Source organism: Chenopodium album, chromosome 16 (assembly GCF_948465745.1).
Source record: "Chenopodium album chromosome 16, dcCheAlbu1.1, whole genome shotgun sequence".
In the NCBI taxonomy this organism is placed as follows: domain Eukaryota; kingdom Viridiplantae; phylum Streptophyta; class Magnoliopsida; order Caryophyllales; family Amaranthaceae; genus Chenopodium; species Chenopodium album.
In genome coordinates this window covers 1357943-1430031 of record NC_137849.1, presented here as the reverse complement: position 1 = coordinate 1430031, position 72089 = coordinate 1357943, and the positions used below count along the sequence as shown (strand labels likewise).

Genomic DNA, 72089 nt, shown 5'->3' with positions numbered 1-72089 from the left:
TTTCTTGCATTGTCAGCCGCATATAAGGTGAATATTTGTTTTAATTAGTTTATTAATGATTTTGCATGTCTTATCTTGTATTAATTGATTAAAATATTTTTTATCATTATTTTAGAAGTGTGGTGCTATCGATGATGATGATGATTCAATGGGGAGCCTAACTATTGATCTTGATGCTTATTTGGCCCTACCTCGGAAAAAAGTAGCAAAGGGAGAAAATTTTGATATTCTTCAGTTTTGGAAAGGACAAGTTGAGTTGTATCCTACATTATCTCGTGTTGCTAGAGATGTTTTGGCCATTCCTATAACATCTGTTGCTTCTGAATCTTCATTTAGCATGGGAGGTCGTGTTTTGACGAAGTATAAGAGTGCTCTTCTTCCCAAAAATGTAGAGATGTTGGTAACCACTCAAAATTGGTTTCTTGGTTATGATACCGATATTGATGAAGATGTTCTTGAAATTGGTAAAGAAGTGTCAACTGAAACTGAAAGTGCAGCATCAAATTAGTATTTTGTTGTCTCTTCCACTTGGTGCCACTAACTTGCTGGTTATGCTCTTGTTTCTTTTTTTTTTTTTTTTTTCTTTTTTTTTTTTGGCTTTTGCTCTATTTTTTTTTGCCATGGAATATTTATGATTTCTTATGTTAGTTATAGTTATGATTTCTTATTCACATTTTATTTTAGTTACTCCGTCTTTAATTTTAGGGGAAGAGATGTTTGCTTTGTTTTACACCGTGTTTTTTACTCTTTAAATTACTTCTTCCTAGGAAAGAGTTAGAGTTGCAATTGAGCAAGGCACGTACTTATATATCTGTTGATCTTGATGTGCAGCTGATTTTTTGGTTGAGGTTCCTGATGCATCTGTTTCTGCTGCTATTTTTGATTGCTGCTACTCCACTGCCTTGTGGATGTTCCTCTAGTGATTGAGTGTGGTTGCTGCTGCTGCTCGACTGCATTGTGGATAATTTTTGTTTTATATAATTTCTGCTTAGTTTTCTAAAGTAAATTTGCTAAGTGGTTGGTGTTTTTGTTTACTGATTTGTGGATCTTACTACTACCTAATAAACAGGTTACTATTGTCACAGGACTTCGTATAAATTTTATGGTTGATACACTCTTGTTTTGAGAAAAACTGATACTTGGGGACCTTGTGTTTTTGATCAGTCACCAAAAATGAGAAAGAATTGCTTTATTTATCTACAATGAAAGTCTTAGAACTCTTTAAACTGAAGCTAATGAGAGCCATTCATTTGTGATTTAGCCTTCATCAGCCATTAGGCATTAGATTATTCAGTTACCAACTTACCATACATTGACAAAATTAATTTTTCATAGGTGATTTTATTAATATGTTACTAGTTTTGTTTCACCTCAAGATACTTTAGTTACACTTTACTTAGTCTCTCAATTTACTTTAGTTAGTCTCTCAATTAACTTTTTACTCTTACCAAGTTAATAAATTATGAAATAGTCATGTTGTCTTTTGTTTACCAAAGTATCATGATTTGAGTGTTTTTTTTTTTTTTTTAATTTTTTATTATAATAAATATAATCTAAAGTTAGCTATAATTTTCAGATTTTTTTTAATACAATATATATTATCCAATAAGCCATTACTCATAAAAGGAATTATATAGGGTTAACGATTTGGTCATAATAGGTTATGGACTTATGGGTTATAAATTGATCAATCATAATCGGTCACAGGTTGTAAACAGTTCGGTCATAACCGGTTACAAGTTGTAAACGGTTCGGTCGCAATCGGTTACAGGTTGTCAACGGTTCAGTCATAACTGGTTATGGGTTATAAACGGTTCGGGTTAATTCAGGTTTTTGTCGGGTTTTAACAGTTTCGGTTTACACTAGGTCGGGTTACCATCGGGTTCGGCATTACTCGGTTCGGGTTGTTCTCGGTTTCGGGTTGCATCGGTTTGCTTGAAAAACGGGTACGGTTTCTTAACAATTTTCAAACATTTGGATCGATTCAGTTTCAGGTTTTATTAAATCGGGTCGGTTCAGTTTACGGTTATAGCATAACGGGTTGTTAACGGTTCGGTTCCTTTTCGGAACAGTTCGGAACAGTTCGGAGTCACCAGTTCGGGTCGGTTTTTGACAGCTCTAATAATTTATTTACAAAAATGTCGTGTGAAATACAAATTGGGGGCATCCCCATGCAAATGAGCAGTAATAGTACTGTTACGAGTTACTGCTTCCTTTAATAAAAAGAAGCCTCTATCTTTATATCTTAGCATTGTCAAATTTTAAATCAAAACCGTTTACCTGTCTGAAGCCGAGCAATACAAATGAGAACGGAACTGATTAAAAACAGATTACTTGAAACAGAAAATCAATCTAAAACATATTTTAGTTAATCCGAAACTGAACCGATCCGAATAATGTTGAACCGTATAAGAACCATACATGTTCTAAACCAAATTGAAATAGAACCAAACCGAAAAAGAACCGAACGGTTTCTAACTTGAATTCGTTTGAGTTAGGTTAAAAACCTTTTACATCGAATCGTTAAAAAACCAAATTGTTTACAAACCGAATTGCTTATCAATCGAAGCATTTACAAATCAACCGAAGCGTTTATAATAAATCGAACAGCTTATAAACCAAACTATTTTACAAACTGCTTACTTTTATAAATAGGTAGTCTCAGTAGAATTTATTTTAACATCTTAATTTAAACATATGAACTATAAAAGGAAGATTAAAATCACGTTCAAAGGAATTTTAAATGAAATTTAACCATCCACACTAATTTACTATGAAGTACATTATTACACTATTACAAAATTTGGAAAAAAGACCACTAATTAAAGACCCGTCATCTCAACAACAGGTTTGTTTGATGTAGGATATCTAATATAAGTAATAACGAATCTTTTATATGCACTAGATGATACAGGAAGGATTATAAAAATAACAAAACTAAATTACATTGTATTAAGTTTTGGCGGGAAAAGTTGTTATTACCCTTTTTTGTCTTTTTGCAGTTTGTTACGGGGAATCTTTGAGGAGCTTAGCTGGTTATTTAATGTTGTAATTAAGGCCTCACATGCTAAGAATGATTACAACAAACTTCTCTCTCTCTTTCTCTCTCTCTAAAATCCTTCTTCTACCTTCTTCTTCTTCCCTCTTATTCTGTAATTTCTGTGCTCATTGTAATATCTCTGCAAATTGGAAGCTAATACTAGCGTAATCCAATCTGATAAGGCGTTGAACCTTATCAGTGGTATCAGAGCTGGCGCTGCTATCTCTCTCTGCATTCTGGCACCTACACTCTCAACGCGGGTGACCAGGATGGAAGCTCTATTGAACGCTTTGGAGAAACGCCTTGAGACCCAATCTCTGGCTACCGATCAGAAGCTGGAGGATCTTTCTCAGGATTCAAATCGAAAGTTCGAGGATATTTTGCACATAATACAGTCTCTGAAAGATCAAATAACTGACTCCAAATCACCTAGATCTGAGGATCGCTTTTATCAACCAGATTGGGGTATACTCCTAAGCTTGACTTTCCTAAATTTGATGGGTCAAATCCTAGAATCTGGATTAAAAAATGCTGTAAATATTTTACCTTATGCAAAATTCTTGATGATCAAAAAGTTGATTTAGCATCTCTTAACATGGTTGATAAGGCAGAAAATTGGGTGACTAGTTATATGTCGTCCAGAGTCAATGTTGATTGGAATGATTTTGTGCTTGATGTCAATAGTCGTTTTAAGGATGAGATTGGGGTTAATATTGTAGAAGAATTTAATAAGTTACAACAATCTGGTAGTATTGAATCATATGTGGATGATTTTGAAAATTTAAGAGTCATTATGTTACAGAACAGTTATGTTCTCCCTGAGAAGTACCTTCTGGAAAGTTTTATTGGGGGATTGAAACCCGGTATTAGACCCTTTGTAAAAGCTTTTAAGCCTCAATCCATTGCTTCTGCAATTGAGTATGCTAGATTGCAAACTGAATCCATCTATCTCAATTCTCCAAGGTATTCTAAGCCTACCCAGATTTTCACACCAAAGAATTCTCAATCAACTTTTTCTTCCAATTTTTCTAAACCACCTCTTTTGCCTACACCACCAAATAAATCCTTACCACCACCTAAACCAAACACAAAACCTTTTCAAAAACCCAGGTATGTGCCAGCTGAGGTGAGAGCAGAGAAAATTGCCAAAGGTCTTTGTTACTACTGTGATGCACCATATGATAGAAATCATGTGTGCCAATTTAAAGAACCTCAACTCTTTACTGTGGAGATTCCAGGCTCAGCTGAGTTAGATGAAGCTGAAGGGGTGGATATGGATCTGTATGAGAATTACTTTAATTCTGACCTACGCATTTCCTTAAGTGCCCTGACTGGTAGTCAGAATTTTCATACAATGAGAGTTAAGGCCTTGGTGAAGAGTAAGCCTTTGCAAACATTGATTGACTCAGGCAGCACTTACAACTTCTTGGATAGCCATATGGATGTCACTTTGGGTTGTAAGGTGGAACCAATTACTGGCCTGTCTGTTACCGTTGCTGATGGGAATAATTTGATATGTAACTCTGTCTGCAGAAACTTTTCTTGGTCTCTTGGGGGTCATGACTTTGTTGCTGATGTCATGCTAGTTGCTTTAGGGAGTTGTAACATGGTTCTGGGTGTTCAATGGCTAAGTACGCTTGGTTCTATTTCTTGGAATTTTAAGCAATTGACAATGAAGTTCTATTGCAATAATGACTTAGTTGAGCTGAAGGGTGTACCCACTACTAAAATAAAAGTGAGTGAGAATACTCATTCTCCTAAGTTGTTTCAGCAGGCTGCTCAATTCTACTTAATGCAAGTTAGTAACCTTGCTCATTTTGCATCACCTGGTCTATTCCAACTCTCTGGTGACTCTGAGGAACCTGAGTAGTTACAGCAGTTAAAGACTCAGTTTGCTAGCATTTTTGAGGAACCTAACACCTTACCACCTAGTAGGGGTGTGTTTGATCACAAGATCCCTTTGGAACCTGGGAGCAGGGCAGTCAATATCAGACCATATAGGTATCTTCTCAGACAGAAAGATATCATTGAGCAGTTGGTGAATGAGATGCTTGACAGGGGTATTATTCAGAACAGTTCTAGCCCTTTTGCTTCCCTAATGATGTTAGTAGGAAAAAAAGATGAAACATGGAGGTTGTGTGTTGATTATAGAGAACTAAATAAGAAAACTATAAAGAATAAGTTCCCAATTCCTGTTTTGGAAGAGCTTATTGATGAACTGGCAAGTGTTGTTGTTTTCAGCAAATTAGATCTCAGAGCTGGCTACCACCAGTTCAGAATTCATCCCAATGATGTGTTCAAAACTGCTTTTAAAACTCATGAGGGCCACTATGAGTTTTTGGTCATGCCTTTTGGCTTGACAAATGCTCCTTCCTCTTTTCAAGGCTGGATGAACTCAGTTTTTAAGCCAGTTTTGAGACAGTGTTTGCTTGTATTTTTTGATGACATTCTGGTTTATACTAAGAGCTTGGAAGACCATTGGCAACACCTTAATATTGTCTTCTCTTTGATGCAACAACACTCATTGTATGCCAAAGTGAGTAAATGCTCTTTTGTTACTTCTAGAGTGGAGTATTTGGGTCATTTCATATCTGCAAAAGGACTTGAAACTGACCCAGCAAAAGTTGATGCAGTTAACTCTTGGCCTATCCCTGCTACTGTGAAGGAATTGAGGGGTTTTCTAAGATTGGCTGGGTATTACAGGAAGTTTATCAAAGGTTATGTTACTCTCAGCAAACCTTTAACTGATTTGTTAAAAAAGGGGCATTTGAGTGGACTGATGATGCTCAAGCATCTTTCTCTTCTCTCAAGATAGTTCTGACTTGTGCACCAGTTTTAGCTGTTGCTGATTTCAATAAGCAGTTTGTCATTGAGACAGATGCTTCAAAAACAGGCATTGGTGTTGTTTTAATGCAGGACAGCCATCCCCTGGCATTTATTAGTAAGTCCTTGGGTCCTAAGTGGCAGAGGTTATCTGTTTATGAAAAAGAACTGTTGGCCATGGTTTTTGCAGTTCAAAAATGGGAGCAATATTTGACTGTTCTCATTTTTTGGTCAAAACTGATCAAAAACGCTTGAAATGGTTGTTGGAACAAAAGATATCCACCCCATTTCAACAGTTTTGGCTGTCAAAACTGATGGGGTTTTATTATGAGATACAATATAGAGCTGGGAAGGATAATCTTGCTGCTGATGCCTTATCTAGGGTACAGGGTTCTGACTTGTTGTTAATGGCTATCTCAGTTGTGGACTCTGATTTGGCTACCTTGATACAAGCTAGCTATGCTCTTGATGACAATACAAAGTCTCTTTTTCAATATTTAAGTGAAGGTTCTGTTCCTATTCCAGGGTTTTGTTTGTAGGATGGATTAATTAAGAGACATGGTAAGATTGTGGTTGGTGCTGATGAAAATCTCAGAAAGAAACTGCTTCATTGGCAACATGCTTCCCTTGAAGCTGGTCATTCTGGCAGGGATCAAACTTTGAAAAGAATGCAAGGCATTTTTTATTGGAAAGGGATGGCTAAAGATGTGAGTCAATTTGTGAGAAGATGTGTTACATGTCAAGCTTCAAAATATGATACCTCTGCTAAACCTGGGAAGCTGCAGCCTCTTCCTATTCCTGAACTAGTATGGACTGACATCTCCATGGATTTCATAACAGGGTTGCCCTTATCTATGGGTATGTCTGTAATTTTTGTGGTGGTGGAAGACTGAGCAAGTATGCCCATTTTATATCTCTTAAGCATCCTTTCTCTGCTGTGGAGGTTGCTCAAGCCTACCTTGACTATGTATTTAAGCTCCATGGTTGGCCTAGGAGTATAGTGAGTGATAGAGACCCTATTTTTCTGAGTCACTTCTGGAAAGGGTTGTTTACTCTTTGTGGAGCTGAGTTTTTGTTGTCCTCAGCTTACCACCCTGAAACAGATGGACAAACTGAGGTTGTTAATAGGTGTCTTGAAGCTTATCTCAGATGTGTCACTAGTGAAAGACCTAAGGAATGGTGTAAGTATTTGCCAGTTGCTGAGTGGTGGTACAACACCCATTTTCACAGTTCTGCTAAGCTCACCCCATATGAAATTGTGTATAATCAACCCCCTCCTATACATTTTCCTTATTTACCTGGAGAATCAAGCAATGAGTTAGTAAACAGATGCATGATGAGAAGAGAAGAAATGATTTCTGTTCTGAGGCAGAATTTACTGAAGGCACAGAACAGAATGAAAGTTCAGGCTGATTTAAAAAGATCTGAGAGAAGTTTTTCTGTGGGTGCTTGGGTGTGGTTGAAGTTACAGGGGTATAAGCAACAGTCAATTCAGTATAGAAGCAGTCAGAAACTTGCTGCTAGATTCTATGGGCCATTTCAGGTCATTGCTCTAATTGGCAAGGTTGCTTATAAATTGCAGTTGTCTTCTCATGCTAAGATCCATAATTTCTTTCATGTCTCTCAGTTAAAAGCTTTTCATGGCCCTTTGCCTGTTGTTGCCTTGGTTCCAGAATGGAATGACTCTTCCAATTCTAAGATTCAGCAGCCTGCAGCTATTTTGGCTACTAGAATGGTTCAAGTTGCAGGACAATCTCAGGAACAGCTATTGGTTCATTAGGTTGGTTTCCCTGCTCATGAAGCTACTTGGGTACCTAAGCTCGATTTCACAGCTCAGTTCCCTGGGTTTCTACCTTAGACTTGAGGTCAAGTCTTTTCGATGGGGGAGGGTATGATACAGGAAGGATTATAAAAATATCAAAACTAAATTACTTTGTATTAAGTTTTGGCGGGAAAAGTTGTTATTACCCTTTTTTGTCTTTTTGCAGTTTGTTACGGGGAATCTTTGAGGAGCTTAGCTGGTTATTTAATGTTGTAATTAAGGCCTCACATGCTAAGAATGATTACAACAAACTTCTCTCTCTCTTTCTCTCTCTCTAAAATCCTTCTTCTACCTTCTTCTTCTTCCCTCTTATGCTGTAATTTCTGTGCTCATTGTAGTATCTCTGCAAATTGGAAGCTAATACTAGCGTAATCCAATCAGATAAGGCATTGAACCTTATCACTAGACCCCACCTCTTTGGTTAGAGAATAAAAGTATAAGAGATAACAGGCCTGTTAAAAAACATCACGGGTCTTCAATGTGTAGTAGGGTCCACTGCTCAGATGAGAATAAAAAAGTGGGAAAGATAACAGACCCTTTAATAGACTCAACGGGTCTCTTAAGTTCAACTTTACATCTTTATTTACTGACCCCTTTAATTCGGACTTCGTTTCCTCCCCTCATACCCTACAAATCTTCTCCCTTCAAAACTTTGTTATCTTTTCCACCTCTCTCTCTCTAACTCATTTATTGACGCTAGATCTTAATTCCCAACTCACCTAAAAAAATTTCAAACTTCTTCATCATCATCGCCATTTCCGCCATAAAATCCAGGTATTTCTTCTTCAATTTTACAAATGTTAATTTATTTTTAATTTTCTTTATCTATTTGTAATTTTTAACTCAAATTAATAATCTTTTCTCTTGCTGAACTCAATTTTTGCAGTTTACAGTAAATTTTTGTATTGGACCTTTAGATCTGAAGAGCAATTTGGTTAGATGATGTCTGGTTACCTTAAGTTATTCGTATTTTTTTCATTAATAATTGATTAATTTGTTTGAAATATAGATCTATAAAATATGGTGGTGATAAATCGATTATCTAGATTTAATTAGCTTTAAAAATAAACGCTTTTAATTTATATCATTGTGGGCTTGTGGCAGCAGATAGATCTATAAAACACATCAAAGGTTTTGGTGAGACCGATTTTCTTTCGAATAATATGAAATTCGCCACAACAACAAAGATGATGAAACTAGTGGGTCACATCTACGTTTGACGACGATGATGGCATGAGTTCCTTTGGTTTGAGGTGCATTATTTCTCATCTTTTGTTATTTAATAGGTTTTTCAATCTAATTTCATCTCTTAATATTTTGTTCTTTTTACTTAGTATGTTATCAAAATTTTTATGAGTATTATCAATATTATGATGATTCATTATTTTGTTTTTGTTTTATCAGATTTGCTTGATTTCATCACACAAAATTCTCATGAGATAGAAATGGAGCACTCAAGTTTGTGGATTTATACGGACTTCATTGTAAATTTTAGTAAATTCAAATAGTTCTTTTATCAGGATTTTATGGTGTTCGATTTTATTGTATCTAATCAATTTTGATTTTCTTAGTGCTATTTCTTATAGTCTAGAATTCTAATTTACGATTTAAATTTCCGCCAATTTGTATAAAAAAAATGAAAATGAAAATAATTCAAATACAACCACATCAAATTTATTATTATTAATTTTTTTAATATAATAGAGAGCAAAGAGACCTGTCATTTGACATGATAGGTCTGTTTGATACAACTAAATAGACCCCATATCTCAAATAACGGGTCTCTTTTTCTTCTAAATTGTCAATTTCATAATTGACATAACAAACCTACTATTAGTAACAACGACACTCTTCGTCCTTATATACAGACCCCCTTGTGTGAGGCGGTCTGTTTATCAAACAGACCTCTGAGCCAGAGACCCGTCCACTTGTGGTCTCTAAGGCATATTTGGACGGGTCTCTTCGCCAATTTTTGTAGTAGTGTTACTTAAGTATTGTTTAACTCCCCTAGATTGAACCATCCAATTAAATGAGAACCTTATCGATTAAAAAACCTATTATTTCAAACCCTAAATTGTATATTTAGTAAATAAAAAAAACGAACTGATCCGAATAATGTTAAACCATATGAGAATTGAACCCGATAAACATCAAACCGAAAAAGAACCGAACCATTGTTAACCCGAAACTATTTGAATTGGGTTAAAAACCGTTGAAACCGAACCATTTACAAATTGCAACTCGCTTGCACTGAACTGTTTTCTACCTGAATCATTACAAGCCGCACCGAATTCAAACCGCACAAAAATAAACGAAACAAAACCAATTCAATAATAATTTGAACCGAATGGAAAACCACCCTAGGTCACATGAACCGATTTCAAACTAAACGGTCGTTTTAACAACGCTACCTGCAAGAATAACATGGTTATCTTTTAGCCATGGGTATACCGCCACCGAAGCTTGATCATTCTCACTGAAGCTAAGGAAAAGCTTAAAGCTTGGAAAACACAAAAAATTGCGCAAGTAATCTTTAATTATTCCCAACTTCCTTTATGCTACATTTAAATTTTATTCTTGACAACCTTTATCTTCTTTTGTAAAGATAACTTGGAGAGGTTATTACTTCTTTCATTCAATTCATTGCTTACCACGTACTTTAGGATCAATACTTTAATATACAGTAGAAAATATTAGGAAAATTGTTCATCAAGTTGAACAGTTGGTTATGAAAAATACTTGTGTGGACCTGAAGTCTATACGCACGCAATTGTTGTTACATTGAACATAGTGATCCTAATTTTAATATAGGAACATGTTATATGACATATTAACTTTTATTAAAACTTGTGTGACCTTAAATTTTATTGAATATAGTGATCCTAAATTTAACATAGTGATTTTAAATTTTACACAGTAACCTTTATTATTCGTATTGACCAGACAAACTATGTTAAACTTCGAAACAATATGAAATGGGCCTGGGCAACCCGAATAAGGAGGAGGGGAGTTAGGTCCACAAACAAGGCTTTGGAGCTTCCATACTAAAACCAATTGGCAATAGTAGGAGTTACTCCTCTACCTTATAAAGTGGAACCACCTCTCCTCTTTCTCCAATGTGGGACACTCACAAGTGATACACATTGGGTTCCAACACTCCCCCTCACTTGTGAGTGTCCTTAGAATTAGAGCACACCATAAGGTACAATATAAATCCTCTTTGGGAATGAACATCCAATAGAGGCCCCTTAACCAGTGGCTTGACAAATACCCAATTATAAACGGCCCAACAAACCTAGGCTCTGATACCATGTTAAAGGACCAACTCAACCAAAAGTTAAGCTGATGGTTGAAACCCAGGAATATGTTTTATACTCTATCAAACTAGTATATAAAAAATTTCATTAAAAAAATAAAATTTAACCTCTTATAGCTTTTATAATGCCACAATGACTTTTATTTTAACATAATAACTTTGAATTTAATATTGTGACCTTTTTGCATTAATAATTCAACCATATATAGTGTTTCTAATAATAGTAATCCACAACAAAATTGCGTGAACCATGTTCATTTAGCTTTTTTTGATTTAGGTCTATGTTCATTTAGGCTTAAAACGACCTGTTCACATTAATTATTGTTAACCACTAATAATATTACAAATCGAAACTATGGTCGTATAATTTATAAGAAATTGCGCAAGTAATCTTAATTATTCTCTGCTTACTTTATGCTAAATTTAAATTTTATACTCATTAACTTTACCCACTTACATAATATTTTAGGAAAAATAAACTTTAATAATAATCTCAACTATGGGAGATTTACTTCTAATCATCGCAACAAAGAGTTCTTATCTAATTATCCCAAGTATACTATATATTTGCCGCCTCCAATAGTCTCAACCGGTCAACACATAGTCAACCACCTGTTATAATAGATTACCATGACACGTGTCAACACGTGATTGGTCCAAATTAAAAAATAAATAATTAAAAACATAAAAGCTGAAATAAAAAACTCTCCCCCCTTGCCGACAGGAACCTCATTACCAGCCCCTCCCCTTCCCTTAAACCACCTTCCCCAATCCCAACAACACCACCCGCGCTCCACAACAAGTGCCACAACAACACCGAAACCACCATAATCACCGCATGCCCAGCAGTAGTTGACCTCACGCCCAACCACCAAACTGCCGTCGTTGCTCGCCAATAACCAATCCAACCACTAAATCAACTCCACCGTCACAGCCACACCAAAACTGTACAAAAATTGCAGCCCAATAATTTTGGCGACAACCAATTACCACCAATCGCAACCACAATTCGCATAGCAGCCCCAATCTTGACCTAATCTCGTTGAGGGCTCGACGAGGGTGCGTAAGCATCAACAACAACTCGCAAGAATAGAGAAAATCGCGATCACGGGTAGTGAGAGGGAAGATTGAGAGGTCTACTCGCATTGATTGTTGCTGTTGCGGTGTTTCTTGGATCCATGCGGTTAGCGATGGGTGGTTTAGTGGGTCGAGGGTTAGTTAGATTGGGTGGTAGAAGGCCGGCCGGCCGATTTCGGACTTTTGGTGACTAAGTGGGGTGGGGTTGGCCAGACGATTTCCGGCGTGTTTAGGGTTGGGGTTGGGGTTGGGGTTGGGGTTTGGCGGTGGGGGAAGATGGTTGGAATTTTTTATTTTTTTATTTTGTTTTTATGTTTTATTTTATAACAAATCACGTGTTGTCACGTGGTCATTAAACCCAAAAAAAAAAAAAAAAATTCTTGCGGCAGGTTACTGGTCATCGGAACCATTGGAGGCAAACTCATAGCATAGATAGGATTTTTTGATAATAAAATTTAGCTGGGATTATTAAAATTAAATAGACAATCGTGGGGATTATTAAAGTTTAATTTTTCTATATTTTATTATTTTTCATTATTCCTCCTACAACTCTGCGTATAAAGAAATGTACTCCCTCCGTCCCATAATTACAGGCAAATAACTCTAAAAAGTACGCTTTTTAAGGAGGATGGAAAAAGTAGAGGAATATTGTATGAAAAAAATAAAAAGTGAAAAATGTTGTATGGGATAATAAAAAGTAGAGAATATTGTATGGAAAAGTTAAAAAGTAAGTAATGATTTTTTGGGTATGTGTGTATTTTGTATGAAAAATAGAAAAAGTAAGTAATGATTTTTTAGGTATGTGTGTAATTTGTATGAAAAAGCTAAAAAGTAAGTAATGATTAGAGGTTATTTTTAGTAATAGGAGGAACATTTTGGGACATCCAAAATAGTATATTTATCTGTAATTATGGGACGGAGGGAGTAGCAAATAATAAAATATGAAGAGAGTATTCAGGAGTAATTTTACTATAACGTACACGAATATAGAATGAGGGAATAAACAGATGAAAATAATATACAGTATATAATACTGAGTACAAATTAGTAATTATTGTAATAAAGTATATAAAATATAAGAAAAAACCTTATTTAGCAACTGATTGTAATACACGCATGAAAGCAAGTGAGAAATTACTTGTCATCGATAAGCGAAAACAAGCCTTAAGATAGTATGGAATGAAAAGGAGTAACACTGTATTAGTTAGTACCTTGATTACCAAGATGACTCCGACTGAACCCAATCACCATTTCGGTCGCATGGGAAGAAGATAAGGTTGGGACATTCAACTATCTGAAGGTAACTCAAGTTTGGAAACGAAAGCTGAAAATCATGCCAATTCATATGAAGAAGAGGCAAATACCGAAGACGCAATATCTTAACATGAGGGAAGCAATAATGATTGGGGTACAGCTTCGTTTGAAGAGTACCTCCTCTGATGTAGAGCTTTTCAAGGTTACGATAACAGCTTCTCTTACTAATTAGGCTTAGTAGTTGTGAAGCTGTGGAGTCAGGAGCGGCCTGAAGTGAAAATACAAGTCAACTGAATATGTTTAAGAAAGCAAAATGATTAAAGAGAGAAAACCAAAGAAAGCTGATTGTTCATGCCACTCAAAAACAAAATACAAGGCTTTAAATAAGAAATGAAAGTAACAAACTGCAAACTAAACTCCTACAAATTAGTGACTTGTACTTCCACTAATCGGCTATAATAACTTACCACTAAATCACTAACAACAACTACATTATTTTAATCAAGATCCTAAGCCTACCAACTTTCCTAATAAATAGGAACTGATTTTGACCATTACTCAACACTCCCCCTTGAGTCAAAATCACATACACCCAACATTGATCTGAAAAAAAATGCTTGGCAGGGGAAAGAGATTTCGTAAATATATCTGCAACTTGCTCATTTGTGCCACAAAAAGTCAACTTGATCTTTCCATCATTTACTAGCTGCTGAATGAAGTGGTGATGAGTATCCATGTGCTTGGTCCTACCATGAAAGCAAGGATTTTTAGTCAATGTTATTGCTGACTTGTTGTCACAGTATACCTCTGTTGCTTCATTTTGCTCAAAACTGAAGTCTGCAAGAATTTTTTTGAGCCAAATAGCTTGCCTTGTTGCTACAGATGCTGCTATATACTCTGCTTCACAGGTTGAGAGAGCTACAGTTTCCTGCTTCTTAGAACTCCAAGTCACCATTGCTGAACCAAAACTAAAACAGTTGCCAGAAGTGCTTTTTCGATCATCCAAACTTCCTGCCCAATCGCTGTCAGTGTACCCGATCAGCTTGCAACTTGACACCTTCGAATACCAAAGACCAAATCTAACTGTTCCAGCTACATAGCGTAGTATTCTCTTGGCTGCACCAAGATGTTGCCTTGTTGGGCTATGCATATACCTCGACACGACACTCACAGCAAAAGAGATGTCGGGTCGAGTGTGTGTTAAGTAATTTAGACCCCCAACTAGGCTCCTGAAATAAGTCGGGTCTGCATTCTCAGTTCCATCTTCACGCTGCAGCTTTTCATTTGTATTCATAGGAGTTGCTGCTTCCTCACAACAACCCATATTGAATTTTTTTAACAAGTCAGTAGCATACTTTTCTTGGCTGACAAATATACCTTCCTCACTCTGCTTGACTTCAAGACCCAAAAATTATCGAAGAAGACCTAAATCAGTCATTTCAAAGTTGGTCATCATGCTTGACTTGAACTCAGCAACTAATGACTCACATGAACCCATGTAAATCATATCATCAACATATAAGCATACAACCAGAAATTCTCCATTGCTTTGCCTCTTCAAGTAAAGAGTAGGTTCATTTTCACTTCTAGTGAACCCACTTTCATAGAAAAATGCATCGATTCTACTATACCAAGCACGAGGTGCTTGTTTTAGCCCGTACAATGCTTTCCTCAACCTGAAAACTTTATCTTCATTGCCATTCAAAACTAAGCCTTCTGGTTGTGAGACATAAACTTCCTCTTCTAGTGTACCATTTAAGAAGGCAGATTTAACATCAAATTGGTACACATGAAGTTGAAGTTGAGCAGCTAAAGCCAAGAATATCCTTACAGTTTCAAATCGAGCAACTGGAGAATAAGTTTCATCAAAATCGATACCTGGCATCTGTGAGTACCCTTTGGCAACGAGTCGAGCCTGTCTTTTCTGGATGCTTCCATCAGCATTATACTTCGTACGGAACACCCATTTTAAACCCACTATGTTCTTGTCTTCAGGGGCATCAACCAATTCCCAAGTTGCATTCCTATCAATGGCCTGCAACTCTTCAATCATAGCATTCTGCCACTCTGGTACAACAACTGCTTCTTCAAAGCTGGTTGGGTCAGAGACATATAAAGCAAAGCTACAGGAATTGTAAACATCCTGTAAATCTCGAAACTTTCTTGGGGGACTTTCACTGCTGCTGCTGGAATTTGAAGGTGTTGGAGATGCATTCTTACTACCTGAAGGTGTAGAAGGAGGTGTGCTTGACGGAGACGAATTTGGAGTTACTGAAGGTGTTGCATCTATCTGCTCAGCATCATCAAAATTGGCTGGAACATGATCACCTGAACTTTTCTTTTCTTCATCTTCCCAACTAGCTTCTTCATTAAATACAACATTTCTACTAATAATAACTTTGCCACTAATTGGGTTATATAAACGATATGCTTTGGAATGATGAGAATAGCCAATAAAAATACATTTATCAGATTTTTTATCAAGTTTAGAATGAAGATTAACCAAAGCATATGCTACACAACCAAAGACTTTTAAGTGGCTTACCCGGGGCTTTCTGGATCTCCATGCTTCAAAAGGTGTTTGATTAAGAACAGCCCGGGTTGGAGAAATGTTGAGAAGATACACCGCTATTGCAACTGCTTCACCCCAAAATCTGTTTGAGAGCCCTTTTGCCTGCATCATACTTCTGGCCATTTCCACCACTGTACGATTTTTTCGCTCTGCGACTCCATTTTGCTCAGGTGAGTATGGAGCAGTGAGATCTCTATGCATGCCATGCTCATCACAGTATGCATTGAACTCATCAGACACGAATTCACCTCCCCTATCAGTTCGAAGAGTAATTATGCGCCTACCACTTTGATTCTCAACCAAGGCCTTGAATTTCTTAAAGCTCTCAAAGGCTTCAGATTTGAGCTTTAAGAAATATACCCAACTCATGCGTGTATAATCATCAGTAAATAATAGAAAATAGCGACTTCCACCTAATGACTCGGTTTTCATAGGCCCACATAGATATGCATGCACAAGTTCAAGACCAACAAAGGCTCTCCATGCTTTCCCAACTGGAAAAGAGGTTTTACTATGCTTTTCATACACACATCCTTCACAAAAATTAAGCTCTCCAATTTTTGGAAGACCAACCACCATATCTTTCTGACTCAAAAGTCTTAACCCTCTTATATTCAAATGTCCATATCTTAAATGCCACAATTCAGACTCATTTTTTCCTTTGACAACTAATGCTTTAGATGACAGAACATTAGACACGTCAAGAGGGAACATTCTATTTTTAGTCATATGAACATTTGCAATATAATGACCAGATTTTTTATCAATCACAACACACACATCATCATCAAATTCAATCTTGTATCCACTACTCATCAATTGCCCTATACTTAACAAATTATGGGCTAAATTAGGCACAAACTGTACATCAGTGAGTAGTTTGATATCACCTTGTGTGGTTTTGATGCCAATTGTGCCTCTGCCATCAACATGCATCTGTTTATCATCTCCAAGTCTCACCATGCCTTTTTTTTACTCATCAAGATCTCTGAATAATTCCTTTGCCCCGGACATATGATTAGAGCAGCCACTGTCAAGGAACCATACATCATTGCATTTTTGAGTGCCCGCAGAAGGTGAGTGCGCCACAAACAACTTGCTCTCGTTATTGTCATCATCTGCCTTTTCTGTAAAGTTTGCTTGCCTGTGTTCAGCTTTCTGCTTTGACCAACATTCAGCCTCCTTGTGCCCATATTTTTTGCAATACCAGCATTATCTAGAAAATTGGACTCGGCCTCTACCACGACCCGGACCAATATCACGACCTCTACCTCGGCCTCGGAAACCACCTCTGCCTCTTCCACGGTTTCCAGAATATTCCATCTTCTCTTTAGAGGAAGACTCACCCCTAGCCTGAAATGCTTTCTCTTCACTCTTAACATTGCCTTTTTTCATCCTACTTTCATGAGCTAAAAGAGAGCCCATTAATTCATCAAAGGTAAAATTGGATAAATCCTTTGATTCTTCAATTGCAGGAACAATATTATTCCATTCATCATTCAAACTCCTCAACACCTTACTCACAATTGTTTCATTGCTAATTTTTTCACCATACGATCTCATTTGACTTACAATTTCAGTCACTCTAGACAAGTAGTTTTGAACAGACTCCTTGTCTCCCATGGATAAATCAGAAAATTCACCACGTAGAGTTTGCAATCGTACCTTAATTACTCTCTGATCACCCAAGTACTCTTGCTTGAGTGTCTCCCATGCTTCATGTGCACTAGTGGCTGCTGTAATTCGGGGAAAGATGCTATCATCCAACGCCGATTGGATAAAGAACAACGCCTTAGCATCTTTCTTGCGGTTCTCCTTCAATTGTGCGTCTGGAACGGCCGGTGCCGGGTTTGGTTCGTCATACCCATTCTCCACTAAATCCCATAGCTCTTGGGATTTAAACATGGTCTTCATTTTAAGACTCCATAAATGATATTTTTCACCTTTGAATATAGGAATTAAAGGCTGAGAGGATGGATTTGTGCCATTTTCGGCCATTTTGTTCACTCAATTTTGTGGGTTTTGTGTTTCACTCACAACTCTCAATTTGGGGTTTTCTTTTGGTTTGTTTTCTCTCTCTAACTTTCCCTTTCTCCTTGCTGATGGATGAAAGGTGGATCGAACCTGGTTTCTAATTTTTTTGTAAGTTTCACTCGTGTACTTGCTGGTAGTACTTTTCACTTTTCCTAATTTTGACTTGTTGCTCTGATACCATGAAAATACAAGTCAACTGAATATGTTTAAGAAAGCAAAATGATTAAAGAGAGAAAACCAAAGAAAGCTGATTGTTCATGCCACTCAAAAACAAAATACAAGGCTTTAAATAAGAAATGAAAGTAACAAACTGCAAACTAAACTCCTACAAATTAGTGACCTGTACTTCCACTAATCGGCTATAATAACTTACCACTAAATCACTAACAACAACTACATTATTTTAATCAAGATCCTAAGCCTACCAACTTTCCTAATAAATAGGAACTGATTTTGACCATTACTCAACATGAAGCTCTAGTTTCTGTAAGGTTTCGGGGAGACCCAGTGCGTAAATAATATCCTCATCGCTTCTTGACTCGTCAGCAGTAGGAGTCGATTGGACTACAAAGCTTTTCACCCAAGTGACTTTCAATTTCCTGAGCTCCAGCATTGAGTTGAGGGTCAGGAGATCTTGGTTTGTGGGAAACATCATTCTTCGTGTGCGAATGGTCAGTTTAATGAGCCCTCTCAAGCGTTTTAAATCATCGAATTCAGCAAAATGATGATTTGGATCTTTAGGCTGCTGCTGGTTTTCAGAAACAATTATGAACCCCAAGAGTATTTCAAGGTATTCCAGTTTGGTGATTCCCTTGGGGATGTGATCCAACTGATAACACTCGGATAAGTCCAAAAATAAAAGATGGGTTAAGTTTCCAATATCTTTGGGTAGTGACTTTAAATCTTGACATGATCTGAGATCCAATACCCTGAGGCTTTTAAGCTTGCAAACTGATTCTGGCAGCTCATGAATTCTGGATATCTCTTGAAGGCTCAGAATAAAAATACATTTCTCCTTCTTCAAGAATTCATCGAATTCACTTAAAAAGGAGTCTTCCACCACAATATGGCCCATGCCACGGTGAAAATTACCGAGATGTACCACATCTACTTGTGTCTTATGCTGAATCTTATAAATAAAGCCGGCTTCATCAATTATATTGAACACCTGCTCATTCAACTTGTATGTGCCATTGTTGATCATCATGATCCGGGATGGTTGTAGTTTTTGCCTTTTGAGTCTGGGGACTTTTATAATATGGTACGGTCTTCTTACTCTTTCGGGTGTATCAAGTGATGATAAATTTGATACTGACTTGACAAAGTCTTTGCTTATTATAATCCTGCTACTTCCGCAAGCGCGCATCAGGTTTAATGAAGGCTCTGCTACAATATCATTCAGAAATTGTTCTCCAACCAAGTGATCATTTACAATATCTTACCCAATCAACCAATTAATTAACACTCCTTTGCTGACCTCCACATTCTGCGGTACGAACAAGTCGTTACTAATGCACTCTTTCGCAAGCCGTGCGCACCTGAAAAGCACCTCTCCTTTTTTTTTTACCAAGCTTGTTAAATGCTTCCACAAAACCATCATTACTGTCATCAATTGGCAGCACTTGAGACGAATACAACGACCCAGAGCCAGTACCATCAACAGAGGCCTGCGGTTTTTGAGAATCGACATTAAGACGACGATTATCCTTCATCTCAACAAGCTCGTCAAGTAAGTCCTTGTAGGATTGCTTATGTTCACTGTCAACAGCAATCAATTCATGAATCATACCTTCAACTTTTTCAATGACTTTTTTACCACCCCTCTCATCCAAGGAGTAAGAAGGTGGTACTAGGCTTTGTTTCGCAGTCTTTAATTCTTCCTTCAATCTTTTTATGTCTTCAACAGCTTTATTATTAGGATCAATGATTGTCTAGTCTTCTTCTTAGTATTTTTCTCCATCCTACGCTGCCGTAGGACTGCCGCTAAACTCGAACCATATTTCACTAGGAAATTAAGACGTCGAGTTGGTACGTATGAAGATGACTTCGAGGATGACGACATGGCTGGATTTGATCTAGTATTGAAGAAACTAGACCCAAACAAGATGGTTTGGTTGTTTATATTTTGTATGTTTATTGAAAAAAAAAAAAAAAAAAAAAAAAAGAAACAGAACAAAAAGCCAAGTAAAATGTAATTAAATATTGAAAATGGAGCAACTGACCAAATTAAAACAGAATTGGTCGTGAAATAGAGAATAGGATTTGAACTTGAAATAAGGGTAATAAAGAAATTTGAGCAAAGGAGGAATAATTTTCTTTATTTTGGCAAAGGAAGTAAAGTAGACTTCAAGAAAATCACAATTTACAATTTCCTTTTTTCTTTACTTAAGATAAAGGATGTCTGATGTCGTGAAAGAGTTGCCAAATTGATACTCCGTATTCTAGAGAGATTGTTATATACACCAGGGTGTATCATACGTCCCTGAGTATTTGTTCTCATTTTGATGATTGTTTTTCATTTCATCATCAAATAAAAAGCAAAAACTAATTTTGGATTAATTGGGTGTACGGTGCACCCTGGTGTATATAACAAAATCTACATATTCCATAATTTCGTACTTACTCCATTCATTTTTAATCGCAACGTTTGTAATTTTGCACTATATACTCACACAATTATTTAATCGTCTTTTTGTGATTTATGCATTGAGAAAAATATAGTTACATAGGAATTTTGCTGAACAATTAATAAACAATTTTTTTTTTAGTTAGTCTAATACAAAAAAGCTCGTAAAATTAACATTCCATAACTTAGTAGAAGATAATTTAATCATATTTAAGGAATTTATGCATAATTTTAATAAAAAACCAATCCGTTCCAAAACCAAATTTTGAAGGGTTTTTGGACATTGGAAAAAAAATAATTTTTTTCAATCCAAAGACCGGACCGGTTAATTGGGTTAGAGGACAGTTCCATCCTTGATTACACCCCGCTAACCGATCCTCGTCTAAACAAGAATTGGAAAATTTACATAAATTTGACACCTAAAAATTAACAAAATTTCGATGTCAACAATCACTTCCAGGATAAACAGGTTCGAACACTCAACCTCTTAGAAGAAAAGTCATTGTTTAACCTTCTAACTAATTGTTACTTATGTTATAATCTTGCACACAAATTGATGTTATACTACAAAAGTATTGAAATCACATACTTGCTCCATTCTTATTTTTTTATTGCACCATGAGAGATTTCACGCTTTGTCAATGCATTACTTTAGCTATTAATATCTTCTATTATACTTTTGTAAAAATTATAAAAATTTGATATTTGAAAAGAAGATTTCAAGGCAAATCTAATTACATCCCACATGACTCTATTTTTCCTAATGGATAAATCACAAATGATGGTCAAAGAAAATTAAGTGAATAGTGTAACAGTCATAATAGTGCATAATATAAAAAGGGAGGAAGTATAAACTATTAAATGTCTTGTAAAAAATTAGCAGTTGCACAACAAAAAAAAAAGTAGCAACCCGGGGCAACGCCCGGCCTATACACTAGTTAATTTTTTTTATAAATTGGGACTACACTTGATCTTTCAAAACAATAAATTAGGTCTATTCCTTTGAAGAAATGCCTCAAGTTTTTTATAAAGAATTTTATAAAAAATCTACTGGATAATAAGTAATGTTTATTCTTCGTTTACATATTTCTTCCTCCGATCAATCATTTAACATTTATTCTTGACAACCTTTATCTTTCTAAATAAGTATTTATGCAAAATTATCTTGGGCAAGTTATTAATTTGATTATGTTTCATTCAATTCATTGCTTAACACGCACTTTAGGAACTAATACTTTAATTTTCAGTGGAAAAGCTTAGGAAAGCTGCTCATCGAGTTAAACAGTAAGTTATACTCAATTTGTTGAGTAACAATTACCTTCAACTCATGTTGGAGAATAAAGGCAAAGTGACCAAAATTCAGACCTTTGTTTTACAAGCTTCTGATACTAAGCTTCTTGGCAATAATTTCCTTTTACCGTGTCATTGTAATATAAGAATCTTACTTTTGTAACAATGTGAGATACCGAAAAGAGATGAAAATTTTAAGGTACAGCAGCTTGTACCTTACTTGGTACAGACAAAAAACGTGAAAAGAACATGTTGCTATTTTGTAAAGAACATACAACCATTTAGTAAAGAAAATCCAATTTTATGTTATTTTTTTATATCTAAAGAATATCTATAATATAAATAAAGAACATGATAATATTATGTTGTGAACATTATTTATATATACCGATTATAATTTTAAGACAAAATTCAAATAACATTTCGCAATAAGCAATGAACATTATATGACAAATAAAATTAAATTACACTGACAATCAAAGAACATGAAAACATACTCTTTTCACTATTTTTTTTAGTGCAAATATGTTCATTTTACTTTAGGTACATGTTCATTACATTTAAATAGTATGTTTTTTTTTTTTTTTTTACTACAGCTGTATGTTATTTACATTTGTATCGTATGTTCTTCCTGCGAAACGTCTGTATAATGCAAAGTACCCACACCTATAGGAACCACACACTAAAATAATGAAAGTTTAAATGCAAGGTTCGTTGATGCCCTCTAACAAGAGAGCCTGTTTGACTTGAAAGGTGGATGCAGCTTGGCCTCTTCATATATAGTGCGTAATCAACAGTATGAGGAGAGAATGAGATTTGAACCCAAGACCTTTATTCATGTCATATTGGCTTTGGTACAATATTAAATTAAGGATCATCTTAGTAACAACTTTAAACTTACGATTGAAATTCAGAATTAGGGCCTGTTCACTTCAGCTTAATTTTAGTTCAATTCAGTTCAGTTCAGTTCACTTCTATTCAGCTCCTAATTTTCTTCTCTCATAAACAATTCATTTCAGCTCTATTCAATTCAATTCAATTCAGTTCAACTCATCTCAGTTCCAATCAGTTAAGTTCAATATATGTGAACATGCCCTTAGTTTATATACTCATTAAATTATCCTTCTACGTGATTGTGATTTACATACCTTTCTGTAAATATAAAGCCACTTATAATCTACTTAGGTTTGTTCAGGAAAAATAAAATAATGTACTTGGGTTTTTCACAGCTAGGATTGTGCCTATAGAATCGAATTTATTGTCAATGGTCAGTTGCAAATGATCAGTTTAAGGCTTTTGATTCATTTAATTTTGTCTAAATTTTTGTTTAGGTTTACCCATTTTATTTTAGCTGGTCTTATATAAACTTATTTTCTAAAGACTGCCTTTTGTGTACACTATTTATTTTCCTTCCAATTTCACATATGTTGCCAGTTTTTTTTCTACCTTTTCTTTTACTAGCTATCTAGAAATTAGGACCAAGTAGTTATGAAAATAAAAATAAGAAGCTTGGCTTTTGGCATTAATATTGTTTAATTTTATATTGTACTACTTTTGATTATTCCCTATAAAACAGTATTTATAGATATTGGTAGCTTATTAAAGACATTTTTTTAGCTCAGTAGATAATACAGCATCATTTTATTTATTTATTTTTTTTTCTAACCACCACTATAACATATATATTTTTGATAATATACGGTAAATATAAAATATTATGATACCCATTATCAGTTAATAACCATTTAAAAGAGACACCATGTACATGCTTTCAAATAATTATATAATCTATCTAATAATAATAAAAAGGAAAATTTGTTAAAAACCATCTTATAAAAATCAAGTTTTGTTGAAAACCATCTTATAATATTTTTTTTTGTCAAAGCACACCTGTTTTAAAATTTCTTTTGTTGAATCCCACCACTTTTCGGATTTCGACTATTGATTGACATTTCCGGCGTTGATTAGCATGTGCACCTCACGTGACCTACTTAACCCCACTTTTCTATTATTTTCCCCCCCTTTTCCCTTCGTTCATTGTCCCTTCGTCACTTACAAATCCGTGCAATTATATAAAAGGCTATAAAAACCAAAGTATGATGAAGAGGATTGACGTAGAGGGGAATGAATGGAGGGAAAGGGGGGAAAATAAAAGAAAAGTAGAGTTAAGTGGGTCATGTGAGGTGCACATGTTAGTCAATGCTGGAAATGTAAGTAATTAGTCGGAACCCGAAGAAATGGTGGGACTTAACAAAAAAATTTTAAAACAGGTGTGCTTTGACAAAAAAAAATTTAAAACAGAAGTGTTTTGACAAAAAAAAAAAAATTATAAAATGGTTTTTAACAAAATTTGGTTTTTATAAGATGGTTTTTAACAAATTTTCCTAATAAAAAAACTATATAACAAACTTTATAGAAAAAATAAAGCAAGCTAAGCCAAGTGACTTAACAAAGTCATCATCAACTGCGAAATATAAAATTGGGAATAAGTATTGATCACCAGCCATCGTGCAACCCCAAAGTACTAATCTAGTTAATTGATTTTTTAAAGCATAGTCGTCAAACACGCCGGTGATATTGACAATTTTTTAACATTGTTGGGCAAGGGAGGTATGCTAGTAATATTAGCTTATTCATATAAACCAATATAAAAGGAGTAAACATCATACATAAACACGAGTACACCACATAATGAAATATGGGTATTCAGAAACTGAGAAATTAGTAATCTAAAACCAAAAATTGTACAATTATACAAAAAAAAAAAAAAAAAAAAAAAAAAAAAAAAAAAAAAAAAAAAACCATAGAAATGAAAGGCTATACATCATACATCAGTCTTTAAAAATTAGATAAGGGACCTTTCGTATGATAGAAGAATCCTCACCATCCGTCCTCCATCTTTGAAATAACTTTGGACATTGTTGAACCTTAAGATGTTTTAAAGACTCCATGCGACCTAAAGAATTGGGAAATGGTTTGAGCAGTGGGCAACATTGAATCTCAAGCCTTTGTAAAGCAGATAGGTCACCAAGTGACTCAGGAAGTGTTTTAAGTATGGACAGTTTTGAATCGAAAGGCGGTGAAGGTGGGTGAGTTTCCCAATCCACTCCGGGAGGGTTTTCACTTCATAAAATGAATTCAGCGAAAGTACCTCAAGTTTATTGAGAGAAATAAGGCTGTTTTCGAGGGATTCCAAGTTGGAGATACCTATCAAGTTCAAGTTTTGGAGGCTCTTGAGACCTTCCCATGCTACTCTCATGCTGTCGTCCCCCAAGTTCAACTTTTCACAACGCTTGATTTCCAATTTCTTCAGGGAAGAAAGTTGTAGTGCACTAGTAATGTCTTGCAGCCCATTGCAGTCATGAATCACAAGTTGTTGGAGCAAATTCATATCAGGTTTGAAGTCCAATTTTTTCAGTTTTGAACATCGTTTGATTGTCAATGACTTCATGATACTACTGACAGTGAGAGTCGAATCAAGGTCAATAATTGACACAATTTCCACATTCTTCAGTCTGGTGGTAGTTAGTGATGATGAGAATGGTTCCAACCAAAACCACCCACTATAGGTGGATTTTTGTGCCTTGAATTGCGGGATAGGAACCCGCCTCCACCAATTAATGCAGGAATTTTGTGCCTCCAAAGATGTTGTTATGAGAAATTTGAGCAGCTTCTCGTGGATGTTATGTGTATCGAGAGACTCCAGATTTAAAATTCGGGGAATTGACATCATCTTTGGGCAATCTTTTATTCTAAGATGAAAACTGTTAGATCGGATTTCTTCTTCCTTGTTTTGACTCGACCAACCCTTGAGTTCTTGTAAATTAGCCAACACCACATACTTCAAGGATGGAAAGTATGAATAAGAATCTTCACTATTATAATCATTATTATCTATGTACTCCAAGGACTTAAGATCACTCAGTTGAAGGGAGCTCAGATTACGTAAACTACTCAAATGTGGTAGATATTTGCAACTGTTGCAGTCTTCGATACATAAAGAAACAAGGTTCACGAGGAAAGCGAAATTATCGAACTTTCCCCCCTTCCAACTGCGAACTACTAGGCTTTTAAGATTCGGAAGAGGCTGCAAGAAGTGAAGCATGTCATCAACAGATGTTTGTCCTCCATGCGAAGTTGACCAAATCAATGACAAGTCACTTATTAGGCTCTTATCCTTCAATGCTTCAACAATGTCACATTTTTTGTCAAAACGAACTGTTAGCTCCCCACCAAGCTTCAAGCTACGTAATGTATCTAAATTATTTTTTTCTCTAACTACAAACAAATCTAAGAGTGTAAGAGATTCTAATTTTGAAACTTGAGGTGGCATCTCAATCAATGTATTCCCAACATACAAGTGCCTCAGATGCTTAAATGTGTGAAAATTTTCTGGCAATTCCATTACACTAGAGAAGCGGAGGTCCAATGTTTGCAAATTTTCCAACCTTACGATGCTCTCAGGAGCTTTTCAAGGGAGATGCCAAGTCTAAGGTACCTTAATTCCTTCAGTCCTCCCAAGGAACTCAGAATGTTTTCATCACAATTCACCGCTACCAAATCCAATGCTTGTAAGCATGTACAACTTGTAAGGATTTTATCCATATCTGAAACTTCTACAAAATCTTCACAAAATTGTCTTGGCAAGAAAAGAAGAGACCGAAACTTGTTGGCAGTAAGCATCCATGATGGTGGTTTCCAGGAAGAGTCAACAATGACACCTAAATGCAAAATATTGGAAGCATTGTTTTCCCTAGGAGACTCATCATCAACTAAACAAAACTCGGGTTTTGCTATTTCCTTAAGGAACTCATTCACTAAATAGTGCATCTTGTAGCCAACTTTGTCACCGGTACGTTCTCTTTGAACGATTTCAAAGAAATACCCTTCTTCCAATAACTTCTGAAAATATTCATTGCCAACTAACTCTGGATTTGGTGCTGTATTCAGCTCTTGAGAAGCCCACAGATGTATCAGATCGGTCTTATTGAACGTATAATCCTTCGGAAACAATGAACAATAACGCACACATTTTTGAATGTCTGGGTGTAATTGATCATAGCTACTAAGTTTCAAGTTGAACAAATTGGTTTTTGATGCATCTCTCATGCTTGTCAGCACAATATCACAACGATCCTCCCATTCATGTACTGTATGTTTCGACGAAAAAAGAGCAGCTACATTCTCTAAGAGGGGTGGATCATTATGGTACTGGGCATAAAGTTTTGTAGCAATCTCCAGCAAAATCTTATTATTACTGAATTCCTTTTCTTCATTAGTGAATGCCTTTCGTTTGAACATAGTCAACCCCATTTGTTCATCCTTTTCCATGGGTAGAGCTTGAACCTTTGCAATGGGTATCTGTTAAAGATAAAATGAATCTTTATTTCTAAGTTTAAAGAAGCCAAGTATAATGGTGATAATAATATAAATCGTATAGAAGAGGCATACTGTTGAGACTTAGAACACTAGCGCAATATTGTTCCATTTTAATAATAATAAAAAATAAAATAAAAAAAGGTAATAAATCACTTCATAGGGTTAAAAGGGGTATCCCTCTTATAACCATATGATTTTGAGCTATAATGAAACCTAGCTATATATTGTCTGATTTGTCTCTAGATATGCTTCAACAATTAAACATGTAGCAACTTCCATTCCATATTTTGAATATGGGAAGGATGCCACGTGTTAGATTTACTTTCTTAGTGTTAATTGAATTTTTTTATACGAGAAGGGTTTTATATATTTTTGAATTTTTCACTAATAAAAAAATATTGAAGATACAAAGTGATGGAGTTGAGTAAAATATAACTGATGGAGTAGTAATAAATATTGTAAGAAAATATAGTCGTAAGTCTTTGTTATTTTTAGATTAAACCATTAAATAATGATGTAATGTTGGATTTGTGATTAACTTTTCATTTTTCATTTTTCATTTTAGGGATCACTATATTAAAACCTTGTAGTAGCAATACTCATTTGTTTAATTAAGAAGCTGATGACATGGACATTGAGTATTTACAAGGAAAGCGTTATGTGGCACATAATAAAGTCTTTTGGTATGCTATTTTATAATAAGAGAAATGTTATATGCAACCCTTAGGGCTACATATAAGCATTTAATATACTCTCTGTTTTGTATTAAGATGAAAATTTATTGACAATTCACGAGTAATTCGGTGTAATATATGTTAATTTAATGTCTATTCTTTCCATTTTTAGCTCTTATATGCAGCCCTAAAACCTAATCTCTTTGTATATACTGTGCATATTGTTTGATGAGAAGACACGTCTCATGGTATCAGGCTAGGTTTTCTCTCTAAAACCTTTTTTTCTCATCTCTTTCGCATTCTCTTCTTCTCTTTAATGGTTGACATTACCAAGCTTCACCTAGAAACCACCATCGCCAAAATCAAAACCTGTATTCTAGTCACCCTATACTATGACGGTATGTAGTACAATAATTGGTCGACGATGTTTCAACTTCATTGCCGGGAAATGTAGGAGATTATAGGTACTAAATGCGGAATTAACATGAATCATATTCATATAGCACCAAAACAAGGATCTCATGCATAACACATAAAGAAGTAAGAATTATACCTTTGGAGCGTGATTCCACGATGATCGAGTAAGAACAATAGGGAGATAAAGAACCCCACGTGTGATTCCTCTACTTAGTCCACGAGCACGGATTAAACCTCCACTAATGCTAGTTAGTTGTGACCGAACGCTTCAATCAACCTTCAACGGAGATTAGAGTCACGAACACACCGCAACACCACCCACGCACCACCACACGCACCACCAATGGAGGGGAGACGCACGGATCTAGGGAGGAGAAGAGGAGGGCCGAAAGTGAGAGAGAATTAGGGTTCGGGATCTCTTGGTTGCTTGTCTGACAATTTCACAGTGTGTCAAATTGTTATATCATGCAACCCTAGGTATGGTTTATATTTATAGATCATATCTAGAAATAAAACCATGTCCAAATCCTAATTGAACTCTTCTTACATTCCAAGCCCAAACATAAGATGTGTCATATACTCATGAGGCCCAATAATGGGCCTTCAACTTGTTTAACCCAATACTCTAGTGTGTGACCTTGTAGGATCCATCCTATAAGGCTTTGGACCATTTGACAAGCCCAAAGTCCAATTGTCAAATCTAGCAACAGACATTGGCAACCTTATAGTATGAACTTATTATCTCCATAACTGTGATCCTATGATATATCTAGTAATTGAACTTATCGAAGACATAACTCCTTCAGGAAAAACTTGGTTATTGATCACAGTATTCCTTCACCTATTGATCCTAAGGCTCCTGCAAAAGACCTTGCTAACCCGACTTTATGGCAGCGTCTCGACGACATTGTTTGTCAATGGATCTACGGTACGATATCCAATGACCTCCTTAATTAACACTATAATCAATCCGAATGATAAGGATGTCGATGCTTGGAATCATTTGGTGATTTTTTTTTTCAAAACAATAAGTTTGCTAGAGCTTATTCAATTGGACATCCAATTCACCAATACAAAATTAGAGCAATTTAATGGCGTGAAACCCTACTGTACTCGGCTTAAAGTGTTGCGTGATAGTTTATGCAACGTGGGAGACAAAGTCTTTGATAATGGAATGGTGTTTCAGCTTCTCAAGGGTCTCTCTAAAGAATATAGGCCTTTTCGATCCTCTGTGCATTTCTACCCTCTTCCTTCGTTCGAAACGTTGCGTTCCTTGTTAGAGCTTGAAGAACATGGCAATGATGATGGCTTTCTTGCTCAAATCTAGTTCTAACTCGGTTCTTGTGGCTGCAAATAGTGGTAAAGTTAGTTCTAGTGGCCTGGGGAGACTAATAACCAACATCGCTCTCGTAAGGGTGTGACCCGCAACAGCGGTTGTAATGACAATTCAAACAATGGGAACCGCAACAACAACAGCAACAATGGGAATTGCAACTAGTCCCAAGGTCAGCACACTTCCCAACCTCAAGGTCAGCAACCTCGTCCGACAGCTATTGTTCATCCAAGCTATTGGTTTTATCCACCTTAGGCTTTATGGGGACCGTAGCCATGGGCCAGCCCACCCTGCCCTTATCCGACATCAAGCTGGTAGTTTTTTCTTCCTACTCAAAGACAATAGCCCCCTCAACAGGGTATTCTCAGTGCACAGCCTCATTATTAGGCCTATTACATTGCTTCTCATCCTAGCACATGTTATGCTCCGAGCGATATTGATCAAGCTATGTATACTCTCACCTTGCAACCACGTGATGAAAATTTCTATATGGACATTGGATCTACATCTCATATGACCCACTCGCAAGGTAATCTTTTTTTCTTACTTTCAATTGACCAAGAATAAAAGTAATGCAATTATTGTTGAAATTGGTAGCACAATTCCAATTTGTGGTTATGATCACACCTCTCTACCCCGCACTATGCCTCCATTAGCTCTTAGAAATGTTCTTCATACAAAAAATATTAATAAGAACCTTGTTTCCAGTCGAAAATTCACTAATGATGATTCGGTTTCTGTTGAGTTTGATCCTTTTGGGTTTTGTGTGATGGACTTGCAGACAAAGATCCAAATTCTAAGGTGTGAGAGCTTGGGGAATCATTATCCACTCACAAATTTTCGAGCCAATTCATCTTTGTTTCCTACAACTTTTGTAGCCATATCTTCTAGTGTTTGGCACTCCTGTCTAGGTCACACGGGAGTTGTTTTATCTTCTTTACGTAGTAGTAATTTAATTGAATATAATAAGGCTCAAAACAATATTTGTCATTCTTGTCCCTTGGGAAAATTAGTAAAATTGCCTTTTTATGATTCTCTCTCGACTTCTACAATGCCTTTTGATATTGTTCAAAGTGATTTATGGTTTCCTGTTGTTACCCATGCCAGCCATCGATATTATGATCTTTTTGTTGACAACTATAGTAATTTTTGTGGACTTTTCCAATCTCTCGAAAATCTCAAATCTATTCTCTATTTATTTCTATTCGAACATATATCAAAACTCAATTTGAACGTGATATCAAATCCTTTCAATGTGATGATGGTCGTGAATTTGATAATGGTCCTTTTAGTAATTTTTGTGACCAACATGGCATGTCTTTCCATTTTTCTTGTCCTCATACATCTCCTCAAAACGGAAAAACTGAGTGCCAAATTAAGTCAATCAACAACATTGTCCATACTCTCATACTTTAATGCCACCATCTTTTTGGCACCATGCCTTAGATATTGCCACCTATCTCTTAAATATCTTGCCCTTAAAATTGCTAGGATATAAAGGACTTACTCAAATTTTGTATCAAAAGACTCCAACTTATTCTCATCTCCGAGTTTATGGGTGTCCATGTTTCCCTCATTTTCTATCCTCAAACATTAATCAACTTCAATCTTGATCAACTCCGTGTGTCTTCTTTGGTTACCCATCTAATCATAGAGAATAAATGTTACGATCTCTGAAGTCGTAAAATTATTGCGGCTAGACATGTTTGGTTTAATGAGTCACACTTCCCATTATCTAACATCCATACATTATCCTCCTCTTCGTATGATTTTTTAGATCATGATGCATCACCTTTGCACTTTCATTATTTGCATCAAAATGCAATCACTCCACAAAGTGCAACAACTCCGCAAGCTACACATTTATCCCAACCCAATAATTTAGCCTCATTAAACTCTTCCTCTTCCTTACAGTCTGGTACAGCCTTGCCCACTAATGAGGCTTTCCCACAAACTTCTTCTTTAGTGTGCATAAAGCAGTCTAGTCCGCAAGCTCCTTGCGGCCCATCATCTCCCTCCGCAACCCTATTGTAGACTTCTCTGCCTCAACATTTCATCACCTCAGTCATCTTCTAATGGCCCCTATATACCTCCTCATATACGTCCTACTACTGTTATTTCTATCCCTACTATTTCTCCATCACCGCCTCACTGTATGACTACTCGTAGTCAACACAGTTTCTTTAAGCCAAACCACAAATATTGTGATCATGCATTAAGTGCCACATCTTGAGGTATCTCCCCTCTTCCTCGAAACCCAAAATATGCACTTAATTACACAAATTGGAATGCTGCTATGCAAGATGAATATAATGCTTTTCCTGAAAATAAGACTTGGGATTTGGTCCCGCATCCTTCTAATGTGAAATTATTTGTTCTTTGTGGTTTTTTTGGCATAAAAAAAATTTTGACGGTTTTTTTAAGAGAGATGAAGTTCGACTTGTAGGTGATGGAAAATCTCAGCGGGAAGGTATTGATTGTGAGGAGACATTTAGTCTGGTTGTTAAGCCGGTGACTATTAGAGTTGTTATCAGTATTGCTTTGTTTAAATCTTGGCCGACTCATCAGGTAGATGTTAAAAATACTTTTTTACACGGTAATCTGAATGAGATGGTCTACATGTACATACCGACCTTTGGGGTTTAAAGACCCTAATTGTTCGGATCATGTGTGTTTGCTTTGTAAATCCCTTTATGGTTTAAAGCAGGCACCTAGAGCTTTGCTAGCTTTGTCTCTACCATCGATTTTGTTCACAGCAAGTCCGAAAATTCCCTTTTCATTTACAGTCGTGGTTGTGACATTGATTACATTTTACTGTATGTGGATGATTTTATTCTTACTGCCTCTTCAGATGAACTTCGTTGTTCCATTATATCCAAGCTCAGCTCTGAATTTGCTATGAAGGATCTTGGAGCTTTAAGCTATTTTTTGGGTATTACATTTACAAGGGACATAAATGGTCTTCTCCTTTCACAGAGAAAATATGCTGAAGAAATTCTTGAAATAGCAGCCATGTCTAACGAACTGCAAGCCGTGCATCACTCCTATGAACAAGAAAGGCAAACTCAACTCCGCATCCGGCGTTTCTTATGATGATCCTTCTAAGTACCGCCAATTGGTTGGTGCTCCTTAGTTCTTGACATTCACTCGATCTGACATCTCTTATGATGTCCAACAAGTTTGTTTATTCATGCATGATCCGAAGGTCAAGCACATGGACCCTTTGAAGCACATACTCCGATATGTTCAAGGTAAGGTTGATTTTGGCATTCACTTATACAAATCTTCGATCAATTTTATCTTGTCATATATGGATGTCGATTGGAAGGTTGTCGGACACCCACCACTCCACTTCCGGACATTGTGTTTTTCTTGGGGACAACTTGGTTTCTTGGTCATCAAAATGACAACCCTCATTGTCTAATTTCAGTGCTGAAGTCGAATATAGGAGTGTTGCCAATGTTGTCTCCGAATCTTGTTGGATTTGAAATTTATTGCTTGAGCTGTTATCTCCTATTGCTAAGGCAACATTAGTTTATTGTGACAATGTGAGTTCCATATATCTTTAGCGAAATCCAGTCCAACATTGACGCACTAAGCACATTGAGATGAACATATATATTTTGTTCGTGAAAAGGTTAAACATGGGGAAGTCCGGGTCCTTCATGTTCCGTCTCGCTATCAAATCGCTGATATTTTCACTAAGGGGCTTTCGCGTGTACTCTTTGATGATTTCAGAGATAGTCTAAGCGTTCGTCGCCCTCCCGCTTTAACTGTAGGGGTGTGTAAGAGTATATATTTATGTAATTTTTTATTATGTAATTACTTTGTTAACCTTAAACTAAACCCTAATCTCTTTGCATTTATTGTTCATATTGTTCAATGAGAAGACACAACAAATGCTTCTCTTTGATATGAATATTGAGTAAGATAATATAAATATATATGACAACAAATTCTATCATTAAGATCTAACAATGACATAATGTTGGATTGGTGTTTTTTTTTTTTTATTTAGGAGATACCAGTTCGAAACTTTGTATTTTGTAGTAGCAATGCTCATTTTTAATTGAGAACAGAGGTAAACTAGTTAAGCTTATGGCAATGAGTTGAGTGATCAAAGATATAATAGCTGAAAGACTTTTAATTTCAAATAGCAAATGTTCATCTAATTTAAAAAAAGCTGTTATTTTTTTAAAACTTTTGATAGAGTATCACAAAGGCTGGATGTATTGGATGGAACTTTTATTAGGCATGGCCTTTAATGGACATGATCAATTCAAGTATAAATGGTATCCTAACTTAAATAGCAAAAGAAAATGGATATCATAAAAAATACCCCCAACATTCAATTTCACTTTTTTGTCTCGCTCTCTATTGGTAATTTTCGTTTCCCTTTAATCGACCCATCCATTGTCGATCCACATACTACCCCCACTTTCACTTACTTTTGTCTCTCTTCTACTCCCAGTATTTTTCCTTGCTATCGACCCATTTATTGTTGACCCATGACTCATTTTAGCTTAACAAAAAGTGACTCTCTTTTAACCCGACCCTTTAATGATCCGCACACAAAAAAACCACTTGTACATATAAGTAACAAATCTCATCTAAGAGACTAAGAGGATCGAGATTTTTAGCTTATTGACAGTGAATGAAAAGATAGTGAACTTATATAAGGCTAGTAACATATGTTCTGACGGATTTATATTCCATCAAAAAAATTTGACGGAATTGTTGAATTCGTCAGAAATATCCGTCGAAATATAATAATTGCCTTCGGTTATTTCGATTTTTCCGACATAATTACACTTCCATTAGAATTCGTTCGTTGGAAATAGGTTGTTTTCTTGTAGTGTTAAATAAGCTAAACATTCAATTCCTATTATGTCACTTTTAATGAGTCTTCATTTTCTTTCCAAATATTGAACACATTTCGAAAATCCAATTCAACTATGGCTTTCTCGAGGCTTTGGATGCAACCAGCTTATTGTCACCTTTGTGGAACTATAGTCACCCTTGTTTAGTTCCCAACCATAATACACATGTAGAGAAGCATACACTGTATCTTGCCTATGGGCGTAACTCCTAGAACGTATCTCACCTACTAAATTGTGACTGAAAATCTAGTAGGGCTAACTTTCAATGCAGATATCTCAAAATATAAGTGATTTTGAGGTGATTGAAGTTGAAGGTGATAGATTATTTTAGAATTTTTTTAACGATAGGTCATATGCCTAATTCCGAAAAGAAATGAGAAAGTTATGGCTGTTTTACGAAGAATTGATGCTGCAGGAATATGTTGACGAAGTACGCGAACAGGCACACCCGTGCCTAAAAGAGGCACACGTCCATGCCTAGTAAAAATATCAATTTTTTAGTCCGGTTTATCTTAATTATTTTAGGGATAATTTCCTAAAATTATATCTTTTCTATGACGGCTATTTGAGTATACTTCGGGAACAATTTTAGAGTTTGATTAGGGTTTCCTTATGTTGTAAAAGGACCTTTTAGTTAATCAATTAGATCATACCTTTTGAGCCATTAGATTTAGGACTCCTTGTATTATTCTCTCATTCTTTCTCCATTATAGTGAAGAATTGAAGCTCTCGAATCCCCCACCCGTGGATGTAGGTCTAATTTGACTGAAGCATGTAAATCCTTGTGTTCTTTGTTTATCTTCTTTATTGTTTTTTCTAGTTCTTATTTTTCAGTGACTTGTTCCGCATTAATCAAACAAAATTATTTCCTAACATCACCCATAGTCGTCAAATCTTCCGCACACTCATGTAGTGAGCCTTCTCCATAATCATCCTATGCAATGCCTTCTCACTCCGCTAGCAAGTCAGCATATTGACATTTCCTACATACTAAAACAATACATCCCCTCCTCGTTGAGAAGAATTGCCAATTCAGCCTACTTGAGCACCACCACCTTCACCCCGTGTCGATCATCTGAAGTCACCACGACATATTCAAGCCCTTACTACCAATTTTACCCCACATTAAAAATCACCACTACCAAAATCATACAAATTGCCCTTAATGATCCTAATTCTAATTAGGCGATGTAGGTTCAATTTGGTGCTCTAATTAAAAAAGAGGTTATGGACTTGGTACCTTGAAAAACGGGGGTGAAAACTGTTGAATATATATGGTTGTTCAAACATGTTTCATAGTGAATTTGGGAAGCACAAAGCTCATCTAGTTTGTGATACTGACTCGCAGGAGGTTGGTGTGGATTGCGATGAGACTTTTCTCCGGTAGTCAAATCGGCTACCATTTGTACAGATTTTAGTTTAGTCATGGCCAAGAACCAGTCTATTTATCAATTGGATGTAAAAAATGCCTTCTTTCATGGTGATCTACAGGAGACTATCTATATGCATCAACTTCGAAGGTTTATTAAACAGAGATACCCACTTATATATGTCAGTTTGTAGCACTCTATCATTTGAATTGAAGCAAGCTTCCAGAGCGTTTTGCAAACATTTTGACCAAAATGGGTTTTAATTTGTTGTTGATAAAGTGACATATATCTTTTCACTTTTTCCAGCATGATGATGGTATGTCATAGTTACTTCTTTATTATGTTGATGATATTATCTCAGCTACCTCACAGGAGGGGATTATATCTCAGTTACAAACTAAGCTCCCTATGTTTGATTGTGGCCCCCTAAGTTATGTCTTAGGAATTGTGGTAACTAGCGCAGAACACCATTGTATATACTTCTTTCTTAGCACAAGTATGCTTAGGAGATAATAGAATGTGCATATGGGCTCATGTAAATTTACAACCACTCTAGTTGAAACTAAGTCTAATCTTAGTGTTGATTCGGGTCCTCCTTTCTAGGATCCTACTCAATACTGCATCTTAGTAAGTGCTCTTCAGTACCTCACCTTTACTTGGAAAGATAATACTTATGTGGTACCATAAGTGTGTATTTTTTATGGATGATTCTAGTGAGCCATATTACGATGCATTAAAATGTATTCTATATTACGTATAAGGTACCATTATCAAGGGTTACATTTATATGCGTTTGTTGTAACTTGATTGATTACTTATACTGCCGCTAATTGGGGAGATTTTGACTTCGAGTTATTATTGATTTCTTGGGAATAACCTCATTTCCTGGTAATTTAAGCATTATCCAATTCTTTCTCGATCAAGTACAGTAGCAGAATATTGAGGCGCTGCAAATGTTATATCTAAGGCTAGTTGACCTCTTAATCTATTGCTTAAGCTACATAGCCCTCTTCAGGTTACTATTATTATTGTGATGATAACATTAGTTCTATATCTTCTTTAACAACCTGGTTCAGCACTAATGCACCAAACATGTGGAGTTGGATATTCATTTTTGTTCAAAGAAAGGTTATTTTGGGTCACATCAAGGTGCTATGTGTTCTTACTAGATATCAACTTGCATACATTTTCACATAAGGCCTTCCCTGAGACTTTCTTTAAATTTTAGATTTGGTCCTACGTAGGTATGACCTCTTTCCACTATGACAATGACGGTGTGATAGATAGTTTAAAAAGATTATTTATCACATATTTAGGATGCATTTTGTATAGTTGTCGCACAAGATTTTCTAACACAGTTAGGTTTTGTCTTGTGACTATATATATATCATCAATATTGTACGCTTCAATTTGAGGAGATTTTGCGAAATTTAAAATGTAAATCTCCTGATTCCTCTATGTAATTTAAAGTCCAAAGGGCTAGAGTTTCTTATATGTGTTTATAGGGCTTTGTCGTCTTATTTCATACTATGCACCTATTTGGTCATAAGAAGGAGATGAGGCTATTGTGACTTAATACATATGAGCCTAATGACCCTAGAAATGACATTTTTTACATAGAGAATTGTAGGTTGGAGAAAAGTATAGTTATCAAATATTCTCTGAGATCATTAACATATAATCATATAAGTTTGTATATTATCTACACTACTTACATAAATTTGACACTATAGAATCTAGAAGAAACCATTGTCATCTCTAATTAAAACTCTGTGGCCAACTTAATAATAATTGCTTAATAAAGCATGCATGAAATTTTTGTACAATATACTTTGGGAAAGAAAAATGTTACCATCATCACTCACCTCTTTTTCTAAAAGCTTGAAAACTCGTTCCAGGATGATATTCTCTGGGTTCTCATCGTTTTCCTCTTCGAAAACCTTGGCCTTTCCTTCTACTTCAGAACTAATACTTTAATTTAAAGTTGCAAAGTTAGGAAAGCTGTTCATCAAGTGAAACGTAGAGTCAGTTATATTATAGCTATTGACTTATTGAGTGATGATTACCTTGACTTCATGGAAAATGTAAGCAAAATATCCAAATTGGGACAATATTTTTTGTGTGTTCCGTAGCCGCTTTTGCCACTGTACTACTTGGCCTTAAACTTTTTCTTATGCTTCAGTGACATTTATGTTTCACTCTATCGTTTTTTCATTATACTATCTCCGAATTTTTTTAGTTACAATTTTAAAATATTTTATGTCTCACAAATAATACCCTAAAGTTACAATTAATAAAAATCGAAGGTAGTATAAAATATTAAAAAGTACTCTATATCTTATATAACAACTTGGCAAATTTTCAATGGTAGGTCTTTATTTTTGCTTAATTTCAATGGTAGTCAATTTTTCTTTAGCTCATCAATGGCAGTTGTTTTTTTTAATTAGAAAATTACATTTGTGACCTTACTAAGCCGCCTAAAACCATTTAATATATATCATATCGTTAACTTAAATCGTGGTCAAAGATTTAACCCCCAGCATTTAATAAAGAAAATTTGCGAGAAAGGACTTTTTAAAATGACTTAGCTTGTTTGTGAGATCGAATCTTATATACATATAAAAAAAACAAACAAAAAAAAAAGTAGCAAATTAGGACCTTACTTCAAAAAAAAAAAGTTGTCAGATGGGACCTTATTTCAAAAAACAATGCGAGATGGGACCTTTTGATAGATTTGAGCGTGACTGAGGTGGTTTCGGAGGTCACTATGGGATTTCAGCAAGGTGGAGGTGGTATCCGGGAGTTTGAGTAGGATTTTGACAGGGTGGGGGTGGTTTTCGAGAGTCGGGGTGAGATTTCGGCCAGGTGGAGATGGTTTTCAGGGGGTTCGATGTGGGATTTGAGTGAGGTGGAGGTGGTTTTCGGGGGTCAGTGTTGGATTTAGGCGAGGTGGAGGTGGTTTTCAGGGGGTTCGATATGGGATTTAAGTGAGGTGGAGGTGGTTTTCGAGGGTCAGTGTTGGATTTAGGCGAGGAGGAGGTGGTTTTCGAGGGCTAGGATGGGATTTCAGCAAGGTGAAGGAGGTTTTTGAGGGTCAATGGTTGGATTTTGTGCAAAGGTCTCATCTCACTATTTTTTTGAAATAAGGTCTCAATCTGCCACTTTTTTTATATAAGGTCCTTTCTTACAAACAAGTCACTATAGGAGGTCATTTCTCGCAAATTTTCCTTTAATAAAACCCTCTATTAAATCAACCGTGGATAATTTTAACAACAATTCTTCCTCACAAATGTAACCACACTTCTTCATGTGGCTGGTGGCTTTTGAGGGTTGGGGTTTCTAGAGTCGGGTTTTAGTGGGTGGTGGTTTCGTGAAGGGTTTTGGTGGGTGGTGGTTTCGTGGGGGTGTTTCTCGTGGATGGCTTGGGTTTCCATGATGGATTTTGGGTTATAGATATATAATAGAGGTGATAAATGGGCGAGCCAGGCCGGGTTTGGGCCGGGCCGAGGTTAAAAAAATTGTCCATTTCTTGGGCCGGGTAGAGCTTCGAGCTGAAAAACATGTGCCCAAACCCGCCCAAACTAGTCGGGCCATGCGGCTTTTCAGGTCAATTTCAGGCCGGGCCAAAAAAATCAACTAAAAATTCATAAAATCCATTTCCCAAACCCGTCCAAACTTTTTTTGTAAATCGGGCCGGGCCGGGTCGGACCCGACCTGATTTCGGGCCAGAAAATTCTGCCCAAAACCCACCCAAAATCGAGCTGGGCCAGCAGGTCAGGCTCAGTGTGATCAGCTCTAATATATAATGCATGACAAAATCGCACGCAATCAGTGTATTAATGAATATATTTCATTTATATAAATCTTTTAAATTCTTATACATTGTACGTCCTTAGAATTATGCATAGCATTTTCCATAAAATATTACTCCCAACTGCAATCTAATTAACAAATTATTGTTGCTACAAGCCTAATATATAGGATAAACAAGTATTGAATCAGAAACTGAAATATAATCAAAGGAACAATATAGCCTATGTACGTACTAGAGATGACAATTTATTTGCAATAGAAAATAACACCGAATTAACACGGACACTAGAATTTGCTTCAATCTCACTTGCCAATAATCAGTTTAGCAGAGCGTAGACCACGATCTTCAGGAAGAGGAAGACGATAACCAAGATGACTCATGAAGAGCCACACCAATGTTATGAGCTCTCCGCCTTTGCTCAAATTGGCAAAGTTGTATCTAGGCGAGGATCGTATGGCAGCGTAGCACAACATTTCCACCCAAACTTTGCTTATTATCTCCCATTTCTTGTCTCCAAACATCACCAATTGCTTAGCTAAGCAACACGCCTCATCGAACACAGATTGGCTGTCGTTGGACTTGGATACTTGAGCTGCAATTCTATCGTCTAATTTATGATAAACCACATATTCACAAAAACTTTTCATTCGATCTCCATTATTTTTACTTGCTTTATCATATGCAAGAATGATATCTTTTTCTGTGCTTTTAAAATGAACATCAGATTTACTCACCAGCTGGGGCACCAAATCTTGGCGTCTTAGTATAAGATAAACCACGTAGTCAGAGAGTTGCTTGCTAAGTTTGCGATGTGGCTCACACGTAGTGTTAGACTCTATCCAATAGCAGATATCAGTAGTGAGGTGCCATGTTAGCACGCTTTCACTGTAATCTTCAACATCTATAGTCCAAGGTTGCAAGTACTCGGAAACGAGGAAGAAATCGTCTTCCAATACCAAATTACCTCTAGCTGAACATACTTGTTCCATTCCCTCTTCATCTCCTCTTACTAGCTTGGCCTTCTGTTGTAGCTCTGTGAAGATGAACTCGAGATAAGAAAGCCTAATTGGATTTCTTTTCACATATAGCCAATCGATCAAGCAATCTTTGATCCGCTTTATGTAGATAAAATCAAGGAAATTAAATGCTTTCCGCTTGAAGCTACAATTCAACAAATTGTAGCTTGAGGTGGATTGACACCACCTCTTAGCGTAAGGATCTCTCCACCAAATTGACCACTTAAGCAACACTGACAAAACATTTTTGGGAAGTAGTCTTGATGGATTGGCAGCCGCCAGCTTTGTCACCGTGATAACAAACCAATCGGAATGTAAGAACCTAAGAAAGGAGACGATGTCTAGAACTATGGCACCCCCAAGTAAGGTAAAGGACACTCCAACATCTACCGAGTAGTATTTTGTATTACTACGAATAGCAAAGAAGAACAATAAAGATGCCGTGATTAATGAAAGGAAGCAAACAAGGCGCAAAAAACCTCGTTTCTTGCTTGCCAAAAACACCTTTGTATGCAAGACATCATAAAACAAATTAAGCTCAGTTAGTATGATCTCGATACCTTTAAGTACATGTTGTTTGAGGAAAAGCATCTCAACAAGCATGTGTTCATCCTTTAAGGTCGAGACATCGTCTGCTAGAATCCCTCTAAAGCTATCATAAAGGGTGTAAGCATGATTGACATTCTCCTCAACATTGGCCTTATTGAGATCGGAATCATTAGTGTCATCAACGTTGTTTGCTTTCTCGCTACGAATGTATACAACCTCAAATCTAGACGGAATATTAGAAGTTTCTGCAGAAAAGTATTCATCAGCCCATCTATTGAAGGAAGATATCGGTTCTTCCCCAAGAGAGGCTCGAATACCTTCCCTACTAGCAAAATACAAAGCAAAAGTTCGCTCAACATATTTAATAAACCCGTCGATGAACATCAAGGCCATGGGAAGCCATAGACGGTTATGTCTACCTCTAACCATAGACAAGACAAAGACATAAAGGGTGACCACTGTTTGGGTGATCAGTTGAAGTGCGTGGCGATGCCATAGCTCGTTGTCTTCGAAAGCCAGAGCAGTGATTGTGTCCGGGCCGCCAAGATGCAGCAGAAGAAAGGGTGCCCAAAATGCAACGATGTCTGCGCTCGGATTATCATCACTTTGGTGGCTACGACTGATCAATCCAATGACTAAGAGCGCGACCGAATCAGCAGATAAGTAAAGCAGCCAAAGGAACGCCAATAGATATCCGTTTGCGCTGTTTTTTCTGAAGGGTGCAAGTAATGCAAGGAATGCTTGGATAACCAAGCTTATAAGCATCAACGTCGGGACTTCCAACGTTTGCCATGTCCATGTTTGCTTCATCTTCTTCGATTTACCAAAGTTGTCACCACTAAAGGTGTATACTACGCATGTACGAGTACTGATCAAGTTGTAATGTATAATATAAGTGGTGCTAATTGAGTGAAAGCGTTGTATGTGTGTGGGATACTGGGATGAATGCTTTAAAGGATGTTTTTGATCAAGTTGTAGTATACAATATTTTTGGGTGCTTTATAGAAACAAAATCCTAAATTAAGCTATTGTTAATAGCTTAAACTCCTTACTTCCTTAGCTACTTTTTAAAACACCCTCCAAAACTATTTGATTTTTTATGGTCTTCAAATCGAGTCTTATAATGTATATATCTCCATTTTAATACATATAAATTTCTTTTTCATATATTTATATAAAAAAAATATAGTAAGGCGGATTCATCAAGATCCCATTATATATATTATATCTTATACATTTATGAAATTTATAGCCAAAAAGTTTAAATTTAACCAAAATATTGGCAATGTGATCGACAAAAAAATAGAGATAAGAGAGTAGGCAATTCGTATCTACAATATCTATGAGTATGGTATGTTATTTTGTTTTGTTTATCATTCCTCTGTCACATAATAATTGACGTTGTCAAACTTTACACACATGTCGATGCAGTTTGATCTTATTTTTAATTTGACCTGTTTTTTATTGACATTGGTTGTATTTGCTAATTTAAGATTTAGAGAAGTAATAACTTCATAAGGCAATTGTTTGTATAGTAGTTTATTTAGGATATAGATAAGTTCTACCCCTTATTAAAGGGCCTCTTAAGGCTGAAGGCTCCTAGTTGTGCTTTATTTAATTTCTTTTCAATAAAAAATAAAAAAAATAAAAAAATAAAAAAATAAAAAACCTAGATAATTAAGGGTTCGTTTGGCATTGCTGTGGTTTTCTGCTTTTTGGTTTTTTGTTTTTTAAAAGTATATGATATATGCCCCGTAATGAATCAAAAATTATTTAAACTTTTTAAAATCATGATAATTTTGAAAACTGACAACAGAACAGTGAAAACACCTTTTTCTTGTTTTCTGTTTTTGGTTTTTGGTTTAAAAAAAAACAGGAAACTGAAAACAAAAAATGATGTCAAACAAGCCCTAAAGTGATCTATTATTCGTTGCATAAAAAAAGAGTAATCTTGTATTCTTTTTTCCCCATTTACTTCGTGCTGCATTTATAATTATTCTTAACCACCTCTATCGGTTATACCTTGCAAAGATGACTACTGCAAGTTATTAAAGAATGTTTCATTGCTGACTGCATACTTCAAGAACTAATACTTTAATTTCCTGTAAAAAAAACAAAAAAGGTTTATGCGAAAGCTGCTCATATTGAACAATCCATTTTACTCAAGTTGTTGAGTGATGATAACCTTAACTTTATCTTGCAAAATAAAGGCAATTTGTTTTTGTGTGCTCCAAGCTATTGTTTTTCAAAATGTACTTGTTGAACCTAAGTTTTATTCTTGGCTTCATTGATCAAGTTAATGGTTTGTTTGATCTTTTGTACCAAATGAGTAAATAAGGACTATATTGTAATAGAAGGGAGACTACAAATGACCACATAAAAAAAATTACTCATTTCATACGAAATAAGAAAGTATGGTTGTATCTAACAACTACAACTAAGGATATTCTCTTCACCTTATTGGATTTGAAGTACCGAAACTTAAGTGAAATTTTATCTGAATTTATGTGAACTTATTAGATCTTATTGATTTATTAAATCTTATTGAACTTATTTAAAATTTATTGAATCTTATTAAAACCTTTTAGAACTTTTTGGATCTTATTATTATGTTAGTAATAAAAAAATATACATATAAAAAAATAATATTGTAATACTAAAATACTACCTCTGGATCGTATTATATGCAACTTTGGGGTATTATTTGTGAGATATAAAAAGTTCCAAAGTTGCATATAATATGATCCGGAGGTAGTAATAAGTACGAAATAAAATATATAATACTTATTTATTAAAAAAGTTTTTAATATAATTATATTAGATTTGATTAGAACTTATTAGACCTTATCTAACATTTTAGAACTTATTAGCCCTTATTTAACATATTAGAACATATTAATCATATTGGACCTTATTATAGTAACTTATCTGAACTAATCTAAATTTATATATATGGACTAATTATTAGCTAGACTTGAAAGATATTTTAATAAGGTGAAAAAAAAATGAATTTTTTTCCATGGAGACGGATGCACAATGCTCCGTGCATCTGTTTTCTTTTTAAAATTTTAAAAAGGCGGAATGAACATTTAGTTGTTCAGTAAAGAACCTACAATTATTTTATAAAGAACATCTAGCTTTTTTATAAAGAACATCACATATAGTTGTATTGTAATGAACATATAGTTATTTTGTAAAGAACATATAACTATTTTGTAAAAAAAATATCAAACTTTATGTTCTTTATATATATATATATATATATATATATATATATATATATATATATATATATATATATACATATATATATACATATATATATATATATATACATATATATATACATATACATATATATATACATATACATATATATATACATATACATATACATATATATATACATACATATATATATATATATATAAAGAACATCCGTAATATTAATAAAGAACATGATAATTAGAGGTGGTGAACTTTAGCCCGGCTCGATCCGGCCCGAAAATAAGGCGGGTTTGGACAAGCCTAATAATGCATTTTTAGTTAAAAATCCAAACCTGACCCAAAAAAAGCCCAAAAAACCTGCTATATTTTCCGGGTTAGGGCACAAGATATTATGTTAAGGCCCGGCCCGACCTGAATTTTTGATCACCAATAATGATAATTTAATGTAATGAACATTATATTTATTCAAACATCATAATCTAAAGACAAAATTCAAAGAACATTTCAAAATAAACAATTAACATTATATCACAAATAAAAGTACATTATACTGACAATCAAAGAACATGAAGATAAAGAACGTTATTTAACATTGTGTAACATGTTCTTTTCACTTTAACTGAATGTTTTTTACATTTCTATACAATATTCTTTACAATTCTATAACATGTTCTTTTCATTTTAACTAAATGTTCTTTACATTTCTATACAATGTTCTTTCCCCTAATTTTTTTTGGAAGGGATGCACCATGCGCATCGTGCATCCACCTGCAGGAACCACACATTGGAAAAAACATGCCCTAAATGAATGATTAATATTTCCTTTGCCCCCTTGGATAACGCTCTCTTTAGGATAATTTTACAATGATCATCTAAAAAATGAGTATGATGGTAGCCATATTTTTAAGAACAAAACAATTAATAAATTTTTTTTGGGATTTAATCAGGTTTAATAAGTTCGGATAAATAAGGTGAAGAGAATGTACCCTAACTTGATTGGCATCTAATGTTTGAAAAGGAAAATCACACCACAAGCAACATACCATGCATGCCTACCAAGCCTATAAAAGGGTACAGATTAGAAGATACATCGAGCAAGAGAAACTCTCCTTAGAATTTAAACCAAAAAAAAAAAAAAAAAAAAAAAAAAAAAAAAAAAAAAAAAAAAAAAAAAAAAAAACAATTAAGAATGGATGATTTGGTGCAAAAAAAGCATATTATTCTTAGGGAAAATAAGGAGAAAATATTATTTTATAACGGGAGTGTAGCATCTAGATTTGAGGGTGGTATGGATGTGAATAGGCAGCTGGAAATGCTGGATTTTTTGGAAGCCAAACTTAATACTGCGGATTCTACATTGGAATCAGGCGGTTCTCTTCACGAAAGGCTAGAAGAAAGGGTTAAACATGTACTCTCTCATTTGGAATCCTCTCAAGGCAAGCAAACAAACTATAATTTATGATTATTTTTACTTCTATTTGAAACTTGGTTACTGAATGATTTAATTCTAGATTTAATGTTTAAGAATTTTCCTTAATTTATGTAGATGTATTTGGTTACATACCTTTATTTTTCTGATTTTTCATCTTCCTTCCCAAATTTTTAAAAGATGGATTATCCCATATACATATTTTTGCACAATAAATTTCAATGGGATAAAAAGATTTAATACTTACAATTTTCTTTATATTTATACTCTTTCAATTGTTCTTTACATCTCAATTTTTTATTTGACTGTTTTGTATTTGCTTATGTTATTTTATTACATCTAAGATTAATATGTTAGTGATGATGATGTCGCCGGCAATTATAGTTTAAAATCATAAGTAAGTCCTTCAATTTTATTTTAATTTTGTTCGAATTATTCAGCTATTTTGCTTGTCAATTATATATTTTACTATTGTTATGATATTGATGATTATTACTATTTTTATTCGAATTAAGACAAAGTTTAATTTATTATAAGAATGTTCTATTTTCTTAGTACAATTATCTGTTTTTAATTTTTTTTTTAATTATTTGTATTTTTTAATTTATAAATTAAATATACAATACTCAATACTCAATTATAATTAATGTCTAATCTGTGTCATTTAAAATTACTTGTACAAAATTGTAGGTATTACTCATTCTACATTTTTTGAATTGAATATTGTAATCGGGAATTCATGACTGATTTTTTATTCTTTGTTGGTTTTTGGCTTTAACTAGCGAGATAAGGTGATATAATTCTTTAATTTTTAATTACATTAGATTATATTGATGTAGAAACTATTATTATGTACTCATAAAAAAAAATTGCATTAAATAAAGTGTAGTATAAATTTTTTCATTTTGCACACCTGAATTTATTTTGTCCTTATACATAAATAAATTCAAACATTAACCTATTAGGGGCCCTTTTTTAGTCTCCCCTAGGCCACAAAAATCTAAAAAACGAAACTGTTAAAAAATTACACGTTAAAATAAAATTCAAACCAATGAAAAATTAAAAGTTACCCTTTAAGGGGGTTAAAGTTACCATAAATATAGTTAAAGTTAGGGCATGTTCACTTCAACTTAATTGCAGTTCACTTCAGTTCATTTCAATTCAATTCAGCTCCAATCAGTTCAGTTCAGCTCCTAATTTCCTTCTCTCATAAAATAACCATTTCAACTCTATTCAGTTCACTTCAGTTCAGTTTAGCTCCAATCAGTTCATTTCAGCTCTAATTAGTTCAGTTCAGTTTAGCTCAATTCAGTAAATGTGCACAGGCCGTCTTACAATAAAATTAACATACATCGAATTAAACTTTATACTTGATGTTTAAGTAACAGTATTTTAGAAAATTCATTTTAAAAACATTATTACTTAAAATATAAAATTTTGGAAAGTTTCGAAAAATGTGTAGTGGATGTTTTTAGTAAAAGTTGCAACTAATATGAAACTGAGGTATTACAATTGAATATTAATAGTTAACTAGTTTAAATCTCGTGCATGCATGGCTATTAAAATGATTTATATTTATAACTAATTCAAAATATATTACTGTATAATTAATTTTCTATAAACAATTGACATATGATTATGTCTCACATTTTTTTCATGAAAAAATAAGAATAAGCAGTTTTATACACATGAGTAGAGATGTGTATGTTTCCGTAAAAGGCATTATAAGATTCAACCATGAAAATAGTAATTTAAGATATGATTAGATTTAGTAAAGATTAAAATAAAATGATAAAATTGGGAAAAAAAAATGGTGTGAAAACTTTTTACCCAAAAATAGCATGTGTCATTCAAGGTTTCGCCTTTAGTATATGTTTATAAATAGATAGATAGATTCTTGGGTCACGTTTCTCTTAACTTAGCTTGTGATATTGAGGACAATGTGTGTATGCATTGCTTATTTATTTAATTATTTATTTTAAATCACTTTCGTCCATAGGTGATCAAAGCAAAGGAAAGGCCAAAGAATCCGAAGACGAAAGTCATGAAAAGAACCATGAGAATATCGGCTTAGAACGATTCTTCAACCTTTTAGAAGAAGAGGTGAGTGATGATAATATTTTTTTTTTCCAAAGAATATCGTACAGAATATTATGCATGCTTGATTAAGAAATGTGTTTTTAGGTTATTTGCCACAGAATTTTAATAGCCTCTTGCTCAAGTTGTACCTCATTATTGGTCTCTTAAAGAAAATAAATCCACATGTATATTTTTTTATAGTTAAATTCCATACAGAATAATGGAAAAACAAATCAGTAATATCATCTTTGTAAATTACTATTAGTAACGGGCTCCATAATAATTAAGATGATCTTTCAGTGGCATAATGATCAAGTAAGGTTGTGTGGTTGAAGAGTTGATAATAAAGATATAATTAGTTAAAATTTTGCATTGTTAAACGTATATAAAGGAAACATTTCACTAAAAAATGAACAGAGTACACTTTTAACTTTGTAAAGTAATTAGTAATTATTCTTTAATTTTATCAAAATGAAACATTTGTGCGCAACTAAGTTAGAGTTTAAAGTCTCAACAGCAAGCCTATTGCTTATTGGCTCTACTATATGATTATACTATTAACAGTTTTATTATCATTATGCTATTGTTTCATTAAGGAAATTTTGCAAAAAACCACCTTTTATAAGCAATTTTTTGCAAGAAACTACCTTATAATTTTTTTTTTTTTTTTTTTTTTTTTTTTGCAATGACACACCTTAATCAAACTTTTTTTTGCAAATCAATACCTTTATGCCGGAAAATGAGGTTTGACCCTATTTTTTGGCGTTGACTACCCCAATCCACCCACGAAACCACCCCTCTCCCCAACCCCACCCACGAAACCACCTCCCTCTCCAACTCCACCCACAAAACCACCCTTTCACGGCATTGACCACTCTAAACACACCCCTTTAACGGCGTTGACCACCCTAAACACACCCCTTTAATGACGTTGACCTCCCTAAACCCTTCTCTATAGCCGTAACCACTCTTCTCCCCTCCACTGTCAGCGTCAGCACCCTTAGCCGCACTCCCCCAACCCTAAATTAACACTCCAACCACCCTAAATCCAGATTTTGCGAGGTGGTGAAAAGAAGGAAGTTTGATTTCGTTGGTGGGGATGAGGAGGGGAGGCGGTTTCGTGGGTGGAGCAAAGGAGGGGGTTATTTCGTGAATTGGGCTGGGGAAGGGGAGGTTTCATGGGTGGGGTTGTGGTAGTCAACACCGGAAAATAGGGTTTGACCCCATTTTCCGGCATAAAGGTATGGTTTTGCAAAAAAAAAAAAAATATAATGTGGTTATAAAAGGTAGTTTGCTTATAAAAGGTAGTTTTTTTGCAAAATTTCCTTTCATTAAACATAACAACGATAACAATTTATTTTATTTTAACAGATACCCATGGCAAAGGATCAAGCTATAGAACAACCACAAAACGAGTTGACTCTATTCATAAACAAAGTGTTCATCGATGAACAAATCGATAATAAGATTTTGTCGGAGATTGCTACAGAATTTTTTAACAAGTATCATCACGATCCAACCCTCCTTGAGAGCATAGCTGCTCTTTTTTCGTCGAAACATACGGCAAAGGAATGGGAGAATTGTTGTGATATTGTGTTAAGAATCATTGGAAATGCATCGAAAACCAATCTGTTTAACTTGAAACTTAGGTGCTATGAGCAACTATTGTCTGAAATGCAGAAGTGTGTGCATTATTGTTCGTTGTTTCCGAATGATTATATATTCAACAAGACTGATTTGATAAACCTGTGGGCTTCTCAAGGGAACTTATTAACTACTACAAAAAGTCTGGAGTCTATTGGCAACGAATATTTTGAGAAATTATTAATAGAAGGGTATTTCTTTGAAATCTTTCAAGGAGAAGGTATTGGTGACATAGTTGGTTACAAGATGCACTTCTTAGTGAGCGAGTTCCTTAAGGAAATAGCAAAACCCGAGTTTTGTTTAGTTGATGAGTCTCAAGGGGAAATTGATGTTGCCAATATTTTGCATTTAAGTTTCGTTGTTGACTCTTCATGGAAAGCCCCATAATCGATGTTTTCTGCTAAGAAGTTGCAGTCTCTTTTATTCTTGCCAAGAAAATCAGATGAAGACTCTGTAGAAGTTTGGGAAATGGATGATATCTTTACAAGTTTAACATGCTTACGAGCATTAGATTTGAAAGCGGTGAATTGTGAAAACCTTCCGAGTTCCTTAGGAGAGCTGAAGGATTTAAGGTACCTCAGACTCGGTGTCTCCTTTGAATCTCTTCCTCAAAGCGTCACAAGGTTGGAGAAGTTGCAGATATTGGATCTCCGACACTCTAGTGTAATAGAATTACCAAGAGATTTTCCCACACTTAGGAATTTGAGACACTTGTATGTTGGAAGAAGATTAGTTGACATGCCATTTAAGATTTCAAAATTGGAATCACTTAACATATTAGATGTGTTAATAGTTGGAGAAAATAATGGGTTAGATGCACTAGGTCGCTTGAAGCTTGCTGGGGAGTTGACAGTTCGTTTTGAAAAGAAATATGACCATATTGAAGCATTGAAGGATAACGATCGAATAACTGGCTTGTCATTGACATGGTCGACTTCGTATGGAGGACAAACTACTGCTGATGAAACACATCATTTCTTGCAGCTGCCTCCTAAGCTTGAAAGCCTATCGGTTCGCGGTTTTAAGGGAGGAAAGTTCGGTAATTTCTCTATCCTCAAGAACCTTGTTACTTTATGTATTAAAGACTGCAACAACTGCAATTACCTTCCACATTTGAGCAGCTTTCCTTATTTGAGGTCCCTTCAACTTCGTGACCTTAAAGCCTTGGAGTACATAGAGAATAATAATGATGATAATAGTAAAGATTCTAATTCATACTTCCCATCCTTGAAGTATCTGATGTTGGTTGATTTACATGAACTCAAGGGTTGGTCGAGTCGAATGCAAGAAGAAGAAATCCTTTCTTATTGTGTTCAGCTTAGTGTAAAAGGATGCCCAAAGATGTTGTCAATGCCTCAAATTCCAAATCTTGAGTCTTTCGAAACACATAACGTCCACAAGACGCTGCTGCAATTTCTCTTATCTACATCTTCAAAGGCACAACATTCCTCCATTAATTGGTCGAGGCGAGTCCCCATCCCACCATTCAAGCGACGACAGTCCACCTATAATGGGTGGATTCGGTTAGGACCGTCATCATCATCGCCACCTCCAATTTCTAGACTACAACATGTGGAAATTATCTCAATTTTTGAGCTTGTTTCGACCCTCTCATTCAGTAATATCATGAAGTCTTTGACAATCAAGCGATGTCCTAAATTGAAAAAAATAGACTTCAAACCTGATATGAGTTCGCTTCAACAACTTGTGATTCACGATTGCAATGGGTTGCAGGATATCACTAGCGCACTTCACCTTTCAGCCCTAGAGAAATTGGAAATCAAGCGATGTGAAAAGTTGAATTTGGGGGACGACAACATGAGAGAAGCATGGGAAGGTCTCCAGAGCCTCCATTCCTTAAAGCTCATAGGTATCTCCAACATAGCGTCCCTCGAAAACAGTCTGATGGCCCTCAAAAGCCTTGAGGAACTCTCTCTCTATTCATTTTATGAAGTGAAAGCCTTCCCAGAGTGGGTAGGGAAACTCACCCAGCTTCACCGCCTCATCATTGGAAATTGTCCTTACTTAACCACACTTCCTGAATCACTTGGTGACTCCTCTTCCTTACAACACCTTGAGATTCAATGTTGCCCACTACTCAAACAAATTCCCAATTCTTTTTCTCGCCTACACACTCTAAAGCAGCTTAAGATCCAACAATGTCCAATGTTGTTTAAAAGATGCAAGAAGACGGGTGGTATGGACTTTCCTCTCATACAACACATCCCTGATCTCATTTTTTTGGAGTGATATAATAATCTTTTATTTGTATGGTATGGTATTCTGTTATATTTGTCCTATTGTAGTTGTTACATTACTAATCCATCCATTAGTTTCATAAAGATGTACCTATATGGCTATATATATTTCGTTATGAGGTAGTGTGTTTATTTTATGTATTCGTTTGACAGTATTGGTCTATTAATGTGATTTACACATCAAATGACTAAATGAGAAGCACAAAGCATGAAATGAATATCATCAAAATAAAAGAAATTATGACGAAATAAATTATTGCATCCAATCCAACAACCAATAACAAAACAATACAATAAAACGAACAACGAAGAAGCAAGAGACAAATGAATTTTTACTTGGAAACACAAAAACGCAAGGAGGAAAATTATCAATCCTCATTATGAACTAGGAATTTAAGTTGTCTAATGAATTTAATTTGGTAAGCTCGGCAAGAAGTATGAGGGCAATCATTAATCTACGCCAGAAAAATAACTTGTCCAATGATGAATGTTGAACACACACATTCTCCTAGGGATGTCCATGCGGCGGGGCAAGGTGAAGCTGATGTTAGACTTCCAAGGCAATCCCCATCCCCGCCTAACATTTTCATCCCCATTCTAGTTGCGGCATGACATCGGGTTTTTTGTTTGTTTTGTGATTGTGAGAGTTTCAAATAAACTCATATATACCTCCAACTTCCAAGGTATGAGAGGGTTTAGAAATCTAAGAGGAAGGGTGGGTTTGGCTCATACCAGGCCAATACTTTTAGGTATGAAATAAAATATAAAAAAAAATTGCATTTCATAACCAAACATATGGTATTAATTAATTAAAAATCAATTTTCAAGCTCATACCACTATGATTTCATTCCTAATTCTTACTTCACTTTGCAAACCAAAAACCCCTAGGAGTTTTCATTTGACTCAACTCTTTATGGTTGTCCCCAACTCATTTAGACGGCTTTGTGAAATTGCCCCTCCCCATACTAATCTATACTTCTTTTACTGTAATACTGATTACATTTCATGTTAATTGACACATTTACTAAAAATTATTGCCCCAAAGTATTTGCAACAAATGTTTTCTATTTTTTTTAAAATGTCATTTATCTCTATCGATCTCCTCATCACATACATTGTCATCTTTATTTATCTCTCCAAGAAACATTTATAAATTCATTTTCTTAAGTGTTCATACAAGCTACTCTTCAGTAATAAAAAAAGTTTTATCCCGTAAGAAAAATTATTCAGTAAAATCAATAACAATTCAGCAAAATAAGGTAAAGTGAACAAGACCTTAATAGGAATTGAAATAGCTAGATAAGGGGTAAAATGTCAAAGTTATTAATCCCTCTATCTATCAAAGAAAAATTATCACAGTCAAACTTGATACACATGTCTGACAATGCACTAGTCTAACCTTAAATGTATATAGTTAAATACTAGTAAAAAAAAATTAAAAGCTGATATTATAAAAATATAATACTGAAAAATAATACTTATCTATCAACATATTTCGTGCAAAATATTATTTTTAATACACTACTTATAAAAAAAATATGGTCAAATAATAAATAGTAATAAAAAAAAGTCAAACGTGCTAACTATTCTGGAATGGGATAGTATCATCAAATTTAAACATGTTCTAGATGGCATATATAAAGCCTTATTACAACATTCATTGACAAATAGATTATGCCTTAAGGTGAAGAACGTACCCTTTTGGCATGCTGGTGCTCAATTTTAATACTCCATTTATGTTTATTAGTTGACACTTTTCATTTATTCATGTTTGTCAACACATACTTTTAATTATAAATATCTTTAATTACGTATTAGGAAAAATTATAAAATTGTGATTTTTGGAAAAGAGACGTTGGGACGAAGCTAATAAGACCCCACATGACTATGTTAATCATAAAACAATTAAAGTCAAGGTAAGTTATATGAATAGTGCACAAAGTCAAAACGTGTCAATAAAAAAACGAAGATATTATATCTTTATGAGCTAGCCCTAGTATCTCAACCTGCATGAGATACATTGATGTATCTCAAAATGGCATATTTGTAAATAAGAGGATTTATATGAATTTTATAATAATTTTGTTGTACTATTTCTTTTATGTTTTCTTCTGTCAATCTTTATCATCCTTGTCTTCATCTTTCTACCCCATCTTTTTCATCCTCATCTTCTTCATGCTTCCTCATCCTCCATAAAAGTGGGTCATGAACAAATACTGTCACTACCATATTATTGGCGGCTTCATCGCCTATTAAACGAAAACTTTAACTATAAGGGAGAAAAGAAGGGCAAGGTTAACCCTTACGGCCTTTACGGGGATGGTTTAGGTCGACCTCCATTGAACCTCTTTGAAGCTCTTCCATTTCTCCATTGTAGTTCTTCCATTTTTGGTTGAAATTTTTCAATGTTCGATTGAAGCCTTCAGATATAGCTTGAAAATATAGCTTTTTTATAACAAAATTAAAATTAACCCAAATTATGCACTATAAATACCAAATTTGCCCCTTTGAAATACATATCATGCATCTTATGTTGAGGTACTTGTACTTTCTCTATCTTTATCGTGTGCTTAGCACTCAAATCTATTATTCATTTTCTTTTCACATCCTCTACTTTCAATAAAAATATTAATTTAATTTTATGGATACCCAAGTTGCAATTATCTTACTTATATCTTTTTATATTAGAGTTAATAAGTTTACCTATTATGTGATCTTTAAAATAGAACGCTTAAAAATAAAGTGCACTTACAAGAATGGTCCATTTTAAAAATATATATATTTTTCTTCATGAAAAACGAGCACGTAAAAAACATACAAGTTGCAACATCGTGCCGTGGCAAATACAAGGACTTTAGTTGATTAGTTTAATACAAATACTTATTATTAAAACTCTATTAATCTAATTTTGTCAAGTATTACTCTCTTCTCGCACTCAACAAACTAAAAGCACGCATTACATATGGCTGATTCCTCCTCATCAAAAACCAAAATCAATGAAGCCTTACTAGCTTTCGACAACAACGTTACGTCTATTACTAATGATAATAAAGACCAAGAAGCTGAAGACTTTGTGCAAGCCATACAACTTGTGCAATCAGGCGTATTGCCTTGGGTGTTGCACACGGCAATGGAGCTCGATCTCATTGGCATCATTGCAAGATCCGGTCACCGGCTATCTGCGACCGCCATTTTGGCTCAACTCGTATCCACTACGAAGAAGAAGAACCATGATGCCCCGTTGATGTTGGATCGTATGCTTCGACTCCTTGCCAATTATTCTATCATCAGCTGCTCGGTCGTACGCTCCACGGACACCAATGGTGAGTCGTTCGAGAGACGGTATGGACTAGGGCGGCTTTCTAAGTTCTTTCTTCCTGATCAATGTGGGGCGAGCCTAGGCCCGCTTCTCGCCTTGTTTATGGACAAGGTCGTACAAGCCACATGGTTCGTCTTTTTTACCCTTTTATAGTTTTATATACGTAGTATTACTCCCTCCACTTCTTTTTGTTTGCCTAGTATTCATTCTTTAAGATCGTTCTATCGTTGCCTTAATATTTAAACTTTTCCACTTGCACTCTCCCTCTCTTTTCACGATTACATATCTAAGTATCAACCCACCTGCTGTGTGCACAATTTTGCTTCGCTGGTTCAAATTTGCTTCATTAAGAAATAAAAAATCGGACCAAGGTCAGGTAATAGTGAATTTTTTTCCCCGGAGGCGGAAGCATGATGCTCCGTACATCTAGTTTTTTTTTAAAAAAAAAAAAAGGCAGAATGAACATATAGTTGTTCAGTAAAGAATATATAGTTGTTTTGTAAAGAACATATATCTATTTTATAAAGAACATCATATATAGTTGTTTTGTAATGAACATATAGTTGTTTTGTAAAGAACATGTAGCTATTTTGTAAAAAAACACATCCAGCTTTATGTTCTTTATATACATCTAAAGAACATTCGGAATATTAGTAAAGAACATGATAATATAATGTAATGAATATTATTTGTATTCAACCACCATAATCTAAAGACAAAATTTAAAGAACATTTCAAAATAAACAAACAATTAATATTATGTCACAAATAAAAGTACATTATACTGATAATCAAAGAACATGAAGATAAAGAATATTATTATTAAATAGCACGCATGTTCTTTTCAATCTAGATACATGTTCATTATATTTTAATAGTATGTTCTTTTTACTCTAGGTATATGTTCATTGTATTTTAATAGTATGTTCTTTTTATTGTAACTATATAGATATGTTCATTATGTTTCTATAATATGTTCATCCGCTTTATAAAATATGAAAAAGAACATTTTACTGTATTTTAATGTACATTGTATAATTTAGATCTATAACTTTTTTCTGAATTTGTTAATTTGCTTGCTTTCTTTTTTCAAAATGTAATAATTAGTCAGTCTTCTTCAAGAACTTTATATAGTTTTTCATTTCAACACCTAAACCACATAAATCACAAATTTACACCAAAAACTTGTAAAAACTAACAATTGAACTCAAATTGAACAACTATGCATGTCGAAATTGTACTTACCTTTTTTTTTCGCCAGCCATCTTGAATAATCTTGCACCAAGAAGTTCAAAATTCACGATTTTTTTCTTAAGGTTTGATGAACTTGAATTGATTTTCAGTTTTTTCTTTTTTGGGAGAGAAATCTTATAGAGAGAGAAAACTTCTAGAGAGAGAGTATAGTTTGAAATGATTTGAAATTACTATATGGTAAAAAAATAATTACTATTTATTTTTTTCCTTTTTTACAAAAAAAAAAGCTCAAAATAACTCGTGTACATTAGAATTGAACAATATGTTCTTTTCTACAACTATGTACATTATGATACAACATAATGTACATTCCGCAGCGGATGCACCATGCGGATCGTGCATCCGCCTGCAGGAACCACAAATTTGGTAATGTTTGGTTCACCTTATTTCAAGATCTTATTACTTATTTCATATCATATCTGAAAAAATAAGATCAGATTAAGATAAGAAAAAATAATTTCAGTTCATCTCAGATTAGATTAGAAATAAGAAATAAGAAAAAAAAAAAGCAAGTTCACTTCATTTCAGATTAGATTAGATTAGAAATAAGAAAAAATAAGTTTAATTCATTTCAGATTAAATAAAAAATGTGAGATGATTAGTGTCAAAAACTTATAGCCACTTAATGATGAGGAAATAATATTTGAAAAAAAACATCATTATTATTTTTAGTTGGCACATTTCTTTAATCACATTTGTCAATGCACAAATTTAATCATTAATATCTTTAATAATTATTTATCAACAAAAGTTATAAAAAGTTGATAATTTGAAAATATATATAGTGGCGTATCTAACAGGATCTCAGATGAATAGTTTTTTCATTACTTATAAATAACTAAATACAGTAAAAAAAAGTGTCTAAATAATGCTAAAATTAAAACGAATTGACTAAAACAACAGAGGTAGTACTATACACTCCAAATTAGTTTATCCTGTATATTTTTTTTTTTTTGAAGAAAGTTTACCCTGTATATTTTATAACCGATTGTACCTGATTTATTTTTTATATTAACCCTTACAATATCATCGTGGTTAAAAAGGTATCATTATCTTTAATTTTTTAATGGTACTAGGTAGTAGAGGGATTGTCAATTGTGTATGTTGACTTTTTCGAGATCACGAATTAAGAGCTCTGCAAAGCTGCCAAGCACGTTAGCTAGCAAAATGCACGAGTAAAGATCAAATATGGTCCTTAAACTTTGGTATAAGTTTGATTTAGGTCCCTCAACTTTCAAAAGTCTGATTTTGGTCCCTCCACCACCACTAAAGACTTATTCCAACGAAAAAATTGATAACTAGGCAACTTTTAGGAACTAAATTGCTGAGTTGTCAAATGAAGGGGAAAGTTTAGGGACTTTGCCCATATGACATGTCATTTAATATTAACAATGGTGAAAGTTTAGGGACGTTGGCATTAGATATTTTTTTAAGGGAAAGTTTAGGGACTCAGCAAGACACGTGGCGCAATGAAATAACGAAAAAATAGAACGATGTGTTTTGGTCTTCGCTTTGCTCCAAAAATAAAACCACAATAGTAACCTCCACCGCCACTACATAAACCACCACCATCAACATCATAACACCACAACTGTCTTAAAACTAATAAAAAAAAAATCAAATCGAAAACAATTAGTTTTGTAGTTAAGAAAAAAAAATAAAGGATTAACCCATGTCAAGTTTACGAGACGACTACCACCTTGAAGTTTGGAGAATATACTATAAATCTGGACGCATTGAAGATCTAGAGGTGGTGGTTTTCGGTGAGTGGTGGCGATGTAGGTGGTTTTCGCTGAGAGTGGTGGGGGTATTGGTCAATCTTAATGCGAGTGGTGATGGTTTTGGTGAGAGTGATAGAGGTTTTGGTGGTTTTCGGTTGGGGTGTTGACGATTTTGGTGTTTCGTTTTTGATGGCATGCAGCAGTATTGGTAGTTCGTTGATGGTGTTGGTGGGGGTTTTGGTGGTTTTCGTAGGGAGTGGCTGGGTTTTGGGTGAATTTAGTGGGAGTGGTACAGTGAGGAATTTGGTGGTTTCGGTGGGGTTTATGTTCTTTTCGGTGGGATAGGGTGGTGTTGATGGAAGTGGGTTGGATATGTAGGGTGGTGGAGCTTTAAAAATGGGGAAGGTAAGAAGTTGAGGAGAGAGAAACATAAAGTTATTAAAATTAATGTGGGTAATTAAATAAATTCAATATTAGATTAGATAGAGAAATAAAATAATAGTATTAGCTTTTTTTAAGGGAAATAATAATATTAGATTATTGAAGGGTATATATGGTTAATTAACATATTTAGTAGCAATTGAAAAAAAGGCAAAGTCCCTAAACTTTGATCCAGTCAGCATTAGAAGTCCCTAAACTATAGTGCAGTCAGCAATAAAATAAGGCAAGTTTCCTAAACTTTGCTGACTCATTGTACTAGCCACCACAATTGATGAGTCATTGGTGGTTGAGGGACCAAAACCAGACTTTTGAAAGTTTAAGGACCAAAATCAAACTTTTGACAAAGTTTAGGGACCGTATTTTATGTTTACTCCAAAATGCACATTGTGTTTTCTTGTATGGAGTATTGTACTTTATCTAAAGATCTACATCCCCCTATATTTATCCGACACAAAAATAAATGAAGGGCGTGATCTGTAAAAAGGTAAAAGTTAAAACTGATTGTGACTAGATGATGGTATATTATTAACTGATCTGACTAATTTAATTTATTATTAGCTACTTAAAACGAAATGAAGGAAGAGTTAAGTATACCAAAGGTCCTTTATGTTTGGGGTTTGTTTGATTTTAGTCCCTAATGTTTAAAATGGCTGAATTTAGTCCCTCAACCACCACTAAGGTGGTCAAATTGCTGACTTGGACAAACATGAGGGAAACGTTTGGTGATTAGGATGTAAAACATTAAACATGAGGGACCTGCAATAGATGACTAGGCAAAACATAAAGGACCTTAACTCATTTGACTGATTTAATTGCTTAGTGGACTAAACTTGAGGGATTTTGGTTGATTTCATGAGCAAATATAACAAAATAAGAAGCTGTTAAAACATTAAGGACTTCAATAAATGCAAAAAAAAAAAAAAAATTAACCGTAATCTGTCTCTTCCCTAACTTCTTCTCTGGTTTATGTGCCACTGATGAGGTAGTTAATGATGTTTTCGTCGTGCCTTTCGGTTCTTGCTCGGTGTCGCTGCCTCCTCTATTAAGGTGTGATATTTAGTTAGTTTATCTCCATTTCTATTACTTCTAATTCAAATTTCGTATTTTCATTCATTTTAAAATTTTGTTAATTCTCAATTATTTTAGATCTAATTTTCTGATTTCCATTTTAGATTCGGTTTTTATTTTCATTTATGGATCTAGAATTTCTGATTTTCGTTTTAAAATTTCTGATTTCATCTTTAGATTTCTGGGTGTTTGATGCGGCTCCTCTATTGTTGTGCTCCGTTGCGGTGGAAGCTGTTGTTGGGTTAGATGGTGGAGGTGGTTGCGAGGGCAGACAACGCGGTGCTGGGTGAAGAATAGAAATTTTCAATTGAATCTGATAGGGATAATTGCTAAACAATCAAGTAATCTCAATCGAATTTGATAAGTGATAATTTTGTTGATTTGCAATTTAACATATCTTGCTGTTTTGGAACTGCGTAATGTTGATAATCAATGTTTTGATAAGTGAATGGATGTTCTTTTAAGATCAGATTTGATTAAATATGCACTTGAATTAAAGTGTTTGAAATTTTGGTTATTTTTTTATTTCATCTATTTTGATAGTTCTTTGAGATTGATTATGAATTAATTGGTTTAATTTGTTGGTAGTAATTCTGTATATTTTCAAGTTCTTAATGTTAATTATTTTAGATGTATTGAATTTACTTATAGTAAAGGACTAGGTTAAATCCCGTGCCATGCACGGTCATAATTAAACTTTACAACAAAATTTATAAAGAATGGTGTTAATTCAACAAATTTATACAAAAAAAAAAAAATATTGTAACAAAATAATAGTCTCTAATTAAAGATATTGATGGTCAAAGTTGTGTCTCAACAAATGTGCAAATCCAACCATAACTTATAAAAAAACGGAGGAGTATAATATAATAAAATGATTTTGTTAAGCTGTTCTTATAAACGTTATGTATATTTGTAAGATTTATACAAATTATCCTACCAAAATTATTATTCCTATATTTTTAATTAAAATAAATTTTAAGTCGGAGGAAAAAAAATTATAATAGTATTATGATAATCTTGGATGATGATATATGTCAATACTTTAATTTTAAACTATGTTAGTATATTTGTAACCGAAAGATTTATAGTATATAAAATATATGTTGAAAAATAAAAATAAAATAAAATTAATTGAGTATGATTGGATTAAATGTGTTGTCAAAATGGAAATAAGTATTATGGTAGGTTATAAAATGGAAGTTATTAAAATTTGGAAAAAAAAAAAAAAAAAAAAAAAAGAAAGAAGAAAAGGCGGGAAAATTTTTTATAACATCGTGACAAGTGTCACTTTAGGTTCGCTTTTAGTATATGTTAATTGATTGGATTTAAAGAAAATTAATTACGGTTAATTTTTATTTTTTTTTGCATTTATTGAAGTCCTTAATGTTTTAACAGCTTTTTATTTTGTTATATTTGCTCATATAATCAACCAAAATCCCTCAAGTTTAGTCCACTAAGCAATTAAATCAGCCAATTGAGTTAAGGTCCTTTATGTTTTGCTTAGTCATCTATTGCAGGTCCCTCATGTTTGATGTTTCACATCCTAATCACCAAACGTTTCCCTCACGTTTGTCCAAGTCAGCAATTTGACCACCCTTAGTGGTGGTTGAGGGACTAAATTCAGCCATTTCAAACATTAGGGACTAAAATCAAACAAACCCCAAACATAAAGGACCTTTGGTATACTTAACTCAATGAAGGAAAGTAATTTCGAATCTAACATATATATCACCATACTTTTACAGGACCAAGTTGAAAGACGCAATTTTAGAAGGAGAAATTCCCTTTAATATGGTTCTTGGAGTTCATGCATTTGAATACCAATGCTTAGACTCGAGGTTTAACGAAGTTTTCAACGAAGCATTGTCCAACTATCCAAACATCATCATCAAGAACATCCTTCAAAAATATAATGGTTTTGAAGGTGTCAAACTACTCGTCGATGTTGGTGATGGCTTTGGACACACTCTTCATGCTATTATTTCTAAAAATCCCTCCATAAGAGGCATCAATTTTGATCTGCCACACGTCATACTTAATGCCCCTTCTTACCATGGTATATCTATTTACATTTTGACGACCTTCACAGTCTCCAATGCACATCTTAACGTATGCTAATAATTATTTTATTGAAGGTGTGGAGCATGTTAGTGGAGACATGTTTGAAAGTGTTCCTAAAGGGGATGCCATTCTTATAAAGGTAAATTACGCATTTAATTTACTTATAGTTAATTTTTTTTTTCTTTTTGTTAATGTGGTCTAATAGTCTAATGCATGCAATGTTATCTTCGTTCCAATTCGATCAACTCCCATAGTTAGTTAACATTATGAAAGAAACTCTACTAAAAATGCTACATCATTTCGCGTACAATCAACTCATGTTATACGTACCATTACATATACGACAGTGGGTTCTTCAAGTTTGGAGCGATGAACAATGCTTAAAACTGTTGAAGAATTGCTACAAAGCGATACCAGACACCGGGAAGCTCGTAATCGTGGAATCAATTGTCGAAGAAGAGGCTGAAACTACGGTGGTAGCAAAGGCAATTAGGCAAATGGATGTCTACATGATGACCAAGAATCCAGGAGGTAGGGAAAAGACGCACAATGAGTTTTTGGCCTTGGCTAAAGCAGCTGGTTTTGCAGGCATTAGACTTGATTGCCAAGTTGGTCAAATTTGGGCCATGGAATTTTATAAATGATGACTCTTTTATAAATCAAATTACGTATGGGAATTATATGAATAATTTATGCACCGAATGTTAGAATATTTGCTTTAGATTGTTAGTCGTTAGGCCACTTAATAATGTATAGGATTGTTTTACTAGTTAGGAAGAGTTTAATTTATGATTAGTTTGTTTTAGTGGAGTCATAAGAGTAACGGGTCTAAGTTGTTGGTGGTATAGCATATGATCATGGGATAATAATGTTCCTACCTTTTAGCTTTATGTTTTTATCTTTCATTCCCCAATATTATTTTGAAAACAAAAACCATTGATTACTTTTTAGTACAAATCGTTGTATGTAGTAGAAAATGAAATTTCTATAGTACAGGCGGGTGTACCATGTACATGGTACATGCAGAAATATATTACCCATAAATAAAATAACATAATTTATAAATAAAAGAACATTACATATAAATAAAAGAACATTACATATAAATATATTATTTAAATTTATAAAATAATGGACATATAAAAAAATTCATAGATATAGTAATTTATTATACATTACAAACGAACATAGAATACATCATGTTTTCTGAAAAAGAACATTACATATAAAATAAAGAACATTACATATAGATAAAATAACATTAATTTTATCTATTTATTTATATTGATTCGTGAGTTGGTTCTGAAAGGGCCGGTAAATCATCGGGTACATAACCATTGGTGTGGGTACTTTTGGGTGTACCATATGCATAGGACCCGCCTATACCAATTAACGATTGATTAGAAAATCCTTGATCGAAACAACGACAAATTAAGTTTCCTCCATGAATAATCAACCCTTTCGCGTCAGCCACATCGTGATGTTGATGAAAACACTCTTTTCCTTGGCCATCGAGACTCGAACAAGTTTAGTATACCGCAAGAACAACTCTTCGATGATGGATTCTCCAAAATGATTTGTGAGTAAAGGCTCAGTCGCAGATCTCATGCACTTGACAAAGTCATAATGAGATGAAGCCGCCTTAGAAGAATTTTCACAATGATCATCTGCTTCCCAACTAACTTCGGAAATATGAATTTGATTTAGAACAAATGATCCTTCTTTCTCCACCAAAAAGCGTAGCTCCGCCTCTGATGGCGTGTAAAAAGGGATGTTAAATGTATTTAGCTTATCTTCATCAATGAAACCCTGCATAATTCTAACTTTTACAAAGGTATAATGTATAATATTAATGTTCTAAATTTGGTTAACTTATTACTGCTTAATCCATGCTTGAATAAAGAAGAAAATTATATATTGTATATTTTACTTCACTTTCTATGGACTTTAGTTCTTGTTCACTTCACCTTGAATAATAATATTCATTAAAAATAATTTCAATTCATAAAAAATAAGGTGATATAAATAGGACTGTAAGTAGCTTATAATAAAAAGTTAATTACGAAAATTCAACCATATACTAATTTTAGTGATCCTTCATTAAACGATATATAAAGTCCCACAAATATCGAATTGATTTGGACATTTTGTGAAGAACTACCCAAGTCAATTTTGATGAAAAACTACCTTATTAAAAAAATATTGTAAGAAACTACCTTTTTTTTTAAAAACCAGTAAGAAACTACCTTTTAAACAATAAATGTTGTAAGAAACTACTTTATAAAACAATTAATGTTGTAATAAGCTACTTTTTGCCGAATTATTGCATTGAATAAGAGACGTATTATGACCTATTTTCAATCTTTTTTTTCTCCTTTTTCCACCAATTTCTCCATAGCCCCCTTCTAACCCATAATTTCCTTTCTCTTTCATTGTTAAATTAAGCACATGGTAGCAAATTACAACATTTAGTTTTTATAAGATAGTTTCTAACAACAATTTTTTTATAAAGTACTCCCTTCATTTTTATTTTATTTTTTTGCATCACTTTGGATTGCACAAAGTTTTAGAATAGTAATATAATATTGTGACTGGGTGAATAAATTATTATAGTAAAAGTAAGATGGGGACCATGAAAGAGAAAGTATGTGAGAGAGGATAGATATTTTTATTATTTTAGTGGGATCATGGAAGAGAGAGAAATGATAAAATAAGTTGAGGGGGTTTAAAGTAAGTGAGAAATGATAAAATGTAGTATAAAGTTACCAAATATTGAAGTAATGCATTTAAAAAAAACACCCCAAAAAGGAAAGTGATGCAAATAAAAAAAAAAATGAAGAGAGTAGTTTTCACAAAATGTGATATATATAAGGTAGTTTTTCACAAAATATCCAATTGATTTTGATAGGGATAGTACTAAATACCTGAGAAACCATATCTTTGAGCGCAGTAGCAAGAAGATCAAACATGTGACTTGATTCCTTGCTATATAGTTCAGTACTTTTTCTTCCCAATATAGTAAGCACCATCATACCTCCTTCTACTACTTCTTCGGACCGACATTGTAGAAACATTGAAAAGTCCTTTTGAAACTGCTTATAGTAAGCTTCAAGCACATTAGATGGGCTTGTCTTTGCTATGTAAATGTTCCCCTTGTTGTCCATTATATCTTCCGGTACCTTAAAATCATGATAAAATGGCATATGTACAGTTATGACGATATAACTACGTATACAATTTATTTTACAAATTAAATTTAACATAAGAGCATCCACGTTGATAGGCAACCCTAATGATCTCTTCATTTGTTTATTCTAAGGTTATGAAAACAAGTCATCAATCACCTCTATTTTATCATATCACAATAATCACTAAAGAGTATACGAATCTATCTTGTTTCAATCATTAGCTTAACTTATTAATTGACCATCAGCTTTACTTTTTGGTTGAGATGAACTTTTAATACAGTATCGAAGTCAACGTGACACAAAAATCACAGGTTCAAATCTCATCCACTCCCCACTTTTAAGTGAAATATTTTCTGCTGGGCATGTGGGGTCCACGTACGTTGCATCCACTCTTCAATCCCAATAGACTCGTGATAAAGTATATAATTAAATCAATTTTAGGCTTCAACCATCAGCTTAAATTCTTGTTTGAATTGGTCCTTTAACAATATAGTCACACAAATATCATACATTAATACTAGTCTTAGGCAACAGACTAAAATCTAATAATGAAGATAGATAAGAGATTTTATTACCTGAGATAGCCACTGGAGGCTATATGAAGAATGCACAAATTGTAAATGATTTTTAGGGAAAAGCCTGCCATAGAAAGTTTCAGGGACCCCATTTATATAACATCTACCAAAATCATCTCCTAAGTGTTGCTTAAGCATATCTTTAAAGCTTCCTAGTGACCTAAAGATGGTGTTGAAATCGTTCCCCGGGAGATCATTTAGGTAAATTTGATAGTCTTGGAGTCCATTACCAAGTTCTCGACGAGCTTTGTCAACGATGGCTATGAGATCGAACACGACATTCAAGCTGTTCGCCGTGGAACACCCCATGTCTGCAATGCATAAGGTTGCTGGTTGATCCTTGCAATAGAACTCTTTCATAGCTTTCTCTTTAATGAGTTTTGTCAATGATAGCACTTGTTTCTGTTGCAAAAAAAAATCAATTTTTCTGTTAACTATTATTAGTTGATTAAAGTAAAATTCAGTGCATGTATGTATTTAAGTGCTCGCTCGAATTGAATTAATTAACCGTTTCCATTTCCAAATGGTTAGCATGAATGTTAGGGTAACACACAAACCTTATATATATATGTACGTATGTATATATGTATATATATATATATATATATATATATATATGTATGTATGTATGTATGTACATATATGTATATATATGTATGTATGTATATATATATACATACATATATATATACATACATACATATATATATATACATACATACATATATATATATACATATATATATATGAAAATTTGCCAATTACTACCGCGTATTAATGTCATTTTGAAAATTACTACCGTGTATTAAAAAACTTGTGACTTACTACCGCAAAAACTTTTAAACATTTTATTTTACTATCATGCTCTATTTTAAGCCCATAATGACGTCACATTAGACCCTTAACTCACGTTTAACACCTAGTTAAACATTAAAACGTCCTAGGAAAAAAAAATTAAAAATCCTCTAACCCAAGGTTACCCTAACCTAACCCATTTTCTCTCTCATCTACACTTTGACTTCAAACTCCATTAAAGAGGACTTTGCAAAGTGAAGATTGTTTTGCAACAAATCTTTTTCTTTGCTAAATTGACAAGATAGAGATTCAAGCAATGAAGGAGAAAGGAAAGTCCACTTATGGAGGAGGACCCAATAAGAAATAACTTAAAGTGCCACACATGATTGGATCAGGTTTAATTCGAAGAAAAACACAAAAGTCATATGTTAATCAACTAAAACCGCAATCCGAAAACCCTAAATTGCAAAACCCCTAAAAATCGATAAACCCTAAAATTGAAATTAGTAAAAGATTAATTTTGAAAAAGAAATTAAACAAATTAAACGTTTTTCAAGATCAATTAGATCGATGGGAAGAATTACTAAAAATTAGTGGGAATTAGGGATTTTACAAGTGATGAAAAGGAGAAAGAATGGAAAATGGGGTTTAGTTAAGTTAGTTATAGGAGAGTAACCATGGGTTAAAGAAATTTTAATTTTCTTTTTTATTTAGGACGTTTACATGCTTAACCATAGGTTAAACATGAATTAATTGTCTAATGTGACGTCATAATTGGCTTAAAGTGGAGTCTGGTAGTAAAATAAAATTTTTAAAAGTTTTTGCGGTAGCAACTCACAAGTTTTTTAATTCGCGGCATTAATTTTCAAAGTGGCATTAATACGCGGTATTAATTGGCAATCATATATATATATATATATATATATATATATGATTGGAATACACATCAATTCTCGAGTCCCGCTGTTGTCTGCTAGATTCAAATGGGTCTGAGGTTGAATCATTTTTTGTTTCTATCTGTTCTTTCAATGTAAAAATAAATGAAAAAGATGTGTTGTTTGTCCAAAAAAAACTTCTGATCTATTTGTTTTATCCAAAAGATTCATTTCCTTTAGTTCCACATTCTTATCCTGAAATAATGAATTGAGTTTACGATAGCACGGCGGGTTATATTTCCGGCTACTCCACTTATTTCATAAAGTATTCGACCTGGTTTGACAACATCAACCCAATATTTGGGTGATCCTTTACCGGAACCCATATGGGTTTCCGCCGGTCTTACTGTAACAGGTTTGCTGGGAAATATACGTCATATTTTTCCACCGCGACATGCATTTCGTGTCATTGAACGTCGCCCTGCTTCTATATATTTGTCTAGACGTGATCTAAGCGGGTTCAAGTGCCTGAAGAGCATATCTTTTATATATATATATATATATATATATATATATATATATATATATATATATATATATATATATATATATGAAAAATTGTTGGGAATAATCCCACCTTTGGGGCGTCCACGAAAAATAATCTCACCTTTGTGATATTTTTAAATAATCCGACCTTTATACTCAATCCGCTCAAAATGGTCCCAAGTGACCTGTAACCGGTTGAATTGGTATTTTTTTAATTAAGCCTAATCTACACGTGTCTCAAAATAGAAACTTTTACTTTTATTTTTTTTTAAAAGAAATTATTATTACTAATTAACATTAATTAAGTTATTTAAACTTTCTTAAAATAATTCAAAATCACCGCCACCAGCCATAGCCCCAGCACCAGCCACCTCTCTGCCCACCGTCGACACAAACCGGCCAGCCTCTCTCCATCCCGTCGCGTCGGTCGCCGATTGACTTGCCAGTCAACCGGCCCCACCCTTCCCTTGCCTGATTCGACCCATCTTCCCTTCTCTTGCCCCGATTCGACTCCCCTCCCTTTCCCTCTAAACAGAACGTCGAACCCCGACCACCTCCCCTTCCTCCACCGTAAGTCGGCGCAACCCAAACCCAAAACCCCCGTCTCATATTCGATATCCCATAGCCCAAATTAAACCACTCCAAATTTGTTAAGGATAGATCAAGTTTCGAGTTTGGGCTGGGGGTTTAGGGTTCGATGAGGGAGCAAGGAGAAGGGGTTGTGTGAGGTACCAAGGAAAGGAAAGGGAAACGGGCGGGGATGGTCGGCTCGGCAGCGCGACGAGGAGGTGAGTGGTCAAGATTGGGACGGTTTCGAATTGAAGGTGCTTGGTGGTTCAGGGGGACGGGGAGGGGGCTGGGATCGGGATGGGGAAGGGGTTTTCAGGGTAGAGGGTCGATTGCAACGCCGGCGCTGCCTGGGTAGCGAAGCAACGGGGACAGGGAATTGGTCTCAAGTGCAGTGGTGGTGGCTTGGGCAGCTGGTGGGTGGTGGATGGTTTTTTTTTTCTTTAAAAAATCTAACTTTTTTTAAAAAAATTTGACCAATCACAGGCCAACACGTGTCATGTAACTGTTAATTGGGACCATTTTGAGCGGATTGAGTATAAAGGTCGGATTATTTAAAAATATCGCAAAGGGATTATTTTTCGCGGACGCCCCAAAGGTGGGATTATTCCCAGTTCGAGATCTGGGTCAGGAGTGGTGCGTCGTCGCTGGGTAGAGGGCTCAGGCTGCAGGTCGGGGTGGAGAAGGGGAGAACATGTGGTAGTCAAGTGGTTGTCGCCTACCGGCAAATGCGAGGGTTTTTTGGCAAATTTTCCAAAAAAAAAAAAAGATAGTTAGGCCTTTTTCACTTCACCTTAAAAAAATAGAAAAATTGGAAACTAATATACTAGGTACGTAAAAATAATTTCAGTTCAGTAGAAATAAGGTGCAGTGAACGGGGCCTAAGGGCATGTTCACTTCAGCTTAATTTCAGTTCAGTTCAGCTTAATTTCAATTTAGTTCAGCTCTTAATTTCCTTCTCTCATAAAATGTTCATTTCAGTTTAGTTTAGTTCAATTCAGTTCAGCTCCAATCAGTTTTGTTCAGTAAATGTGAACAGGCCTTAAGTAATGAAAGATTAGTAAAAAAAAATATATTTTTTATCATCTTTGGTTAACAAATAACTTGGGAAATTCTACAATATAACCCCTACTTTTATAAATAACTTTTTCCATATATACAATATTATTTCATATTGTTTATACCCTTTATATTCGGTATTAGTAAAATACTAGTTTAAGGGCCTGTTCAGTTTTACTTAATTTCAGTTCAGTTCATCTCTAATCAGTTCAGTTCAGTTCGGTTCAGCTCCAATCAGTTCAGTTCAGTTCAGTTCATTTTAGTTCAGCTCCTAATTTCCCTCTCTCATAAAATATTCATTTCAGCTCAATTCAGTTCAGTTCAGTTCAGTTCAGTTCAGCTCCAATCAGTTCAGTTCAGCTTAGTTCAGTAAATATGAACATGCCCTAAGTCCCGTGCCATGCAAGGTCATAATTAAACTTTACAACAAAAATTATAAAGAATGGTGTTAATTCAACAACAATTTAACCAAAAATATTTGTAGCACAATAATAGTCTCCAATTACAGATATTGATGGTTAAAGTTGTGTCTGGACAAATGTGCAAATCCAACTATATAACTTATAAGAAAACGGAGGAGTATAATACAGAATAATAAAATGATTTTTTCAATTGTTCTTATAAACGTTATGTATAATTTAAAGATTTATACAAAGTATGCTACCAAAATAATTTGATATATTTCAATACCTTAATTTTAATCTATGTTAGTATATTTGTAACTAAAAGATTCATAGTATATGAATTGAGTATAATTGGATTAAATGTGCTGTCAAAATGGAAATAAGTATATTATTGTGTAGGTTATAAAATAGAAGTCATTCACATTTGGCAAAAAAAAGTCGGGAAAATTTTTAATGACATCGTGACAAGTGTCACTTTAGATTCGCTTTTAGTATAGGTTAATTGATTGATTGATGATGAACTTAATTATCCAAGATTTCTATAATGTTATACTGTGAATCTTTCGTTGGTCTTCATTTTATTTAAATTTAAAGATAATAAATTCAATTTCGTAACAAATATACTAGGTACGTAGGATGTATATTCCTATACTTAAAATTAATTATAGCAGTGATGTATCAAAACTTGGAGCAAAAATTTCTCATCACTTTATTTTCAAATAAAATGTATAGTATTCAACAATTTTTCAAATTAAAAATAAGAATAGTATACTAAAATGTAGGATTTATATATTTTTAGTACTTATTCCTTCTACACTTTTTTTTAACCCCATTTGACTTTTTATACTCTCCAAGACGTGTTTTAAAACGTACCCTTTTTGTTTTTTTTTTAAATGCATCACTTGCATTTACACGAAGTTTTAGCAAAGTTAATTGCTTTAATATTATATTGTGCAAGTGGGGCAAGTGGGTGATTAATTTACACGTGATTATATATTTCCATGAGGAAGTGATTAAATGCCCATAGCAATGGCATATCAAATTGCTACCGTAATTACTTATTGGTGGGCCATACAAGTAATATAAAATTTTAAAAAAAGGAAAAGCAAGGTAATTAACATATTTAAGCCATGAGTGTGAAGGAGAGAAAGAGTGGTATGGTTTTTTTTTTTAGCCCACGAGTGTGTGAGAAGATGTAAAAATAAAATGCCCATAAGTAAAAGTGGGAAAGAGGAGTGAGAAAGTGGGTAGAGAGAGAATGTCATTTTTTTTGCCCATGAATGAGTCTTACAAAAAGATGGAAGGTCGAGAGAGAATATGTATATAGTGCAAAATTTTTAACCAAATAAATGATTTACGTACTCCGCAGTTAATACAAAGGTATTAAAGAACAGAAGAAGTAAATGTCATCAAAGAAAGTACCTGAATATAGGATGTTTTTACATAACTGGTTTCATCAGTCCCTTCCTTCATGTGTATCACCTGCTTTATATCGATTGTCGTCACCATTTCAAATAATGAGCAAGTAAGATACTTATTCAATAAGCAATGATCTTGTTATTGAGTTCTATGTAATGATAATAGTATTTATAGACGTTATAGGAGTATAGCAATGGCAATTATTCACCATCACAAAAATTCAATTAATTTAAATTTTAAAACAAAAAAAAGGTACGGAGAACATGTACATTTAATAGGACAATTACTTTTTTTGAACGGTAATAGGACAATTACTTAACAAACAATTAAGGAGTATAATTCATTTCAAATATATGTGACTAATAGAAGTACCGATAGAGGTTATGGCCTAATGGGACAATCTTTGAAATTCATTTACCTTTATTTTATATTAGGAAATTTTGATTTTTACCACCTCCAAAAAACGAATTATTTGTTTTTACCACTTATATAAAAAAAGTTTTATTTTACCACCACAAAAAAAAAAAAAAAAAATTGGCTTTTATCACCAATCACCTCCAACTAACGGATTTCGTATATAAATCTGTTGGACTAACATGTATATGTAACCATATTATTGGGTAAATTTTTTAAAAAATAATAATAAAAAAAAAAGTTTTAAAAAAAAACCAGCCATCAACCGGTGGTGGCTGCCACCGCCAGGCCAGCTACCAGCCCACCGCCGGACCTGCTACTAGCCCTATCGTTGGACCGGCTATCAGCCCCACCACCAGACCGCTACTAGCCTACCAGCAATTCGCCGACAGCCATCGCACCACCCACCACCAATTCGCCACAACGCAACCACTACACCGCACAACGCTCCAACC

General features: G+C 34.4%; 7 protein-coding genes and 1 long non-coding RNA gene across 9 annotated transcripts; 4 read left to right on the top strand and 4 right to left on the bottom strand.

Annotated features, from left to right (window-relative positions):
- Positions 1-8295: 8295 nt before the first annotated feature.
- LOC145584608 (uncharacterized) lies at positions 8296-9298 on the top strand. 2 transcript variants are annotated; one of them, XR_014100381.1, is made up of 4 exons: positions 8296-8459; positions 8572-8619; positions 8790-8938; positions 9090-9298. It is a non-coding gene; the product is annotated as an uncharacterized LOC145584608 (long non-coding RNA). The 2 variants fall into 2 exon arrangements; XR_014100380.1 differs by having other exon boundaries at positions 8572-8938.
- Positions 9299-24810: 15512 nt separating this feature from the next.
- LOC145585950 (uncharacterized) lies at positions 24811-26259 on the bottom strand. Its single transcript, XM_081642643.1, has one exon. It carries the CDS (start codon positions 26257-26259, stop codon positions 24811-24813), a length of 1449 nt encoding a protein of 482 aa, XP_081498769.1.
- Positions 26260-26303: 44 nt separating this feature from the next.
- LOC145585949 (putative disease resistance RPP13-like protein 1) lies at positions 26304-27185 on the bottom strand. The gene has a single exon (XM_081642642.1). It carries the CDS (start codon positions 27183-27185, stop codon positions 26304-26306), a length of 882 nt encoding a protein of 293 aa, XP_081498768.1.
- Positions 27186-40023: 12838 nt separating this feature from the next.
- LOC145585948 (uncharacterized) lies at positions 40024-42096 on the bottom strand. The gene has a single exon (XM_081642641.1). It carries the CDS (start codon positions 42094-42096, stop codon positions 40024-40026), a length of 2073 nt encoding a protein of 690 aa, XP_081498767.1.
- A 3538-nt stretch (positions 42097-45634) lies between these two features.
- LOC145584607 (putative disease resistance protein RGA3) lies at positions 45635-50053 on the top strand. Its single transcript, XM_081641422.1, has 3 exons — positions 45635-45950; positions 47943-48046; positions 49394-50053. Exons 1-3 carry the CDS (start codon positions 45704-45706, stop codon positions 50051-50053), a joined length of 1011 nt encoding a protein of 336 aa, XP_081497548.1. The 5' UTR covers positions 45635-45703.
- A 3-nt stretch (positions 50054-50056) lies between these two features.
- LOC145585947 (uncharacterized) lies at positions 50057-51916 on the top strand. The gene has a single exon (XM_081642640.1). It carries the CDS (start codon positions 50057-50059, stop codon positions 51914-51916), a length of 1860 nt encoding a protein of 619 aa, XP_081498766.1.
- Positions 51917-54887: 2971 nt separating this feature from the next.
- On the top strand, positions 54888-62610 carry LOC145585946 (O-methyltransferase 16-like). The gene is made up of 4 exons (XM_081642639.1): positions 54888-55372; positions 61477-61787; positions 61867-61931; positions 62140-62610. Exons 1-4 carry the CDS (start codon positions 54888-54890, stop codon positions 62434-62436), a joined length of 1158 nt encoding a protein of 385 aa, XP_081498765.1. The 3' UTR covers positions 62437-62610.
- A 476-nt stretch (positions 62611-63086) lies between these two features.
- On the bottom strand, positions 63087-71343 carry LOC145584606 (S-adenosyl-L-methionine:benzoic acid/salicylic acid carboxyl methyltransferase 3-like). Its single transcript, XM_081641421.1, has 4 exons — positions 71224-71343; positions 65556-65957; positions 64717-64971; positions 63087-63601 (listed from the first exon to the last, which is right to left on the bottom strand). The coding sequence occupies exons 1-4, from the start codon at positions 71308-71310 to the stop codon at positions 63245-63247; spliced, it is 1101 nt and encodes a 366-aa protein (XP_081497547.1). The 5' UTR covers positions 71311-71343; the 3' UTR covers positions 63087-63244.
- Between the last annotated feature and the right edge of the window lie 746 nt (positions 71344-72089).

Bases quoted from the DNA above. Each gene is read 5' to 3' on its own strand.
- LOC145585948 (XM_081642641.1), bottom strand. From the start codon at position 42,096: ATGAAGCAAACATGGACATGGCAAACGTTGGAAGTCCCGACGTTGATG.
- LOC145585946 (XM_081642639.1), top strand. From the start codon at position 54,888: ATGGCTGATTCCTCCTCATCAAAAACCAAAATCAATGAAGCCTTACTA. The intron at 55,373-61,476 runs GTTCGTCTTTTT...ATACTTTTACAG, and splicing joins AAGGTCGTACAAGCCACATG to GACCAAGTTGAAAGACGCAA. The intron at 61,932-62,139 runs GTAAATTACGCA...CATATACGACAG, and splicing joins GGGATGCCATTCTTATAAAG to TGGGTTCTTCAAGTTTGGAG.
- LOC145585950 (XM_081642643.1), bottom strand. From the start codon at position 26,259: ATGGAATTGCCAGAAAATTTTCACACATTTAAGCATCTGAGGCACTTG.
- LOC145585949 (XM_081642642.1), bottom strand. From the start codon at position 27,185: ATGGAAAAGGATGAACAAATGGGGTTGACTATGTTCAAACGAAAGGCA.
- LOC145584607 (XM_081641422.1), top strand. From the start codon at position 45,704: ATGGATGATTTGGTGCAAAAAAAGCATATTATTCTTAGGGAAAATAAG. The intron at 45,951-47,942 runs GCAAGCAAACAA...TTTCGTCCATAG, and splicing joins TCATTTGGAATCCTCTCAAG to GTGATCAAAGCAAAGGAAAG. The intron at 48,047-49,393 runs GTGAGTGATGAT...TTATTTTAACAG, and splicing joins TCAACCTTTTAGAAGAAGAG to ATACCCATGGCAAAGGATCA.
- LOC145585947 (XM_081642640.1), top strand. From the start codon at position 50,057: ATGTTTTCTGCTAAGAAGTTGCAGTCTCTTTTATTCTTGCCAAGAAAA.
- LOC145584606 (XM_081641421.1), bottom strand. From the start codon at position 71,310: ATGGTGACGACAATCGATATAAAGCAGGTGATACACATGAAGGAAGGG. The intron at 65,958-71,223 runs GTACTTTCTTTG...TTTTTGCAACAG, and splicing joins TAAAAACATCCTATATTCAG to AAACAAGTGCTATCATTGAC. The intron at 64,972-65,555 runs GTAATAAAATCT...CATGATTTTAAG, and splicing joins GCCTCCAGTGGCTATCTCAG to GTACCGGAAGATATAATGGA.